This window comes from Watersipora subatra, chromosome 10 (assembly GCF_963576615.1).
Source record: "Watersipora subatra chromosome 10, tzWatSuba1.1, whole genome shotgun sequence".
Classification (NCBI taxonomy): Eukaryota; Metazoa; Bryozoa; class Gymnolaemata; order Cheilostomatida; family Watersiporidae; genus Watersipora; species Watersipora subatra.
In genome coordinates, this window is record NC_088717.1 from 35,687,713 (window position 1) to 35,759,801 (window position 72,089).

At 36.9% G+C, this 72,089-nt stretch overlaps 1 protein-coding gene across 1 annotated transcript; it reads left to right on the plus strand.

Annotated features, from left to right (window-relative positions):
• The first annotated feature begins 29,551 nt into the window (after positions 1 to 29,551).
• LOC137407004 (uncharacterized) lies at positions 29,552 to 46,085 on the plus strand. Its single transcript, XM_068093605.1, has 9 exons — positions 29,552 to 29,596; positions 34,975 to 35,211; positions 35,378 to 35,464; positions 40,120 to 40,309; positions 40,403 to 40,508; positions 40,822 to 40,951; positions 41,835 to 41,975; positions 44,093 to 44,232; positions 44,929 to 46,085. Exons 1-9 carry the CDS (start codon positions 29,552 to 29,554, stop codon positions 45,398 to 45,400), a joined length of 1,548 nt encoding a protein of 515 aa, XP_067949706.1. The 3' UTR covers positions 45,401 to 46,085.
• Positions 46,086 to 72,089: the final 26,004 nt, after the last annotated feature.

The following is a 72,089-nucleotide window of genomic DNA, read 5'->3' on the forward strand; positions in this document are numbered from 1 at the left end:
TTAAAACACAAGATTTCGCAAAGGAGTCTGGGAACTCCTTTAAAAAGGTTTGAGAGTCTGGGATTTCTCCAAATGTCGCTGAGAGTCTGGAATCTCTCCCGATGTGAGGATCTGCACTGCACTTTCGCCTGGACCGAGTCACAGGTCCTCATTCGCACTTTCCATGTCCTCTCTCTCTCGGGCAGTCTCCTTCTAGAGAAAGGTCTCTGGCTGCATTTGTTGGCTCAGCGCAGCCTCCTGTGAGCGAGTTTCCGGTTGAAGGAAGCTACGAATCCACCGTGCTGAACCTTTAGATTGTTGGTTCAGCATGGTCTCCTGCAAGCAAGTATCCGGTTACAGTCGCCTGTTCAGCACGGTCTACTGCCATGAGGCCTCCGGGCTGTGGCTGAGGACATGATACCATCTCCTTCCAACAGGAAACTTTTGATCTTAAGGTGGTCTCTCTCGTTGCCAGAGTCTCCACTTCATGCCTCGCTGCTGTCCTTGGCGGTGGATGGTGGTGGTGGGCGGCATGGCTGTAGCAGCAGGTTTCTTCTGAGACACGGGAGTCTGAGAACCGTCCGGGAACCAAAAGAGCCAGCTTAGGCTAGGACCTCTCAAAGAGGGCCAACCCTCTCATGCTCGTGCTTCTTTGCGCGGAGCTCATTCTCTCCCTTCTTCAGCTTCTTCATTTCTGCTCCGTACTGCCGTTTCAGTGCGGCACGCTCTTCTCTGAGAGTCCGCAACTCTCAAAATCAGTCTGGGGACCGGAATTCCCCTTGATAGTTGCTTGGGTGTCTTCCAAGGTGAAGACATTGGTGGCACTCGCAGTGTGTCTGGCTACGAGTTGGTTGTTGGTACGGGATGTCATCTGTCGTCTACTCCCACATTCCTCCCGTCTTCCTACACCCCGTTGGCCTGAGGCTTGTCCCTTTTTAAAGGGATCTCCTGCAGGTACTGAAGGTCTGAAGGGAGTTTTCACCTTTCCTCCTCTCCTTGATGTGGTCCAGTAAACCTCGACTGTGTGGCCCTTTCCCAACACATATTTCAGACCATGCGGCGCACCGTTTTTTCTCGTGTCCCTCCTGTCTGCACTTTTTGCGCCTGATGCGGGTACACCGGTCGGTTGTGTGGGAGGTCTCCCCACATCTCCAACATCTTGGGCAGTCCTTTCCTAAGTGGTTTCCTGAGTCCTTGCAGTGTGTATCAGGACACTTCATGGTAGTGGGTCAATGTAGTTTTTGGAATTAGTAATCTACAAAAAGGAGAACATCATTTATAATAGAGGAAACCATTGTGCCTCTTCGTCTTGACAGTCCGACCACTCCTGGTTACTCTGTCACCAGTCTGAGCGACAGGGTTTGCAGGCAGAAAAGTGATTCTCCCCACTACTAACCCGGCTGCTACTACTGGTTCGTTCCACTTCTGCAGGTCTGATAGGCAGAGCCTCACCCTCAATTAGGCGGTCAGAAAATTTGGCGTCTAAAGCTAAATCGCTAACTTTCGCAAAAACTAAATCGCTAAATAGATAAACTTTCTACGCTAACAGATATGCTCTGGTTAGCAGGCAGTGTATTATTGTAACCAGCATCGCTGCGAGTACCCTCACCACAAGCACTAGTGTTAGTGCCACTGTTAAGTGTTATCACTAGTGGCATGAGCTTCATTGTTATCTACTGCGTTCTCTACATTATCAGGGTTGCCTCTAATCAAAGCGGGGATAGCAGAATTAGGCACCCTAGGGGTTAGCAAAGCAGAAAAAACTTTGTCCACCTACAACCATTTTACTCATGGCAGCCTCATCAGCATTCTCCACACCGGTAGGCTGTATGAAAAAATAGTCATCTTTTTTACAATCATATATAGGAGAAGCTCATGCTTCTCTTTATATATATCTTTATATATCTCATATTCACTTTATATATATATCTTCTCCTCATATATATATATATATATATATATATATATATATATATATATATATATATATATATATATATATATATATATGAGGAGAAGAGTGTGTGACTGATGCAAACTTTGTTGGTCAAACTTTATGACATCAAAACTACAAGAGAATTATGTATACTATAAAAAAGCATCAGCAGATAACATTTCATCATGCAGTCAAAATTAACAGAATTTATAATACATTAAAGTTTGAAACATGTTAGGCTGTTATAAAAAATAGCATTGATAGAGGTAGCACTGATCAGTAGTCATGCAGATTGAGGTTTTGCAGGTAACTCATATACATGATGGTAGGCAGACAATTACACACAGTTATGTAATGGGATATAAATTCAATATTGGCCCAACAATAGGCAGACGTAGAAACCGTTGAAATATGAAAATAAATCATTCTGCTGAAGCTATAAACTTGCCGTTGAGTAAGCTATAAAAAGGAGAACTGACATGCATTGTACTCCATGTAACGAAACTAGCTCGTATTGCGATCTACTTGTGAGACACAGGCTCAAATAGTGTCACTCGTGGCTTAAAGCGCGACTCTTCGTTGTTCATTGTGTATTGCTGCCGGTGAAATGGTCTCTCACTTTTATACAGTGGCAATCCTGTCAATATGTAAACAACCAAGTATAAAATTGGAATTAATAAATCACTAAAATGATTGCAATTGGTAAGAAATAGGACTTTGCTTATTCATTTGTTGGTTTTATCAAAGATGACAGGGCTGTCTTTACATATTCTTCATTAAATGGTAATGCTTGGTGCAATTTAGGCGAGCCGGTTTAGGCGGCTTATATCATTACGCAACCATGAAACCCTTTAACCTCCAACTATGCTGATCATGCGGTAGCTTCAGTTACATAGTGTGCATGTAATCCACATCGCATTACATGCATTAGCATGGGTGTGCTTTTCAAAAAAAAAATTTTGAGTTTCCAGAATAAAACAAACTGAAATTAGAACAAAAAACTGACTTAAAAATTGCCCTTTGCTTTAAGCTTACACCATGTAATGAATCGTAATTTCAAATAGAAATGTTCGTCAAATTATGCCATACAATTAGGTAATTTTGTTAGGAAAGGGTAGGAACCAGTGCTTGGTATGCTATAACGCAAACTTCAAAAGTGTTATCCACCTTATCAACTATGAGTTTAAATTGAATTGCGTTTGGAATTAGAAAAGTCTGTATCACTTTCCAAATTTTGTTTAGAATCTATCGAATTGCAGCATTGATAGGAAATTAATGGTTTCATCAGGATGATTAATTGTAAAATCATGCATTTCCTTGCACCGAAGTGTTGATTCACATTCAGCTCCGAATAAAGTTACTTCTTCACCAACAGACAATAAAAAATTTCAAAATTTGCATTAAAAAACCAGCAGTGTGTTTACTATTGCTTTGCACACAAAACATTCAAAGAGGGCTCGGATAACCACAGTAATCGCAATGCTGGGTTATTACTAAGTTTTGGCTTTCATAACTTGAAAGAAGTGTTTCGTTGAAACAAATTCTAAGGCAAAATAAAAAGTTAAAGGTGTTTAAATGTACAGTAAATGTGGAATCATTTGCAAGTAGAGGCTAAATATAGTCTATTTCGCTACTATAATTAGCCTACAATCAAAAATTATGTGGCATACAATTATATGATTTCAGTTCGTTTCAGTGTGGGCATGCAAAATCTATTGTGTGGAGAGTTCTTACTCTTGAGACAGATGTGTAACATAAACGCTGAGTCTAACTTGAATAAATTTAGTTTACTAAACACAGGATACTTGAAGGAAGTTTTAGTATGTATTTTAGTAAACTTTTAACAGAAGTTTGATCATTTCTTCGTTTGCCAATCGTTTTTATTATACCGGATGTAACGGATACGGGTAACTCGCCATGGCCAGTTCAGCGACGTGTATCTTTTAACAACGTACGTATATAATCAGTACACTAATCACAAAATTTTAAGTTCGAGATAAATTATTGTTAATAGCGTGGGAGGAACAAATTTGCCCCAACAAAAATGACGAAAAAGCATCGTGTTGCATATACTTTGGTCCCCAAATATTTCTTAACAGGGGCATCGTAACGCGTGGGCGCAATGCTAAAATAATAGCTGTAGCTAGACAATCACAACAATGAATACAAACACGATTAACTTTGAGAAATATATACTAAGGGCGATCGTAAAGTTCCAGGAATTGTCTCAGTACACAAAAACCATTAATCCTACTTACCCAATTTAAACTGTCCCCTTCAAAATAATCGTCTGAGCTTGCTATGCACTTATCCCATCTGGGTTTCTACTGATCCATGCAATGCTGGAAATCACTTTCCAAGAGGCTTCAGAGTTGTCACGTCACTTTTTTTAATAGTTGGTCTGTCGTCAAATCTTTCACCTTTCATTGTCAATTTGATTTTGGGAATAGCTTGAAGTCACATGGCGCTAAATCAGGTGAAAAAGGGGATGGTTAAGCACAGTCATCTTATTTTTTGCCAAATACTGACATACCATCAATGAGGTGTGAGGCGGGGCGTTGTCGTGGTGTAGGGGCCAGTCACCTGAGCGCCACAAATCTCGCCGTTTCCTTCTGATACCGTCTTTAAGTCTTATCAGAGCGTCTTTGTACGCATGCTGATTCACAGTTTGACCATGTGGCAGAAATTCGGAGTGAGCCACATCTATGATGTCAAAAAACGTTATTAACAGCGTTTTCATGTTTGAACGAGGCATTTTAGCCTTTTAGGCCTAGGAGAGCCAGAAGATTTTCATTGAAAACTTTGTGATTTGGTCTCTGGGTCATATCCATAGACCCAACTTTCATCCCGTTACCACTTGAAAAAATTCAAGATCCTGTGCTAAAGCATCTTTTATTTCAATACAACAGCCAACTTTTTCTTTTTGGTCGTCAGTGAGCAGTTTGGGTACCATCTTTGCAGAGATCTTTCTCATGCCTAAATCTTCAGTGAGAATAATATGACAGGTACCATAAGAAAGCCCACTTTCTGCTGATATTTCGTGTATAGTCAATTGCCTATCTCCCATCACCTGCTGCCTCACAAGGTCTTTGGCAGTTGTGGTTCATGAAGTTGATGGTCTGCCCGTGCGGTCATCATCTTTAACACTTGTTTTACCTTCTCTAAATTTTTTGTTCCTTTCATACCAGGCTGTTTTCATAAGAGCAGAGTCACCATAAGTTGTCCGCAACATTTGGAGTGTCTCAGCACCGGACTTTCCAATTTTTACACAAAACTATACAAATGCGTTGCTCTTCTACATCATTTAGTTTGAAAAAATCTGACGAATCATTCAAAATGATCTTGACATTGCATACTACAACTTTACTGCGCATGCTCTTACAGGCATAAAACTCTGGCTATGGGAAAAATCCATGCTGCTTAGCAACATGGAACAATCAAAACAACTGCACATGGTCTTATACTTGACTAGAAAAACCATTCCGGGAACTTCATGACCACCCCTCGTATATAGATTACACTACTTCTGTAGTTTGTTTACTCATTCAGAATATCGTGATGAGGAGTATTTGCCTTTGTTTTATTACACTTTGAACATTTATGATTTTGTACCACATCTTATCACTTTGTGTTTAATTTATAAATTGAGGAATTTATCAATGGAGGAATCCTTCCATTGCGTTTAAAGTGTGTAATGTAGTCTTTACCAACATCATTAAATACCTTCTTTACTGTTTTATTTGCAGTGAGCCAATAAACCAGCAATTAGACTCATGTGTAGACAGTCTGTAGGAAACTCTGTAGACTATAAAATAAGTTGTGAGAATACAATAAACACCTTATAATTGTTTACAACTATATTTTTGTCATAATTATGAACAACAGTAAACTAGCGGCAGCAGTGTAATAAATCACAATGACAGCGAGTCAGACTTTGTGGCAGCAGACCAACTGTATATAGTAGGGGCTGTTAATTGTAGATAACTGCAGCTCCAGACCTGTCTGACCTTGAAAATTGAGTCATACTTACTAATTGTGAAAATACATAGTTTTTGAATATACAGGCACCTGGACAAGTCCATTAGAGCTCTGTCACATGTTTGATTGCGATGAGCATGGTATGGTCTGGGATGCGATTGCACCCAGACCTGTCCAACACGACAAACAAGAATTACAAAGATACCCAGTTGAAAGCCAACATTTGAGAGTCAAATGTTGCGCGGGTTGACAATCTTGAGAATGGTCCCACGACCACACGAGCGGAGCGGAAGTGTGGGAGTTTTATGATAAATGCATGCGCACACAACTTACGAAAATTATTAATCAAAAATGAGACGAACCCTCGTCAAGAAATATCATCAAAAAATTTAAGCATCGGAATTTAAAGTCGTTAAAGTATAATAACGATACAAAACACATTTAAAACCATTTAAATATGTTACCAAGTCTTTGTAAACCTATGATAATATCTTAAAACTTACCCATCTGATCGGATTATACACAAATAGACAGATTATTTTCAACGAAAATCGCCACAAAACACTTGAAAAGCTTGGTTTAATAAAAGTTAAGACCGGAAATTTAAACGCCGAGGGACAGATAATAGAACGATGAAGTATGGAGATGACTTGCGCATTTCACGAAAAAATAACATGCACTTTTCACCAGTCTATAGCATTGTCGAATTGCCGAAGGTTTTGGCCATTAACATAGGAGTACAGAAATCGTTTCATTTTTGCTGATTTCAATTTTTTCATTTTCATTTGCCAACACATTTAAATACTTTCCCATTCTAACTGATGTCCAACGCAGTATAAGTAAAGGCAAGCAAATGACGATGATATTTTTAACGTTTCTTATTACAATAATTAACTATAAGTTTGGACGACTACAGAACAATGACTACGTAGTACAGACTTTCTAAAAATCTAACGCAGTGTAAGTAAAGGCATGACGATGATATTTTTTCTAACAGTTCTAATGAGATTATTGCAATAATTAATTATAAGTTTGGATGACTACAGGACAATGACTACGTAGTACAGATTTTCTATATAATCTATATAAATATCACAACTTCGTGATATTTAACGTGATAATTTTTAACGTTTCTTATTACAATAATTAACTATAAGTTTGGACGACTACAGAACAATGACTACGTAGTTCGTTATTGTTCTATTAGCAGAAATCTTCGAGACGCATGAACGCTCATAGGTTTTCTATTATTGCTGTATTACTATATTAACGATATTGGTTATTTTAATAATATCAGTGCATTTTACTTATAATATTGGCCAACATTGCATTTCTCCTATTGCAAGGGAGAGATATAAACGTGTAATATTTTCCTTTCATTGTTGTTGTTTGTCATGACCAAACACTTTTTAAATAAATTTTCTAAAAACCTATATAAATACCACTTCTCGATATTGCTACCTATTACGTTTTGAAATGTAATCAAAATTGTGTATTGTTTTTCTATTATTACTATATTAATAAAATTGATTATTCTAAGAATATCAGTGCATTTTACTTCTAATATTGGCCAATATTGCATTTCTCCTATTGCAGGGGGAAAATATAAACATCTTTTCCATTCATTATTGCTTATTGTTGTATATAATAACACCCACACCCAGTACATTACAGCTACCATTGCAGTTATCCTATTGCACTGCAGAGCCATTTGATTGCTAATATTGCATTTCTCAACCATCAGTACCCTTTATTTTTTTGCCAGTATCTCTGGCCATCTCTTTGGTCGTGGGCTGTATGACAGTGGAATTTCTAGTAAATATTTATTATACTAAAAATTAAAAACTACCAAGTAAATTATAGAAAAAAACGTAATATAGTATAAATATAAAAATATAAAAAAAGGTAAAAATATAAGAATAGTTTTTTTCTTGTCTTTTTTTAGTATACAATTAGTAAAAGTGAAAAAGACTTTATAAAACAGATGTTGTTTACATCATTTTCTAGAAGGCTTGAATGTATTAAAAGAACTACTTAAATGTATTACCAACTCCAAAAAATTGGTGAAATGGAATTTTATTGGTTGTCTTTGAGTGTGCTCGCGTTATCATTCGATTGTGAATCGTCCAAGTGTGTTTAGGCATGTGCTATCGATATCTCAGCACTCCTACTTTGACGATGACGTTTCTAGTGTGTTTGCGCCTTTACATGTCAAAGTAGAGTGCGCAATGCCTTTACAAGTCATTGCAGACTGTATGTTTCATAAACATTATACCGTTCAGGAGGTTAAACCAGCTTGAAATAACTTCTCTATCACTGAGCATGTATGTCCCTATTAGATAGTTCACCTTCATTTCTACCGACACGAGTGAAAAATTGGTATTGAAGCTGACTTTCATAACATCCCTGATCTTACTAGCAGATGATACTAATGCTACCCAATCAACTTTATCCACCATTTTACTATACACAAGTTTGATAGAAACTAATAGCAAAATATGGTAGTTCATCAGTACTTAGCCTTGTTGCAGTGGAGATGAATCCAGAAGGTGTTGTTTTTATCTCAATTTTGACTTCGATTAGGAATTGAAACAGAACATTATGGGATATTACAAGGAAGTATATATATTACAAGGAATTATTTATATTACAAGGAATTATATATGTTACAAGGAATTATATATATTACAAAGAATTATATATAATGTAGATTACAAGGAGTTATATATATTACAAGGAATAATATATATTGCAAGGAATTATATATATTACAAAGAATTACATTTGTATATATATTATAAAGAATTATATATATTACAAGCAATTATATATATATTACAAGGAATAATATATATTACAAGGAATAATATATATTACAAGGAATTATATATATTACAAGGAATTATTAGATGAAAAGCCTCCTATTCAGAGGTTGGGATAATCAGTCTGACTTGGACACGTAATAGAAAGTTCTACCTGATTCTGTCCAGTCTTATTTCAATTTGGGTGGTCATTGATAAGACAGGCCACTCAAATATTGATTTAGGGGCATTAGTTTAGATCACACTTTAAATCATAGATAGTTACAGTCAACACCTTTAAACAGAGTTAGCATTAACGAGTTTAAAAGGTCTTTTCTTTTGAAAAAGATTGCTTGCTAGTACAAAATATAATAATACGACTTAGTTTAGTTATTTACACACATTCTATTTATATTTTATCATCCATCAAAAAAATACTAACATCATTACTTAGCATCAAATTATAAAACATTATTTTACTAAGGAACAGTAAGATATTTTAGTAAAATGTAAAATGACAGTCAGCATATCAAGGGCTAACCATACTCTCTCATATAACAACACCATATCTTACCAGATGGTTCTGAATACTCAGCTTTTTCACTGGGGCTGCCTTTGAGCTTCTTCACCTTGCTTTTTTAGCATCACTCCAGAATGACTGCAGCTGAATATAACATATACCACAGTTGTTAGAATCAGATTTAATACATCATAAACACCACAGAAAACCACAATTTTAAAGTTGGTGCCTTCGGAGGGTGTAGATTTTAAAAAACTATGTTATAAACAACAGCTTGCGGCACACTCATAAATTTTAACTGGTGAGATAGTAGACAGCATGTGAGAGTTAGTATTTTGAAAATTCACTATGCCTGATATACTTCTCATCTTTTACCAATAAATAATAATTATAAATACCACATCAATAATTGAAACAAAGCCTACAAATGATCAACATGAAACTTTCATTAAGAGAATAATTTGCTACCACCTCAGAAGTGATAATAAATTTCATATTCTCTGACTTCGGACAGAGAATATGAAATTAGACAAATATGATTATAGACTGCCCAATCTTTATTTGGTAGTCCATAATCATTTCCATAAAGAAAATGTTGTGCATGCGGTGCCAACAAAAATAATTAAATAACTGTTAACATGTGAATAAACCTTTTTAAGGCCTAATTAAGTTTGATTAAATTGAAGTTTAGTTATATTGATTGAGCTGACAGAAGTTTCGTGCATTTGTTAATTTATATTGAAGACATGTGCTGCAATTTTAAGAAAAACTGGTAAATCATAAATTTATTAAACTTTATTATGTAACATTATCTGCTATAAAACATTATATGTACAAGTACTTATAAATGACACATAGTCCCTGTTTCTTTACACCTGTATCCTATAGTCATAGACTATTGAAGGTTATAATTTTTGTTTCTAGTGGCTTTCATCACGTGCTCTTTAATATAAAGATGATCCTTTAGAAGTTTGGTCAGGCTCATCAAATCTCTGTGTTCCCTCCAGTATCATGTCAGGTTTAACTGCTCATTCATAACCTTCATCAGCAAAACAAATAATGTTCTCTATTGTGAACCTCAAATAGCGGGCTTTCAAGATTTGAATGATTTCTTGCTCGTTTGGCGGTATGAGGGCAATGGTTTTTGTAAGATACCAAAAATGCTAGACAATACTCTGTCATCATAGTTGGCTAGTGCATGTCTATTTAAACCATCGTGCAGGGAGATGACCTTGCAGTCCCTTTTTGGCGAGGTATATTTTACCTGTAAGGTAAACCAGTTTCTGAACCAGCCAAGTGGGTGTACTTTTTATCTATATATTATTTATTACTCATCTACCAGGCGGGCAGCAATGATTTGCTTTTATTTTTCAAAACCCACGAATTTATAAATTCTCATAATTGTAGCCAGAATTAACCCTTACAGTCCAAGCTATTTTCCAGTTGACCGCCTGCCAAGCCTAATTAATCTTTCACATTCGGAATTTAATAAAGTGAGTTAGATTAGTTGTAGCAGAAGTGAAGTTGCGTCGAATATAATTGAAAATGTTTTTTGCAACCTATTGGTAACATTCTTACCGGCAGTTTGATACCAATATATGCACATCAGATTAATCTATATGGGATGTTATTGATCAGATTCAGATCGATATATTTTTGGAAGTCAATAAGTCTATGTTCGGTTGCTACTATCATTCAATCTACTGGTTGATTAATTTTTAATAACATTTTAGAATGACAGGAAAATATGTTACGAGCGAGTTGCACGAAGAAATTTGGAGTTCTAAACAATAGAACTGAAATTATCAGCCTATACGCAGTATCATAGCCTAATATAGCTTACGATCCATAGTTCAATCGATTGGTATATTATGTCTATATATCATAATTAAATTTCATATAGACAACATTTACATTCTAATGACTGCAAACAACAATTATTGCAATATGATAATAAGACACATGAGATGCAAGCAATTTGAATGTGCAAAACCAGTATAATTTAGAAATGTATTATAAAGAGTAAAAAAAGGTTTATCAAAAGAAGTAGAAAATAAATGTTTATGTACCATAATACCTCATTATACCATGGAGGCAGTTTTACTGGCTAGTGTGTAAATAAATGAACTATAGTTTTCCTTAGTGTGCCATAATTTAAAACAAGGTGCTGAGCACAATGCGATGCCGCCACACTCTATACAATGATGTTTGGTTTCTTTTCGATTTTTGCTAGTTGACTCCGATTGCTTGGAGATGCTCTTGCTACACACCTTGCATGTTTTAAATTTCATCCTCCCAGTCTGTTTGAAACATTCATTCAAAGATGGATAGTGGTTAGTACTATTCAGTGTAGCTAAACTACTGAAGGAACCTGCACCTCCTCTGCAGAGAGTATTATAACCGGCATGGTGCAATAGCTGTTCAACTAACTCCAGGCGACATTTCAGGCTGGTTATACGTGATCCTGTGAGGTTGCAATGGAGCACCAGTGAATTGTGAATCGGGATGTCCAAGAAATGGAAAAAAGTTTCTCATGCCATTTTATTGATGTTCTTTTAGCGTAGTGATATTTTAACATCTGGTCTACCAAGTCTACGCGTCTCATATTTTTGTCTCATATGCGTAGGAGCTTTGTTCATATAATTCATTCATAAAGGCTGGACTAGAATACCAGTACCATAACAAGATGGCGACCTACATGTAGGTTCAGCATACCCTGCATCGTGTCAAGCACAACAGTGTGCGCAACACCCTGGCTGATATTGGAATTCTCCCTATTTTTGCCAACATAAAGGGAATATTTGCAAATGTAGCCTGTGCTTCTCTCATCCAGCACATTTTTTCTAACCAAACTGCTCGCTCTTTTCTTTGGTATGTACTGGTTAAAAATCAGCCTTCCTTTATATGACAACAATTTTTCATCGATGCAAATATTCTGACCCGTTTTTATATGCTGATTGGTTTTTCTAAACAGCATCGGAACGACAATTTAGTTTTTTAATATTGCATTATTTTTTTTGCTGGGTTCTGTTGACGGAATAAAGTTATCCACAAAATGCAGTATAAAGAGATAATGTATGCCTTTAAAGACGGTTTGCATATGATGCCCATGAGCATCACTAGAGCAAGGACATGATTGAGATCTTGTTTGGTAATCGCTGTCCGGTTGACAACTTTTGTTGGTACTGTTTGTATCATTGAGAGTCCTCGCCATAATGTCATCATTAATAAAAGCACGATAGCAGTCAAGAAGGAATGGATTTGCTCCCAATCTTGCTTTGACACCTGGAGCCCCGGTAAAAAGAAATCTCACATTCTGTAGTGCAATATTTTCTTCCATTCTATTTCACCTAGTGACAACAAATATACTAAGTAAAAGCGTACCAGCAGCAATGTTACATGCAGTTGTTGATATACCAATAGAAAGAATGAAAACCGATCCAAACAAATGAGTGAAAAACTTGATCATTTCAACATTTACTACCTGGTTGAATACGGCGCGTTGGTGCATCTCTTCTACCACAATTCCCTCTACTTCGAGTACGCCTGCCCCTCCTTCTACTACAACCAACACCTCTTCTGTCACAACTAACACCTCTCACTTTTTGGCCAGCACCACCATCATCAAAACAGTAGTTTTAGGACCAGAAAATCAAAGCATGTAACATTTTGCATTTCCTCATGTGTTTTGCACATTGTGTTAGCTTTGGCATTAGATATTAGCCAAGATTTCATGAATGAGATGGACTGGATGCCGACAATAATGTGAGATAATAGCGTGAAATACCAACCGACATCAGAAGATTCGGAGCTTTCTGGATTGGGTAGATCATAATCTAGATCTTTATCACTGTCATCAGCATCACTTACAGCACCTACACATAGCAGCATTATGATGAGTAAAACAGCATATTAAAACAACATGCATCTTGCTCCTACACTTCATGCTCAAAAACTTTCAGAATCAAATGAACCCATTATGCCATTTACACTTACTGATTATGTGAAATACATTTATTATTTACTAGTTATTTTCTTAAATAAAAAATGCTAATTTTCTGATAGTGTCGTGTCACGCAAACCTTTGTTCTATCATTTGTTCTAACCTTTGGCCATCATTCTGTTGTTGGTAATCACTGACAGGTGTGGATGCCCTGGGCATATCATTGCCACTAGTAGGAGAATCATTCCTTACATTTTTACCCTCATCTACAAGTATCAGCATAACGATAATAAAAATTTATATATAAGGCGACATAATTATCTTGCTTTCGATCTTTTTGTACTACAATATCCCAAAGTACATTTAAATGCACTTACTATGTCATTTGTCTCTACTAAAACTAAAAAGATTTGTCAGCGAAAAGATGTTTTTCGAAATTAGTAAGTTTCAATAATTCTGCTGTAGCTCACTTGAAACTTACCTTGCACTGCTAATAAATTATCACTCTGTTATTGTGAATCGCCTTCACTGCTAATTTCTTTACCTGAACTTATAACTGCGTAGGACTGACTCAGAATTTTAGCCATGAATTTCGGTAAATGTATTCATAATGGCGACCTCTAGAGTTGAAATCTATCCCAGGATGTGCCTGGTAAAATGTTTTTATCCGACCATATTTTATCAAAAAGAATATCAGAGTGTTAACTTTCAAAAGGAAGCTTAAAAAGATGATATTGATGAAAGGAATATCAATAAAGTTACCCAGCTTGTGTTCCAATACAAAGATGGGTAACTCCAACTAACCACTACTGATCCCAGCACAACTTTGTTTTGTAAAATCTGCGGAAAATAACAAAGGCATCTACTTTTGCCATCACCTTCATCATTTTTGTATTACTTCCAAGGAATAAAGCAATTCTACAAGCTCTGTTTTAGGGTCAAACCATTTTGATATTCAGGCTAATCATCATTTCCCAAAAGTTCGATATTCTGACTGATAATACGTTATCCGTTTGCTTAATCCACTTATCACAACGAGTAACTTGGTGCTTAGTGTCCTTCGTGAACATTGTTTTTTTATTGGTCAGTGTAATAATGCATGAAAAAATTGAGTGTTTCCTATACTGTAACTTTCTTAGCCATTATCTCATTTGTCGTCATTTTCTTTGTGTTTATAGTGTTACATAAACTCCGAAAAAATCCGACGAATCATTCAAAATGATCTTGACATTGCATACTACAACTTTACTGCGCATGATCTTACAGGCATAAAACTCTGGCTATGGGAAAAATCCATGCTGCTTAGCAACATGGAACAATCAAAACAACTGCACATGGTCTTATATTTGACTTGAAAAACCATTCCGGGAACTTTATGACCACCCCTCCTATATAGATCAAACTACTTGTGTAGTTTGTTTGCTCATTCAAAATATCGTGATGAGGAGTATTTGCCTTTGTTTTATTACACTTTGAACATTTATGATTTTGTACCACATCTTATCACTTTGTGTTTGATTTATAAATGGAGGAATTTATCAATGGAGGAATCCTTCCATTGCATTTAAAGTGTGTAATGTAGTCTTCACCAACATCAATAAGTACCTTCTTTACTGTTTTATTTCGCAGTGAGCCAATAAACCAGCGATTAGAATCCTGTGTAGACAGTCTGTAGCAAACTCTGTTCACTATAAAATAAGTTGTGAGAATACAATAAACACCTTATAATTGTTTACAACTATATTTTTGTCATAATTATGAACAACAGTAAACTAGCGGCAACAGTGTAATAAATCACAATGACAGCGAGTCAGACTTTGTGGCAGCAGACCAACTGTATATAGTAGGGGCTGTTAATTGTAGATAACTGCAGCTCCTGACCTGTCTGACCTTGAAAATTGAGTCATACTTGCTAATTGTAAAAATACATAATTTTTGAATATACAGGCACCAGGACAAGTCCATTAGAGCTCTGTCACATATTTGATTACGATGAGCATGGTATGGTCCGGGAAGCGATTGCACCCAGACCTGTACAACACGACAAACAAGACTTACAAAGATACTCAGTTGAAAGCCAACATTTGAGAGTCAAATGTTGCGCAGGTCGACAATTTTGAAAATGGTAAATATTTATTATACTAAAAATTAAACAATCAAGTAAATTATAGAAAAAAAAACATAATATAGTATCAATATAAAAATATAAAAAAGGTAAAAATATAAGAATAGATTTTTTCTTGTCTTTTTTTAGTATACAATTAGTAAAAGTGAAAAAGACTTCATAAAAACCGATGTTGTTTACATCATTTTCTAGAAGGCGCCATAACTACTTAATTGTATTACCAACTCCAAAAAATTGTTGAAATGGAATTTTATTGGTTGTCTTTGAGTGCGCTCGCGTTATCACTCGATTGTGAATCGTCCAAATGTGTTTGGGCATGCGCTATCGATATCTCAGCACTCCTACTTTGACGATAAAGTTTCTAGTGTGTTTGCGCCTTTACATGTCAAAGTAGAGTGCGCAATGCCTTTACAAGTCATTGCAGACTGTATGTTTCATAAACATACCGTTCAGGAGGTTAAACCAGCTTGAAATAACTTCTCTATCACTGAGCATGTATGTCCCTATTAGATAGTTCACCTTCATTTCTACCGACACGAGTGAAAAATTGGTATTGAAGCTGACTTTCATAACATCCCTGATCTTACTAGCAGATGATACTAATGCTACCCAATCAACTTTATCCACCATTTTATTATACACAAGTTTGATAAAAACTAATAGCAAAATATGGTAGTTAATCAGTACTTTGCCTTGTTGCAGTGGAGATGAATCCAGAAGGTGTTGTTTTTATCTCAATTTTGACTTCGATTAGGAATTGAAACAGAACATTATGGGATATTACAAGGAAGTATATATATTACAAGAAATTATTAGATTAAAAGCCTCCTATTCAGAGGTTGGGATAATCAGTCTGACTTGGACACTGATAATAGAAAGTTCTACCTGATTCTGTCAAGTCTTATTTCAATTTGGGTGGTCATTGATGAGACAGGCCACTCAAATATTGATTTTGGGGCATTAGTTTAGATCACACTTTAAATCATAGATAGTTACAGTCAACACCTTTAAACAGAGTTAGCATTAACGAGTTTAAAAGGTCTTTTCTTTTGAAAAAGATTGCTTGCTAGTACAAAATATAATAATACGACTTAGTTTAGTTATTTACACACATTCTATTTATATTTTATCATCTATCAAAAAAATACTAACATCATTACTTAGCATCAAATTATAAAACATTATTTTACTAAGGAACAGTAAGATATTTTAGTAAAATGTAAAATGACAGTCAGCATATCAAGGGCTAACCATACTCTCTCATATAACAACACCATATCTTACCAGATGGTTCTGAATACTCAGCTTTTTCACTGGGGCTGCCTTTGAGCTTCTTCACCTTGCTTTTTTGGCATCACTCCAGAATGACTGCAGCTGAATATAACATATACCACAGTTGTTAGAATCAGATTTAATACATCATAAACACCACAGAAAACCACAATTTTAAAGTTGATGCCTTCGGAGGGTGTAGATTTAAAAGAAACTATGTTATAAACAACAGCTTGCGGCACACTCATAAATTTTAACTGGTGAGATAGTAGACAGCATGTGAGAGTTAGTATTTTGAAAATTCACTATGCCTGATATACTTCTCACCTTTTACCAATAAATAATAATAATAAATACCACATCAATAATAGAAACAAAGCTTACAAATGATCAACGTGAAACTATCATTAAGAGAATAATTTGCTACCACCTCAGAAGTGATAATAAATTTCATTTTCTCTGACATCGGACTGAGAATATGAAATTAGACAAATATGATTATAGACTGCCCAATCTTTATTTGGTAGTCCATAATCATTTCCATAAAGAAAATGTTGTGCATGCGGTGCCAACAAAAATAATTAAATAACTGTTAACATGTGAATAAACCTTTTTAGGCCTAATTAAGTTTGATTAAATTGAAGTTTAGTTAAATTGATTGAACTGACAGAAGCTTCGTGCATTTGTTAATTTATATTGAAGACTTGCGCTGCAATTTTAAGAAAAACTGGTAAAGCATAAATTTATTAAACTTTATTATGTAACATTATCTACTATAAAACATATTATATGTACAAGTGCTTATAAATGACACATAGTCCCTGTTTCTTTACACCTGTATCCTATAGTCATAGACTATTGAAGGTTATAATTTTTGTTTCTAGTGGCTTTCATCATGTGCTCTTTAATATAATGATGATCCTTTAGAAGTTTGGTCGGGCTCATCAAATCTCTGTGTTCCCTCCAGTATCATGTCAGGTTCAACTGCTCATTCATAACCTTCATCAGCAAAACACATAATGTTCTCTATTATGAACCTCAAATAGCGGGCTTTCAAGATTTGAATGATTTCTTGATCTTTTGGCGGTATGAGGGCAATGGTTTTTGTAAAATACCAAAAATGCTAGACAATACTCTGTCATCATAGTTGGCTAGTGCATGTCTATTTAAACCATCGTGCAGGGAGATGACCTTGCAGTCCCTTTTTGGCGAGGTATATTTTACCTGTAAGGTAAACCAGTTTCTGAACCAGCCAAGTGAATGTACTTTTTATCTCTATATTATTTATTACTCATCTACCAGGCGGGCAGCAATGATTTGCTTTTATTTTTCAAAACCCACGAATTTATAAATTCTCATAATTGTAGCCAGAATTAACCCTTACAGTCCTAGCTATTTTTCAGTTGACCACCTGCCAAGCCTAATTAATCTTTCACATTCGGAATTTAATAAAGTGAGTTAGATTAGTTGTAGCAGAAATTAAATTGCGTCGAATATAATTGAAAATGTTTTTTGCAACCTATTGGTAAGATTCTTACCGGCAATTTGATACCAATATATGCACATCAGGTTAATCTATATGGGATGTTTTTGATCAGATTCAGATCGATATATTTTTTGAAAATCATTAAGTCTATTTTCGGTTGCTACTATCATTCAATCTACTGGTTGATAAATTTTTAATAACATTTTAGAATGACAGGAAAATATGTTATGAGCGAGTTGTACGAAAAAATTTGGAGTTCTTAACAATAGAACTGAAGTTATCAGCCTATACGCAATATCATAGCTTAATATAGCTTTCGATCCATAGTTCAATCGATTGGTATATTATGTCTATATATCATAATTAAATTTCATATAGACAACATTTACATTCTAATGACTGCAAACAACAATTATTGCAATATGATAATAAGACACACGAGATGCAAGCAATTGGAATGTACAAAACCGGTATAATTTAGAAATGCATGAAAAATATTTAAAAAATTGTTTATCAAAAGAAGAAGGAAATAAATGTTTATGTACCATAATACCTCATAATACCATGGAGGCAGTTGTACTTGCTAGTATGTAAATAAATGAACTATAGTTTTCCTTAGTGTGCCATGATTTAAAACAAGGTGCTGGGCACAATGGGATGCCGCCACAATCTATCTATACAATGATGTTTGGTTTCTTTTCGCTTTTTGCTAGTTGACTCCGATTGCTTGGAGATGCTCTCACCACACACCTGGCATGTTCTAAATTTCATCCTCCCAGTCTGAAACATTCGTTCAAAGATGGATAGTGGTTAGTACTATTCAGTCTAACTAAACTACCGAAGGAACCTGCACCTCCTCCGCAGAGACTATTATAACTCCAGGCGATATTTCAGGCTGGTTATACGTGATCCTGTGAGGTTGCGATAGATTACCAGTGAATTGTGAATCGGTATGTCCAAGAAATGGAAAAAAGTTTCTCTTGCCATTTTATTGATGCTCTTTCAGCGTAGTAATATCTTAACATCTGGTCTACCAAGTCGACGCCTCTCATCTTTTTGTCTCCTATGCATAGGTGCTTTGTTCATATAATTCATTCATAAAGGCTGGACTAGAATACCAGTTGACCATAACAAGATGGTGACCTACATGTAGGTTCAGCATACCCTGCATCGTATCAAGCACAACAGTGTGCGCAACACCCTGGCTGATATTGGAATTCTCCTTATTTTTGCCAACATAAAGGGAATATTTGCAAATGTTGCCTGTGCTTCTCTCATCCAGCACATCCTTTCAAACCAAACTGCTCTCTTCTTTGGTATGTACTGTTTAAAAATCCGCCTTTTATATAACAACAATTTTTCATCGATGCAAATATTCTGACCCGTTTTTATATTCTGATTGGTTTTTCTAAACAGCATCGAAACGACAGTTTAGTTTTTTAATATTGCATTCATTTTGTTGCTGGGTTCTGTTGACGGAATAGAGTTATCCACAAAATGCAGGGCTTGAAGAATTGTGAACTTGTTGCGTGACATTACTGTGTTAAATAGTGGAGTTGCTTGTTTCGGATCGGCTGACCAATATGCTTTTAAAGACGGTTTGCGTATGATGCCCATGAGCATCACTAGAGCAAAGGCATGTTTGAGATCCTGTTTGGTGATTGCTGTCCGGTTGACAACTTTTGTTGGTACTGTTTGTATCACTGAGAGTCGTCGCCATAATGTCATCATTGATAAAAGCAGATAGCAGTCAAGGAATGGATTTGCTCCCAATCTTACTTTGACACCTGGAGCCCCGGTAAAAGGAAATCTCACATTCTGTAGTATATTTTCTTCCATTCTATTTCACCTAGTGACAACAAACATACTAAGTAAAAGCGTACCAGCAGCAATGTTACATGCAGTTGTTGATATACCAATAGAAAGAATGAAAACTGATTCCAAACAAATGAGTGAAAAACGTGATCATTTCAACATTTACTATCTGGTTTAATACGACGTGTTGGTGCATCTCTTCTACATACCATGATTACCTCTTTTTCGAGTACACCTGCCCCTCCCTCTACTACAACCAACACCTCTTCCATCGCAACTAACACCTCTCCCTCTTTGGCCACCACCACCTTCATCAAAACAGTAGTTTTAGGACCAGCAAATCAAAGCCTGTAACATTTTACATTTTCTCATGTGTTTTACACATTATGTTAGCTTTGGCATTAGATATTAGCCAAGATTTCATGAATGAGATGGAACGGATGCCGGCATAATAATGTGAGATAATAGTGTGAAATACCAACCGAGATCAGAAGATTCGGAGCTTTCTGGATTGGGTAGATCATAATTTAGATCTTTATCACTGTCATCAGCATCACTTACAGCACCTACACATAGCAGCATTATGATGAGTAAAACAGCATATTAAAACAGCATGTATCTTGCCCCTACACTTCTTGCTCAAAAACTTTCAGAATCACATGAACCCATTATGCCATTTACACTTACTGATTATGTGAAATACATTTATTATTTACTAGTTATTTTCCTAAATAAAAAATGTTAATTATCTGATAGTGTCGTGTCACGCAAACCTTTGTTCTATCATTGTTTCTAACCTTTGGCTATCATTCTGTTGTTGGTAATCACTGACAGGTGTGGATGCCCTCGGCATATCATTGCCACTAGTAGGAGAATCATTCCTTACATTTTCACCCTCACCTACAGGTATCAGCATAACAATAATAAAAATTTATATATAAAGCGACATAATTATCTTGCTTTCAAACTTTTTGTACTACAATATCCCAAAGTACATGTAAATGCACTTACTATGTCATTTGTCTCTACTAAAACTAAAAAGATTTGTCAGCGAAAAGATGTTTTTCCGAAATAAGTAAGTTTCAATAATTCTGCTGTAGCACACTTGAAACTTACCTTGCACTGCTAATAAATTATCACTCTGTTATTGTGAATCGCTTTCACTGCTAATTTCTCTACCTGAACTTATAACTGCGTTGGACTTACTCAGAATTTTAGCCATGAATTTCGGTAAATGTATTCAAAATTGGCGACCTGTAGAGTTGAAATCTATCGCAGGATGTGCCTGGTAAAATGTTTTTATCCGACCATATTTTATCAAAAAGAATATCAGACTGTTAACTTTCGAAAGAAAGCTTAAAAAGATGATATTGATGAAAGGAATATCAATAAAGTTACCCAGCTTGTGTTCCGATACAAAGTTGGGTAACTTCGACTAACCACTACTGATCCCAGCATAACTTTGTTTTAGTAAAATCTGCGGAAAATAACAAGTGCATCTACTTTTGCCATCACCTTCACCATTTTTGTATTACTTCCAAGGAATAAAGCAATTCTACAAGCTCTGTTTTAGGGTCAAACCATTTTGATATTCAGGCTAATCATCATTTCCCAAAAGTTCGATATTCTGACTGATAATACGTTATCCGTTTGCTTAATCCACTTATCACAACGAGTAACTTGGTGCTTAGTGTCCTTCGTGAACATTGTTTTTTTTATTGGTCAGTGTAATAATGCATGAAAAAATTGAGTGTTTCCTATACTGTAACTTTCTTAGCCATTATCTCATTTGTCGTCATTTTCTTTGTGTTTGATAAAGACTTAAGAAGGTGGAAAACCATCAGTGGCATTTTACGCTTCACTGCCATCATTTACATAACTTATGTTAATCTCATCTGCTAAATGTCATATTTTTATTTGTTCTTAGCATCAACCATTATTATTAAAGTACTTACATGCCCTACTCTGGTAATTTGAGTGCAAGAATTAAGTTTTTTCTAGGTGTTCTACCACTTTGGTTTGACTTAGTCTGTATAACATGATAACACAATAATACTGATAAGGATCTTGTCAGCTTTTTCTTAGGCATGATCTAGATTGTTGCATAAAGAAGAGAAAATAAGTATGTTTTTTTTTTTCATTTTATTTATGAAGGAAAATCCATTAGTCGAGGAGCTTGCGACTACTGCTTTGCTCTCTTATTGAGTGCGCTCCTCTTATATATATCTATTTACCCGTTCTGGATAATGGAACCGGGTAAGGAAAATGGACTAGCAATAAAAATAAATGAAATCGCTAATGTGTTGGCATGGCTATATTAAACCAATATTACAATAGTGATACAACATAAACGAAGGCAAAACATAATAGTGATACAGTATAAACGAATAAGTTATTAATGATACAATAAAAAGAGCAAACAACATGCAAGATATATAGTACAGTTGGTAGAGGGGGTCTGCGTGCACCCCCCGAAAATCAATTTCTAATTGGTGTCTTCCTATGGGGAAAAATGTGTAGAAAACGGTTTGCTATGTTAAAAATTTGAAATATTGTCCCACGTGCCTTTTTTATGCAAATTAAGCCGCCATTACATGAAAATACTAAAATCGCTATAACTCCGCCAATACAACAGATAACTGCAAAAATAAGGTGTCTAGACCCAGGTTTTGAGGGTCTAGCATCAATATAAGACCAGTCTCATAGTGACCACATGTGTTCCTGACATGTAAGATATGCAAATTAGTGCCGCCATTACTGAAAAACTTATTTTTACCATATCTTTGCAAAGGTTATAGCAATCGTGAAGAACGTGTTGCCTGTACTCGTATTTTAAGGGTGAAAGAACATCATAAGACCAGTTGTTTTTTCATCACAAGTGTCACTTGCACATTAAGAAGAAAAAAAATAAAGATATAGATGCTTCTGGAAATCATCTAAATGTTCCCTGTCATCACAAGCTTCAATCGTCATCGCTTTCATCGCTGTCGAAGTCAAATGAATCTGTTTCTTCGTCTTCGCAATTATCTTCTGCTTCCTCCTGATCATCAATAGTTTTTTAGGAGGTCAACTAGTGAGGTAGGTAGTACTGGACCACATGACCACAATGGTTCCAGCATGCCTTCTTCTGTCTTTATCCATCCCTGGCCCTCGTCGTAGGGGTTTGGCTTTTCACAAATGGGTTCGTTAGCTCGTTTGTACAAACAAACCCGGTGGTTCACACGCTGGACATGGGGCTTCAATGCTGAAAGACATGGAGGGAGGCGAGCAAAGTCCACCTTAGATTTCAATGTTAATTTTTCATTTTCTCCTACCATCTTTCGAAGCATCTTAGATCGGACGGCATCCACAGACAAATCACGACTTTGGCTGTACATCAAGCAAGTGAATTGTTCTAACTGGTTCAACATTAGGCCATTTATGCTCCAGTCATTCCCAAGTTCTCTGAACACCTTGTGGAATCTCGGGTTCTTCTCAAGCTTTTTTAGTGGACCGACCTTCCCTTTTCCTTTGAAAGCACTGGTACAATCCTCCCCAGTGAAGACATAGAAGCCAAGAAGGGTAGCACAGTAGTCCTCCCCTAATGATTGTGCAAGCTCAGATACATTGATGAGCTGACGTTGCTTTCCTGATCCTGTATCAAGGTACACAGTCAGTTTGATAGCATGGGCATGGTAGAGTAGAATCACGAAGATATCCGTGTCAGGGGTTCTAACCACAGCATTCTTGTAACCAAGAGCAGCAGCATGATGTAGGTACAACACCACTCTCGTATCTGTCTCTTCCTGGTTACTGTATATAGTGGGCATCTCAAGCACCTCGACCTGAAACAAAAAAGGTCATTGAGCATATTTTGGATTAACATGTAAATGAATGTAGTCATCCTAAAAATAAAGGTGCAATTTCACATACCTTGCCTTCTTTGGAAACGAACTGATGAGCTCTCCCCTCGACAATCAGTACTGCCATCTCGGTTCTCTCCAGTCTAGATGCCGCCTGTTGGCCACTCCATACCTGCAGCATGAGTTGACAGAGCTGCTTCTTGTTGTCGTCATTTGCAAGGAACACCTTGAAGTCGTATGGCTTTCTTGTTGCTGGTCCGGCAAGAATGATCCTCTCTGAGCTGCCACGTCGAAGTCTTTCCTGAGCTTTGATGGATCCCGGAAAATAGCTGTCAGTTGAGAACAAGAAATGTTTTTTGGCAATCATCTGGTCAAGTATCTGAAGGCAGATCTCCCCACAGGTCGGGGGCAAGTTAAAAAAGACATGGAGAAGTGCCATTCCATCCTGGATGAATAGGGCATCCTTTGGATAAGGCAGCTCATCTTGGTTGAACTCTTCCATCAGGTAGTGCAGAATGGTGGCTTTGTTGGTCTTCGCAAAAAATCCATCTGATGTTCCAATACTTGGAGGCACTGGCATCAGGCTGTACTTCATGAGTTCATCCAAGTCAATTGGTTCATCTAGGCACTGTGACTTCACAAGGAGAAGGAATGCAACATTGCTTTGCTCCTGATACTGTATGACCTGAAATAACAATATATATTATAATTTTATATTGTAATACAGATTGTACAAAAGTCCCTTAACAATACATAACTTGCTCAATGAAATATAAACTTACCTTTCCTTGCGATGATGTGAGCTTGATCTTCTTGTTGCATGCCTCCATGGTCTTGAGTTTCTTCCTTTTGATTGGGTCGAAGAAGCTTCCTTGGTGGCCGCTCTGCAAACGTGTAATTAAGTCAGCCTTTGCAGCTTTTCCTACAGTGTCAGCTTCCAGCACATCCCTCTCAACATCCTTGGATGTAGGAGAACCAGAGGCTAAGGAGTAGAGCCTGTCCTTATCTGGGATTGTGAATGGATTCGTGAAGTTTCTGACAGCAGTGATGACTCTTTGAACAGCTTTCTCACTCTTCTTTATCTCTGCCTTCTCAAGATCGCGATGCCTCCCAGCCCTTGGGCAGTCAGGATCGTCAAGAAGGCCAGACATTTCAAGGGTCTTTTCATGAAACTGGGCCCGCGTGGAAGTTGTGCGACACCACCTCTGGTATGCCCCAAATTGACTGTACAGTCCAGCAAAGCCACCTGAAAAGTATAAAACCAAGTTTTCATCTGTGTACATGTATCAATATGATAATTGTCTATGCCATTCAATGAACCAGGTACTATACCTGATGATTTGGCGAACCGCATGAATGTTTCCTCCATAGTTTTGTCAACTGCACTGAGTGCCCCAGGTATCATCGATCTTGCCACCGCGAGTCCACCCTTGGTTAGTAGGTCTTTTGCCCCTGGGTGTATCTTCTCCATGTTTGTTAAATAGACTTCCAACCAAACAAGGTACCTGTAAAATAGGGAGACAGAGACTTGTGGGAACATGTTTGTGTTTATGCTGACACTGTATTTGGTTGTATAAGTCAACTTGTATATTTCGGCATTCTATAGTTTAATCTAGTTCTATCTTATTTTAAAGAAACAAGGAGATGAAATACATGTTCAACAAACCTTGAATAGTTCTGCCCATCAAATGCAAAGAAGAGTGGTGCCATCTCTCCATTACAGAAGTGGAACAGCTGAAGGTTGTTGGTTTTAACGGAGTAAAGCAGCATGAAGACGAGATGACATTGATCAACAAAGGACATCCAGAAAGTAGCAGTCTTTCCCAAGTGGCCCTGGCGTACTTTGTCCTCGTAGGCTTGATACTTTCTGATAAGGTTCATGGTGGAGTCATCTTTGAGTGCGTCCTCAAGGTTCTCCCGGTTGCATGACTCGATAATCTCCAGTAGTGTGGAAGGATTGTCAATCATCAATGTGTTCTCTTCCTCAGCAAACTGTTCAATCAACAGCCTTTCCATTGCTTCGCAAACAGTTTTAATGCAAAACAGGGACTTGGCATATGCTTTTCCGCTAAGAACACCTTTTATGGATCCACTTGTCACAAGCTGTGCCTCTAAGAGAATCTCAGTGTATCCTGAACCCTTCATTTTGTGGCCTGTGAGCATGCCGATGAAGTTCACGGATGTGTGAAAGGGGCCAATCATTACAACATGTTTGGCAAACTCTTCTGGCCAACGCCAAATAATGGGGAGTGCCTTCATACAAACGCCAAGGTCAAATGTATTGAGGACCCATTTCTGACCCACCTCGGCTGTGGCTGCCTCAGACCGCTTCAGTAGCTCACGAACGACTGTGTTGTCAGTTATTGGTTGATGAATAGGTGTAAAGTAGTCAACAGTTGATTTCCTTGGTGGCGGAGTTCCAGTTGCAGAGATGAACCCCCCTAGTCCAGGCACAGGCTGTTCACCACTGCTTCCAATATACCTGCTGAAGAGCCAGACGTAGTACTCTTCTTTCTTGGTAGTATAAACTGTTTCATTTTTAACAGGTGGTGTGAATGAAGAGCCATCTGGAAACACTGGTCCAATACGAGTGAAGTGCAGGGGTGGGAGGGTTTCTGGTGTATCAACTTTCAAGCTACGCTGTTTGGATTTATTCATCATTGGAAGCATTCGGACATTTGAATTTTGGATCCCGGGCTTGACCTCCTGTACCATGATTCCCCCAGCACTGTTGACAATATTGCTGCCATGAACATTCGTTGTAGTTTTGTTGAGGTTGTCCCACTCACAATGAAATACCATGTTGCCCTCTCCTGTCACAATCTGGGGTGTGAGATAGGTTGATACCTCATCCAGGACCTTGGCCAGTGCAGTTTCCATCTCTAAACCAAAATCATGTCTCGGAGTGACCAAGTCGGTGCAATATCTTGGTGAGCTGCTTGCTACGAAACAAGTGTCGAACGGTCACACACAGTAGCATGTGCTTTGGTAATTTCCATTTTCCATCGGACACTGCACGGCAAATGTCTTGCCCAATGGAGAATACCAGTCGCTTCAGCTTTTCACTTGTATCTACGTCTTCTTTTCCTGACATCACCATGCTTAGAAAACGAATGAGATCAGATGGTAGTAGATCATCACAGCTGAGGTCCATATCATCTAATGTTGGCGGCCATGGGAGGACTTTGGAGTCTTTGTAAGCCTGTAGAATATTACTGCGAAGAAGCAGAGCAGCGTTTTGGTATTTGTCTTTGCTACCAAGTGTGTAAACTTGTGCTAAAGCATCGTTAACCGAAATATTGGAATTGTACACAAGCCAAAAGGAAATTGCATCAAGTTTGTCATGATCAACCTTCAGAAAGGACACATGCTCCTTGATTGAATCATTTTGTAGACGTTTCAGGAGTTTCTCTGAGCGGTAGTTTTCATTCTCCTGCCCATTGCGTTTCAGTTCTTCAATATAGAGCAAGCGCAATGATGTTAGACGCAGGACTTCATTCCGTTGGATGACATGAGTTCGAATGTGCTCCCGTACAGAATTCAGTGCCTTCTCATAAGCGGCCGAAATCTTCGCGTGTTCAGTACGCTTTGGGTCATTTGCTCTGTTAACCCCGCGTTCAAAGTTAGCAAATGCGGTGTGGAATGATCTCAAACATGATGGGTGATGTTTTGCTTCTACAGCAAAGAGGTCTACATTTTTCACACGTCTATGAAGCCGAAACATGCCCATTTTTTCAGCTCTCGATTCAATTTGTTCCCATGCATTTTCCTTGTTTCTCCAAGATGAGAAATGGACAGGTCGTGCAGTTTTTCGATCAGCACCTTTGATCTCTACTTTCTCACAAAAAATGCACTCCTCTGAAAAGACAGGTCCAGTTGAATGTCTACGAGGTGAATGCAATAGCGAGGTGGATGCCTGTGGTTCCTCAGTTGTCTTATTTTCTATAAGATGCAGATTGCCAGAGAACCGCTGATAACACTGACGGTGATACCCATTATTTTCAAGGTCCTCGGGGACAGTCTCAGGAATCTGGTCGCATACAGACTGCATACGATAGGGAGATGCATGTGGCTGACAGAGCCGCAGGTCCCGGATTTCATGAAGGTGCTTTAGTTTATCAAATGCAGTTCCTTTGATTCTACTGAGTGGGGTAAAAGGCCCATGATCAGAGATGGATAACACATGAAGCATGCATACAGGTGCAGGTGAAGCAGGCTTTTTGCTCAGGCTGGTGCGTTCAGTGCTGGCAGATTCAGCATTCCTTCGCTTTGGCATGATGGCGAACTTATACCAAAACTATTACTCTGAAATGAGAAGTATAGGCCTATAACCAACATGATGAAGTGTTTTGAAATATTACTACCAATGACACTAAGTCATGCAAGTAATTGCATTAATTGTCTTATCAAATAGAGCTTGAGAGATTATATAAACACCTTTTACCTATCTGACTATAAGCAGACTAAATTATGATAAACCTAGAAAAGATAAACCTAGAATGATTCATAAATTGCTGAAAAACACACTGCTTCATCCAATATAAATGACACGGATTCAATGAATCACATCCTCTCCTATTCAGTAAAGTGTTGCCACCTATGATGAAATGATAAAAAATATTTCACTGCTTAATAAACACTAATTGGTAAGTACCCTCAGAATCTCTCATTACCTGACTATATCTCATTATAATAAAACAAATAAGCAAAAGGCACATTCAAATATAGTCTAATAATAAACATCAACCCATAAAACAAGGGTACAGACAACACGTTCTTCACGATTGCTATAACATTTGCAAAGATATGGTAAAAATAGGTTTTTCAGTAATGGCGGCACTAATTTGCATATCTTACATGTCAGGAACACATGTGGTCACTATGAGACTGGTCTTATATTGATGCTAGACCCTCAAAACCTGGGTCTAGACACCTATTTTTGCAGTTATCTGTTGTATTGGCGGAGTTATAGCGATTTTAGTATTTTCATGTAATGGCGGCTTAATTTGCATAAAATAGGCACTTGGGACAATATTTCAAATTTTTAACATAGCAAACCGTTTTCTACACATTTTTCCCCATAGGAAGACATCAATTAGAAATTGATTTCCGGGGGGTGCACGCAGACCCCCTCTATCAACTAGACTAATATATATAGAAAAATTTATAATAAGAAAGCTATGGCCTGGCGTCCACCGCACACTCCCCTCCATTAGAGACTGTGTAATTGAAACAAAAAGGTTGGAGTAACCAGCTGGGCCTACGTCTCAAACTGCTCAGCGTAATCTTCAATCAGGTCATTTCTCAATCAATCAATCGCTTGGTTTCAGTGGATAACTGGTGGTGTGTCATTGCTCTGGCACTACGAGCCGCCTTTCTGCACCGACTAATTTCTTCTCAGAGCTGTTGTTGTATTGTCTGGATACAAGTGGGTAGCTGGAGGCTATATGGTGACTGTCCTGGTAGTGTGGTCAGGCAGTCTGGGCTAGGCTCCTGGGTCGTCTGGTCGGTAGCTTGTCTCTTTCTAGGCAAGAGGCTCCGGTTATGGCTGGGCCTCTGTATCCTCTTGCTGGTTGTCAGAGAGGGTATGCAGGGTATCATAGCAGTAACTTTCCACGCCATGTTTGACACAAACTGGGCCCATCTTGGTTGGTTCACTAGATATATTACAGGGTCTGCTTGTCCCACCTGGCAATGCTTCTGATGCAGCATAAGTGGTTCCTTCGGTACGTGCTGGTAGCGGCAGGCGCAGACGTATACAGCAAAATGCTGCAGTACATGGGGTTTACCCTGTCTGGAACTAGTGACAAATTCACATAGTTCCTTGCGGGTTTGTTTTTCATACCATTAAGGGATGAAAGACAAACCCGCAAGGAACTATGTGACCTTCACCTTAATGGTACTATTATCATCAGTACCATTAAAAGTTGACTTGCAACAAAATTCACATTACAGTTCTTTGGTATCAAAAAATTCACTGTCTTACTCTGTTGTGTAGTAAGTGCCAAATGTGTGGAAAAGTGATTACAAGCCTTTAAAAGTTTAAAAACGAAAAGCCGCCGTAGACTGGAGTCACTTTATTTCTCTGATGTAGCCGTGAAATTTATTTATTGTCTTGTCACGGACGTTCTCACGTGAATTGAAAGCCCAATAAAACTTGTCGTAGCACTAGTTTATGACAAACACTTCGGGTTTTACCGAAGACCCGTATCAAATATAGATGCTCGCTACTTTACAGTTTTGTTTCGGCCTGGTCTAATCGGCAAGTCGTAATCTGATCATGTGACCCAATACTTCGCAAATAATTTTCGCAACACTTTTCGATTATCACAGGTGACCAACAGGCTCGTCATGATTATCAGACAATGATATGTACTCCTTCGAGGTTAGACTAAAAAATTATATGAATTTTTACGGCAAGTTATAAGATATCACTGCTAAAAGTGACAGCATTTACAATGACGATAAAACAGACGCGTAAGAACAATAGACATGGTTTTATTGAATGCTTTGAGTATATTTGTGAAAATATTTCGACGAATAAGGTTGCATGAAAGTGCAAACAGAAACCATCTAACACAGCTACGTCACATTTGAGCCATTTTGGAAAGAGAATCCAAATTACGGCGGTCTCGTGTGGCTGCGATTAACTGTTCATTTTTTAGCTTTTAAGAGCTTGTAGTCACATTCCCACATATTTGGCACCTACAACACAACAGAGTAAGACGTGGTGAATCTTTTGATATCAAATAACTGTAATGTGAATTTTGTTGCAAGTCAACCTTTAAGGTATGAAAGAGTCAGCTTTTCTGTCGAAAATTCTCATAGATCCTGATTGGTGCATCAAGTGCTTGCAAATCTTTGCTACAATGAAGTGTGACTGTTACCATTACTACTTAACTGTCTTTTCCAAATCTGAGTTGTTTCATAGGATAAATATATGGCTAACCTTGTTCTACAATAAAATTATTTTCCATATTTTTGTTTTCTAAACCTTTACTACACATGAGGGGTCACAGCTAACAGAGTGCAAATTTTTGTCTATAAACTTTTGACAGAACTTCAGGTTGGTCGGTGATTGTCGGTTCTGCTTACTACATAGCTGTTGTGCTTTCCCATGCCAACGAGAGAAAGAAAAGCTTCATTTACTATTTGACCATTCTACACTCAATGTGATAATGTTTTATCATCTGATGAGCCATGTCTACACCAACTTTGATTATTCTAGTTCCAAAATGGAGCCAGCTTTTTGATAGAAAGGTCATTGAGTGTCTGGCTATCATGCTATACCTGATCAAAGATTTTATAAACGTTTTAATCCAACATAATGAAATTCCTCTCACACCAGCACCCTGTGAGGATGGGAAAACGTGAAATATTGCAATTCATTTTTTTTTCAATATTAGCCCGCACTTCAGTCTTGTGGCATATTTTTTCTATTTGTAATGTTGTTTCGAGTATTGGCGCCTTTCCCATGAAGGTCTTTCATCAACACAAAGGAATTGTACCAATTATCCATTATCAGATTTGTAACAGACCAACCCTAAGGTTGAGCACTTTCTTGTATGCAACTCCCTGACTTGTATCTGTAATTTCCTGATCTTGACCACTGTATAGAACATTTCTACAGATGTATCCAGTGTCAAATTCAGCCAGAACTGCCTTTTCAAACCAAAACAAGGCTATATTTTGATGAACTGTTTGAATAAATTATGACCTTTGTACAGTAGGAGTGTCTCATTTATATAGCTATTTTGCTTAGGGCAATACACTTCGCAGAACGTAGGGTTGAGTTTCTCAAGAATTTGATTTCTATAGTTTACGCTGCTAGTTGAAGGAATGTTACTGTCAGCAATACAGAGACTGCTTGGACTTCGCAAAAACTTGTTGCGATGGGAGAGATAATGTTGTTTGGATCCGTACTCCAGTATGGTTTGAGAGTTGGCTTACGTACCATCTTGGTGAGCATGAATAATGCAAATACTTTTAGTTCATTCATAGTGATGGGCTTCTATCCATTGATTGGCGTAGTGCCAAATCAGTTGGTCTCCACCATACAGTTATCTCCCCCTAGAGTGATAACTGTGCATTCAACAACACGAGCGTTTCCGGTGCCAACAAGGAGCGTTTAGGCCACGCCCCTTTTTTGTGCTAGTCAATCGTAGTGATCGACAGAACAATAACGTCAGTCATGAGAATGATCATGAATTTCCAGTTAAGATAGTAATTATTGCTCATATTAAAGAAATGATGATTATAGTTTATTACTCTAATATATGCTTATTATTTAAAGCAATTCAATACCTACATGCATTGCAAAGGCACTGAATAGATGGTGTTAAGTAAGTGAGTTAATGCAATCAGTTACTCCAATGATATACAGCCCCCACACATGAGGGGCTGTATATCATTGGTTATTCATAGGTAAGATAGATAGTCATACTGGGGTTGTATTACATTGGTGTGATGGGAAGCTAATCGACTGCCATCAACTGAAAGTATTGACATTGTATGGTGATAGAGTGATTCATTGTCACCTCAGTTCACAAACAGCCCTTGCATGTAATATTAGATTTCAATACATATCAATCAAATACATAGACTAGCTTGAAGCAAAGATGTCCACTAGTTAGTGGACATCTTTGCTTGATGTAAGCATGTAAGCAAGCAAAAAGTTTGAAAGTTAGAGTGGCAAATGTTGTTATATGTTAGATAAAAATAAATTATACTTAATTATACTAAATTATAATTGTTTAAAAATAAAATAGACTTTTTATTACTTTATTTATTAAATAAAGTAATAAAAAAGTAGTTGTGAATTAATTTATTTATTAAATAAAGTGATAAAAATTAGCTATGATTACAATAATTTTTATTGTAATCATTGCTAAACAGATTATATTTAGCATTACTTGCTAATTATTTTACATTTAAACACATTTGCAGTTTCATTTTTCTTCTTAATTCATTTTAACAAAAAACTTCTTTCATGATATGAAGTTTAAAAGTTGTAGTTGTTTGGAAAAGCTTGCAAACCTTTAGAGTTGTTTTTTTCCTCTTAATTCATTTAAACTGCTTAAAAATATTTTCTCATGATATGAAGTTTAAAAGTTAGAATAGTAAATGTTATATAAAAATAAATTTTCTGTCCAAATACTTTTTTATTACTCGAGCAACACCGGGTAGTACAGCTCATAGTTGATGGCAGTTGATTAGCTTCCCATCACACCAATGTAATACAACCCCAGTATGACTATGTATGTTATCTATGAGTAACTGCTTGCATTACTTTCACTCACTATCTATTCAGTGTCTTGGCAAGTCATGTAGATATCAGGGATTATGTGTATGTCACAATTTCCATTTTCATAATTCATTTCCATATTATTTCCATTTCCATAACATTTCCATAATTCATTTCCATATTATTTCTATTTCCATAACATTTCCCTACTTCATTTCCATATTATTTCCATAATTCATTTCCATACTATTTCCATAAAAGTTCCATAATTCATTTCAATATTAATTCCATTTCCATAATTCATTTCCATATTAATTCCATTTCCATAATTCATTTCCATATTATTTCCATTTCCATATTATTTCCATTTCCATAATTCATTTCCATATTAATTCCATTTCCCTACTTCATTTCCATAGTATTTCCATTTCCATAATTCATTTCCATTTCCATAAAAGTTCCATAATTCTTTTCCATATTATTTCCATTTCCATATTATTTCCATTTCCATATTATTTCCATTTCCATAATTCATTTCCATATTAATTCCATTTCCATAATTCATTTCCATATTATTTCCATTTCCATAATTCATTTCCATATTATTTCCATAACATTACCCTCCTTCATTTCCATATTATTTCCATTTTTATAGCATTTCCATAATTCATTTCTATATTATTTCCATTTTCATACCATTTCCATACTTGTAAAATAAAATTTCCATATTCATTTCCCTAAAATTATGGAAATATTTATGTTTATGGAAATGAAAAAGTAAACATTTCCATAATATGTTTAGCAATCCCTGGTAGGTATTGAATTGCTTTAAACAATAAGCATATATTAGAGTAATAAACTATAATCATCATTTCTTTAATATGAGCATTAATTACTATCTCAACTGGAAATTCATGATCCTTGTTTAACCCTTCTCATGGCTGATGTTATTGATCTAGTCAATCACTACGACTGACTAGCACAAAAAAGAGGCGTGGCCTAAACGCTCCTTGTTGGCACCAAAAATGCTCGTGTAGTTATCACTCTAGGGGGAGATAACTCTATGGTCTCCACCAGCAGCACTAAAAGTCCAGAACAGTGGATTTGGCCTCCGTTCTCATTTTCAATCTTGGAACTCTTATGAACTGCATAGGTTGGTTTTCCTGTGGTTAGTTTTTCTGCCAATCCTAACCCTCTGCGAAACAGACAAAAATCTGGTTCATCGATACATGTATCATGCATTTGTATTGGCAAATTTGTCCTTACTTTTTTTTATTTACCTCCAGAGTTCTACTCCTTTTTTCAGTCAAGCCTGAAACCAACATTTTACATAAAAAGTAGGTGAATCAGAACCACACACTAAAACTGCTAAAGTACACCTGTGCACACCAATATAAATCTACTAGCACATCGGCACGTGGGTAAGAAAAGCTCAACTTACCTGTGTCAGATTCATCATTAGATGGTGAACTTTTTTCTGTTGCTGTCACTAGGATTTGGAATTGATGCTCTAACAATGCTCACATCAAAGACAAGCGTCTTATGGAAGGCAACTTATAATATGTGGGTTTTTAATTATCCTACTCTTTACTTTTTAGGGCCTATTTGTCAATGTAATAATAAACAACAAAAAAAGCTAAAGTTAGAGCAGCTCCACTCAATTAGTCATTCTTATCTATAGCAAGAAATTTATTCATTGCATTTTAGTTGCTTTATCACCAGAACTCATGATTATGGATCAGGCATTCAGTAGTCCCTCAAAGGCATATCATCTGTGTAACTACTAGCGCAAGTAAGAGGTTCAGTCAGTTTTCAGTAACTACAGGCATGTGCAAAAGGCTGTGCTTGAGGCTCACCTTTTCTCAAACATTTTTGCTGAAAAGTATTTACCTAAAATGAACGAAACATTATGTTTCACACATGAATAACCACAATATCTGTTTCATATTTGAGATCATGTCATAGCAGTTGTTGGCTGTATTTTAAGAAGTCTCTTCCTCAAACTCATGAATCGATGTTATTTGTTCTTGCAGTTTTATCCAAGGACGATGGAGTCTGTAAATGATCAGTTATACTGTGACAAGTGTGGAAGAGAGTACAAGCTGAGAAGGGCCTTAGAAAAGCACCAGATCAAGTGTGTAAAAGTTGCGAAACGGAAATCACTTGGACAGGCAGTTACTGAGTCTAATGATGGGGCACTCATCAAGTTGGCAGCAGATCTACCTGAACTGGTCGTCAAGAAAGTCCGAAGGAAAAGTAAATCTATGAAGGTTTCGTTTCCTTTTTGATATTTGTCGATGTTCTCAATAGATTTTGTAACAGGTTTCACTTTTACTTGATGAAATTCTTTGTTTTAATCTTGAACGGTTATAAAAAAGTACTACCACCATTTTGGTTTGTATTCTGTGTTATTCCCATTCTTATTATTCATGTTAGGTTGGTCTGTCTGAAGACTCTGGGAATGTTAATAAGACAGCAGGACATGGCCGAGGCAAGCCTAATCCTAAAAGTATCCTAGAACAGGTTGGTTTATCTGCAGATCATCTTCTGAATTGTCTATTCATAGTTCATGCACTCTTTTGGTTGCTATAACCTGTACACTTGCATCTATTTGGTTAAGTTTGTACACTGATCATTTTTGTACACTAGTCATGTTTGTACACTGATCATGTTTGTACATTGATCATTTGTGTACGCTGATCATGTTTGTACCCTCATCAGGTTTGAACACTGATTATGACTATAAACTGATTAGGTTTATAAACTGATGTACACTGAATGTTTTTTGTATCTTGACCATATACACGTATGTATGTCAATTACAATGAAACCTCCATTTGCACACCATGGTGCTCAGTTTTTCAACCTTTCCCCTGTGGTGACGTTTAATTAGAGGTGACATTTAAATAAAGGGTGACACTATTCTTTGACCAGGTCGTCAAATTTTTGGAAAGATAATTTAACTTTTTTATAGATGAAGCGATGCTAATGTCAACTATATTTTACACTCTCTTTTGAGCGAATCGACATTCTTGCCTCTGCAATAATTATAATAATACAACATTTCTGCTTAACAGTTTTAATATAGGTCGAGGTATCAGACCGTGTTAAACAAGCAACTATATTGATTATTAAACATTAGCCTGGTACTGTTATTAATTATTTTGGTTGTGTCGGTTTCAATGTTTTAAAGAAAAAAACCATAAAAAGTTTTGAAATTGAAGAGCCTAGCGCTAAAAGTGCTCAAGTCACAAAATGTCCAATTAAATCAGCAGCTCATTAAAGATTTAAAGTTTATGGTAAATCATACTAATAGCTTTTTTGAAACATCTTTCACACCTTCCTTGACTACTGTGTTAACTTGACATTTGACATGAGTTACGAGGTTTTTTTAAAAACGGTAGGCGGGTGAGCAAAAAAATGAATTATGGACTTAAGCACTTTTTACTCAAATTCCGGACTTGAGTACTTCTTGCACCGCGACATTGCTGTGGCCTAATACAATCTGTTAAAATGCTAGTATCCGACATAATACGAGACTGTGCAATATAATGTATGATCAGAATATATAATGAAGTTATCTTATGATAATATGATACATGACTGGAATATGAGACTAAACCATTGAGATAATTAATACTAAAAGGGGAGACCTGGAGAGTATAATGTGACTAAAATAATAAAACGAAACTATGCAATAAAGTAAAAGTTCTGCGCTCTACTCCCTATCATCATCATCATCTAGATCTGCAATGGCAGCACTGTATGGTTTAAGTTTGTCATAAAAAGTGACTCTCGCATCTAGATGTATGTGGGCGAGAAGCGCCTTCACATCGTTGTATTTAGCCTCTTTGATCGCGTGGAAGTTTCCTGGTGGGTAGGCCTGGCAAAGATTGGTAGGGTTGGTGAGATTCACCATCTTCATTCCTCTTTTCAAGATGATAACTGGAGTGGTACAGTCAGCTGTCATGGCAGTTCGGCTTGTCACCGTCTTTCCAAGTTGGAATCGAACTCCCCGAAATGCCGCAATACCAGTTACTGCTTTTACAACGGGCTCGTAAGCATCTTTATAGTTCATGACAGTTATAACTGGTGTGTCATCTGGTAGCATATCATCTGTCAGCGGGTGTTCAACAAAGGCTATCCGGAATGGTTTCTGTTGGTCTGTCGTTTTTATTAGGTTGACCCACTCCGACGGTAAAGTCACACGGTCCTTTTTCTTTCTTCTTTTCTCGATGCGACCAAAGTCTCTGTATAATAAACACTTCACGTTAGTGAACGTGTAAGATTACAAGATTGCAATATATTTTTTCTCGTAATAACGTGAACTTAGAATCACATAACCAGTAATAACATCTACTCACCGGTCACAAGGCATACGACTATGTCCATGTAGAGGGTACTTTACTTCGATCTCCTTGAGTGTGCATCCAGCCTTGTTGACTAGGCTACAGAGATAGGCGTAGATGTATCTGAAAAAAATAGAACACATGCATAAGCCTACCATTCTCATACTAGAAATATAAAAATACAACGCTTTAAAATGAGATGTGTAACTAACACTGTCATGACGTGTACTAACCTGTTCTTATTTTGCGAGAAGCAGTTGTCAGCAAAGATGGTCAGCTTAGTAATATTGTCCGGAAGCTTGAGCTCAATCGTCAAGGATTGAAATTACATCATTAGGGCCCTTCCCAGCATAATGTTCCGCATATAAGTACATGTAGGGCTGATCGGTAACCATGCTGTGTAAACATAGGTTGTGTATCCATAGCTGCCGCTTGTAATATTCTTGGCCAATTCCAGTTAATGAGAGTGGTAAGTTCTTTTCATAGTCCATACATATCACATCTGTATTTCCAGCCAGTTTCGCTGCTTCCAAATCTTCTTTCATTTGGACATTGAAGACGTCTGCCTTTCGAATGTGGAGCTCGTGTTGCGCCGTTAGCTCTCTAGCTTTCCCAGGATCCCCACCCATCTCGGCAGCTTTAATATCTGCGGTGAACTTTTCACATTTGTCACAAATATCACTCCGGGGATATCCGAATGCTATGTTAAACTCAAAGTTAAATATATCGTGGTACAGCCAGTATTTGACATCGTTACACTCTGGAGTATCTCGTATAAATAGCCGGTGCATTTCAGCAATGTTGAGTTCGGCATCAAGGTAGCTTTTATTCTCATTTTTTGAGCGACTATAATGACTCTCACGTGCTGGAAACTGCCTGATATGAGATCTTATCTTATCTCGAATATCTTCTGCAATCTTTGGATGGTTTTCAAGATTGCCACGTCCATCTTTGATGTTTATTGCAAAGTCGAGAACCTTTTTCTTCAACTGTGACTCTTTGATGCCAAGTGTGCCACAAAAAGCTGACTTGCAGACATCTTCTGTACGTGTTGGTAATGTGATAGAGTACGTGTAACTAGTGCGCTTCTTGGCGTCATCTTTGCGTGGTCTTCTTCTAATCTGTGCATCAGGTGTCACTGAAATGCAGCCACGTAGATATATATTTTGTCCATTGTGATCTGGTAAAGCATTGAAGTCTTCAAGGATTTTAGACAGTTCAGCTAGCGAAAACTTAGTGTTACATTTGCAGCGACACTGCACCAGCACCTGGACTCTTTCAGCCACCGCTCTGCCTCCATAAGATACATGCTGCTTCCCTAGAACAGATATAAGAAATTAATATAAACAACATGAACTTGATACAAAAATCACAAAGCATACACTGCACTCCACTAGGTGCACTGACAGTTACAGTGACACAGGAAGCTGCAGGATTGATTGGAAAATTTATCCAGAATTATATAATAATATTAGTAGTAAAGGTTTTATTCTAGGGCTCATTATCATAGCCTCCATATATTCCATCCTTCTATTCACTGAGATAAAGCTGTAATGAATGATTGATGAACTAGAGTCAGCTTGTTTGCTTGCCCATTATTGAATCACACTCACAGTCACATCACACTGACAAGGCAGATTGCTAGTTTCAAAAAGGTTGGTAAAAGCTTTGAAATTAGCCATTGGCTGTATTGGTACCAAATTACCAGCAGTCTTGGCTGTTTTTATTTCTTTTCTCTTCCACTTGCTTAGGGTATATAATCTCTTCTTAGCTGAATTTGGCTGCTCATTCTCTCTATTCTCATTTATATCAACATTGTCAGCCATTTTGAGAATCAACAATGAGTCACATGACTTCAACAATACATATGATTGGCCAACTATGGACTTATGAACTTATAGCATACAATCCTTGGACTTAAGTACTTTTAACTAGGAGTGGGATCCACCCCTCATAATTTCACTGCTTTAAACAGGGACTTAGGCACTTTTTTCATACAAAACAAGTGAGGACTATGTTGATTACACCCAGAAAAATTTACAAGAGATGACAACTCAAATTTTTTGAATTTGTGACTTGAGCACTTTTAGCACTAGCCTCTTCAATTAGAAAACAGACTTTACGTTTTTAATGGCGTTAAGAATTAAAGTTACAATACGACATAATGGCCGCTATTATGTCTTACGGCATTCCTGAGGAGTATTCTCATCGTTCATCAAAACGCTTTAAAGTCTTCAGCTAAGATTGTAGACCACATTACAGTCAAATTTAAAAACAATGGATATGATTTAGACCTAAGTGACTTTGAATCAGTGTAGTTCTGATGATTGTGATTATGATCTTCTCAGGTACACATCACTAAAATCATCGCAACCACTACAGCAACAACGTAATAATGGTTATTGATGTAATCAAGTCATTATTAGTACTATTTTGTGGACACTTCTGCTGATCGCTTTCTATTATTGGCTTGTCAAAATCGGAGAGTGTCACATTGGCGGACAAATAGAGGTGGCGGGCTATTAAAGGGTGGCGTTGCATTTCCAAACCTTTTTTATATAATTGTGCTCAATTAGAGGTGACATTCAAAGAGAGATGGCGTTCAAATAGAGGTTTTACACTGCGTTCGTACATCAATTGTATTATCCTTACTAAATGTAAGTTTTGGCCTTTCTTATTCAAAAATGACAATGTTTGAATGGAAAATTTAACAGTTGTTCAGGATTGATTCAGAAGATATTGAAGATGACTTAGTATTGAGTCATCACGAGCAGTTATAATTTGTGGTGCAGTCTTTTAAGGTAAAGTAAGTTTTACCTTCCATTTTAGGCTGATAAGGAAACAAAATTGCAACTCATTCAGTGCAATGTCAATGAAGTTCTGACAGAAGCTGCAAGCAGCCAAGTTCACCTCTGTCCAATAACCCAGCAGATGCCAGTATCCAAGCTGTCAAAGCTGGCCACTGACAGGAGGTGGTGGGCTACTGCTCGAGAGCCACCTGCAATGGAAAGTCTGCAAGGTTGACATTGAAGGAAAGGTTGTTGTAATTCAGTTGCAAACATGTGTGCTATTCTGTCAGGTATAAGTAATATGCAGTTTGGTGGTTCTGTAGAAAGTTTATGGGAAAATGACCTCAAAGCAGATAAAAGCGGTGGAATCACAACAAACCTTCAAAATAATTTAATCCATGATCAGACTAGTACAGTTTATGAAGCAAGGTTAGTATCATCAGCTTTACTATGTCCCTACTTATACTTGTGCTATGTTCTATTTCATTGAAAATTAATGGCATAGTGTATATAATTGTCATTTCAAATTACACATAAATTTGTTGGTTTCGGAGTTATCATCCTGCGTAGCTTTTGTGGTAAAATAACTCCGATTTATATGCAAATGCTCAATCATGTCTAAGCTTATGTACCTTGGGCAATTTTCCGATTGTCACTTTTCTTGTCTGATGATTCTTGTATATTTTACCTATTAAACAATTGTTGTGTAATAATTAAGGCTTTAGTCTGTAATATTTCCCAGAGGTAGCTGCACTTCAAACAGATCGGAGTGCAAAAATGGAGATAGCACACTAGCAATGCTTCAAAATAAACTGTTTCCAGGACCTACTGCCAAGGTGAAATTGACAAGACCTGTTGACATCAATGGGCAGGTAGATAAACATAGCTGCCATTTTGCCTACATTTTCTCACACTTTAATCAGTGTCATACGTGGGAACACTGATTGATGTTTATATTCTTTTTCGTAGTTGAAAATATTCTGTTGATCAACTTGAAGAGCAGCTAACAACTTGTTGTATGGGTTTTAGAGTGAAACATTTGTAAGACTACATTTGCTACCTAACTTTGTCATCTCCCTTCAAATGGTGTTAAACTGCATTCATACTAATCATAGCCTTTCGGTGGTTTATCCACTTTAGTAGTTCAACCAGACCACCTTTTGGTGGTTTATCCATTTGAGTAGTTCAACCAGACCACCTTTTGGTGGTTTATCCACTTTAGTAGTTCAACCAGACCACCGAGGTTACATTCATGTTTTTCACATTGACTTTACTAGTTCAGCATTTCAGACTTTAAACATTGACAAGTCGAATCCAATTACTCACAACTATAGAGCACAGAATCTTCACTTTCCGCCGGCAGACTTTAGTCTTTCACTCTTTTGCTACAAAATTAATTTCTTGACCGGAACATAAATACATATCTAGTAAAATAAAAGGCCGTATGAATTGTAATTACTTTTGAACCATATCGTCTATAAAAAAATATCTTAATAATAAATTAATCAATATAAAATTTTACATCAGCTGATTCTTTAAAAATGTCACAAGTGTTTTGCAGAATGAACCCTGGACACTTTTTTGTCAATTTTTCCTTGGACCGTTAGCGTGTTCAAGTCGGAGGATTCATCAATATTATTGCAGCTTATGGCTCGGTTAATTTTCTCCTAACTACCATATTTCCTATTTTTCTCCTGACTACCATATCTACTATCTTTTCTTATAACTATCATATCTACTATCTTTGTCTTTCAGCCTACAGACGCAACTGTCAGTGATGGAAGTGATCTTGTGAACAACCCTCTATTCTCTGATATATCTATTAAAACTAATGGTGATGTCTCTATCTGTGCTCATAAGATCCTGCTCTCTATAGTATATCCGGAGATTCAAACTGTGAGTTGTCTTTCCATTTTCCACTTCATGTTCTAATAACTTCTGAAAGCTAATATTTTATATTTAAGTGATGCTCCTTGCTAATGTTTTGCAGACTGTTTTGGTTGCAGTTGCATTTGTTGAAACACATTTTGTGGTTGAGAATTTTAAAAACCTCGAAAAGGAATAACTTTTGTTATTTTCATATTCATGTAAACTAGGTAAATGCCTGGCGTTCTGCACGTAATAAAATAATTAATCAGCGAGTTTGAGTAATTCACCTGGTAAGCTAGTAGTCCAAACCTTTACTATAATAATAGCCGTGAAGCTAGCTTGACGTAATGACGTTACGCGTGATGTCAAGCTTACCAATAATATTTTCGTAAGCCGTGCATAAGTATGTGCCCTATTATGCTATAGTATGGCAAAGACCGTTTTAGTGTATTTGGTTAGCTCGACGGTCTGCCGATCCGGAGATTCCGCCTTTAAATTCAGTGCTTAGCAAATCTTTTATTTCTAAAACTTTATCACTATAACTGGACATACGAACCACAGACAGACCAACACTGAGATTTATTTATATATAGATGGAATTTATATTTGTTACTCGAGGTTGGCCTTTTCTGGATTGTCACTTTTGAATTATGCATGGTCTGCCTTGTTGTCACCCACTTACTCATGTAATAATTGAAGCGAACTTTTATAAAGAGATGTCTCTGCTTGATTAATTCTCAGTCAATGTGACTTACGTTCTTAGTCTACATGTGAAGACAACTCTAATTATACTCAATTAGTATCACATAATCCCATAGATTTGAATCTAATTGGAAGTAAGCTCGAGAGATTAAGCTAACAGATGGAGTGTGAAGCTGCACTGCAGATGATTGCAACTGGAGTATTTTGCATATTTTGTCTTATTATCATATTTATGCAAATCTTACAACCTCAAAGTTGAGGATTGAGCAGAAATCAACTTTGCAGTAGCAATATGATGCAGTCCTTGTCGATATATAGCAGCACAGAATAGACTTAGATCCTGTAGCAATGCCTGATTTAGAAAAGTAGGTTTGGTAGTTAATCATTCCCAATTGTATCAGTCAGAGGATTCTGGTTCTCTTAAAGGTCTACGAAACATCAAAGTTAAAATGTGTCATGTTATGAAAACATTTCTCCTTGTATTAATTGTATTTATTATTGTAACTAGTACCCTGGTATACTGTGTATGCGGTGTACTGTGAGAGACCATCAGGCGTGTTGATAAAGTTCAGAGAATTAATATTTTCTCTATTATTCTGATTATCTATATAAAGTTCCTTTGGTGCAGTTGTTAGAGTGAGGGTCCATCATTGGTGCAGTTGTTAGAGTGGGGGTCCATCATTGGTGCAGTTGTTGGAGTGAGGGTCCATCATTGGTGCAGTTGTTAGAGTGAGGGTCCATCATTGGTGCAGTTGTTGGAGTGAGGGTCCATCATTGGTGCAGTTGTTAGAGTGGGGGTCCATCATTGGTGCAGTTGTTGGAGTGAGGGTCCATCATTGGTGCAGTTGTTAGAGTGAGGCTCCATCATTGGTGCAGTTGTTAGAGTGGGGTCCATCATTGGTGCAGTTGTTAGAGTGAGGGTCCATCATTGGTGCAGTTGTTAGAGTGGGGGTCCATCATTGGTGCAGTTGTTAGAGTGAGGGTCCATCATTGGTGCAGTTGTTGGAGTGAGGGTCCATCATTGGTGCAGTTGTTAGAGTGAGGCTCCATCATTGGTGCAGTTGTTAGAATGAGGCTCCATCATTGGTGCAGTTGTTGGAGTGAGAGTCCATCAGGCCAAAAGTTGTGAGTTCAAATCCAATCCAATATGATGCAATATTTTTTCTAAACCTGCAAACATGGCTTCGAACAGACAGAGATGGCTCATAGTAAAAATTATAATAAAAGTAGTCATAGTAAAAATCTTTTTTTCAAATTAGATATGATAATTTTAGAGGCATATTTGTTTATGTTTTAAAGACAATATCACTACAATTCTCAGTTGTACAAGATTTGTGGTAACTCTGAACAACAGTTTGTAGGAATCCTTCAGTAAGTCATTTATAGAAATCGTCTCCCATGTCTGTTCTTATTTATACTCTGTGGTTTGTATGTACTTGTAGTTTCTAAAGTCACACAAGCAAATTAATCTCTCAAGCCTCAGTCCTCAGGATGTGACTGTATGGCTCACTGCTGTATATGCACGAACCTTAGGTTGTCTCAAGGATGAATTGTCTCCTCGTGCATTAGACACTATTTCACAGTGAGTATCATGCACTGTGTTATTGTTTACTCCTAGTGCTGATATGCTGGAGTTGTCCTCACTCATTGACCAGATATGTTTGAACTGGATCTCTGCTATTAGTTGCCGTTTATTTCTGTTCAGAAAGATGCACGCTATTTTCACAGCTCATAAATTCGCTTGTTTCCTTGCAGCATTGCTGGATCAATAATAACATTGTAATGTATCTTTGAATATTGAGAAGCACAGCAAGTTCTTGCAATATGTGATACTGTTGTTACTTATACAACTCTGTAATGCTAGTCCTAAACACTGTATTATTGGCTACTGCTGACGCTGTGGCTGTTATCTACACTGTGGCAGTGCAGAGTTCTGTATGGCCATGTGTTTTTCACGTATACTTGTACCAATATATTAGAATTTGTTATTCCTATAGATAAATAGACCAGTTTTAAATAGGAGCTATATTGGAGTTGTGCTCTTTTTCACAAAAATTTGTGTCAACTAAAAAACTAGTTGTATTGTTTATAGTCATAAGGAACCATGTTCTCGCTATGTATTTACTATATTACATATAAGCTGTAACAAGGTACACAGTAAATTAGGTTATGATCATTGCTGATATGCCACAGACTGCAGATTTTTATGCATGCTCCTTGCAACTGAGTTTTGTAAAAAACCTCTATTAATGCAATAACATTCTGTTGATCCTTGCAGATTCATAGACTTTTCTTCTACCTGGAAAGATTCTTCAGCCAATCATATTTTAGCTAACAACAACACTAAAATGTCAAAAAGCGTTTCCGAGTCCAGAACTGCTCCTAGCCGTAAGAAACAAAAGTCTCACTCTAATTCTCTCCTTGACCAGAAAGGAGGTGTGACATCTCAAGATCAGCCAGATAGTCAAACCGTTACAGAGTCATCTGCTGCTGTAGATACCAACATGGCTTCATTGGTCAAACCTCAAAAAAGATTGAAATCAAAGTTGATAGACAGAAAAGGGGTCACACCCAAACCCTCTTCCCACATGAAGATTTCTCCACTCCTTTCTACTGTTGGGACAGTAACTTTAGTTAAAACAGATAGTGTTGCTATGACAGCGTCAACCAACATGTTGTCTGATATGACCGATAGTGGGGATGCTGGTATTCATGTTCCTATAGTCAGCACTGTAGATCAAATAGCATAATCTATTCTTACAGATTGCTGCCATGAAAAGAGTCAGGAAATTACACCATTTGAAGATAATCACCGTTTAGTAGAATTTTTGCCTAATCATCCATTTACAGACAGTAACATCAGGTCAGAGGTTTCACACCCTTCTCATTAATACTTGGTTCCTGCTGTAAAAGTTAATTGTGCATATAAGTTTGTTATTGAGTTGATGGCGTCTCCAGTAACTGTATCAGACTTGCTATCAGCACATGGTGTACGCATGGTTAGAGGAACCCTATTATTGTCTTTATGTTTTTCTTTCCGAACATTTGCTGAAGTTTTGGGAGTATCCATAACCCTTCATAGAAATAGTCTCAAAATCACCAACATGGCAGGTTTTATCATCTCTATAATAGTTACAAACATCATGTCTGATTCAAACATTTTCAAAGCAAATGAGAATTACTATATCTATTATTTGAATATGTTAGTTTGTTAGTAAATTTTTGTTTAAATATGGTATTTTTATTATATTAATTATGTAAGTATTTTTCTGGTCGCAATGAGATTACAATAAGTAGTAATGCATAAATGTTCTCCCTGTCGCATTTTATAGTATTTTTACAAGAATAAGTATTAATAGTATAACAACCTCTAAATATCAACCGATAAATTCTATTACTTTGTAATCATCAGAAACATTCTACAATTATTTTTAATGGAACACCTTTTTTAATTGAATTTTATGCAAATAATCAACATTTCAGTATATTCATATTAAAGGTTTCTAAAATATGTCGAAGATGCAGACAATCATAAATACCAGAAGTTGGCTCTCGATGCTTGCCGCTATATTCTCGATCATACCACCAGCCTTAGTTCCACTCCGCAGTTGGGGTGTTTTGCTTCCCTCCCCAATCTCTGCTACCGCACTAAACCCATCCCAATCACTGTCCTCAGTATCTGCCACAAGCATTTGGATAGCCTGCTTTCTTGCTTCAGTTTGAGAAGTTAAGCCGTCATCACCTGGTTTTAATATTGACAGTAAACATCCGAGGTTACACGGTAAACACAGAGTTCAGTTTTGTATCACCTGGTTTCCTAAACTGCAAACTAAGCTACTGACAGATGATGAGATTTGAAACTCATCTTTTCAAAAGTTCTAGCAATGAGAAGGTTAGACTTTACCATCATGCTCCACAGTTGTCCAACCAAAACTTGCCCTTGCCTGGTCCGATTGAGACACGTCTCCCGGTTGCACTGGTAGTGGACCTCTATTCACAGCACACAGGCAGATAACGCCTGAGCTGTGTGTGAGGATGACTAATTTGTAATTTGATGGGGTAGAACTTTGTTAAGCTCACTGAACTCACAACATGGACGCACATGCTTTGAGGAAACTCCTGATCAAGGGTTCAACTCTACTATATTATTGAGAAACAATATGTTAACACCATGTACTGCAGTCATGGTTCTATGTAATAAGCTTTGATCCTTGGGTAACTTTCTATAACATGCATGCATGTCTGTCAACTTGAAAAGCATCTACGACCCCAACCAGCCATGTGTTCTTGGTTACAACACGCTAGTACAAAATACTAAATGTTCCATCCAATCACAAGATATTTTTAGAACAATCCACCAATATATTATTAACCAAGATGGTGCAAAAGGATGTGGCTTAGTGAGAGTTGAAATTCAATATTTTACTTTGTGAAGCTCTACTAACGCAGTGAAGGAATGGCATACTTAGAATAATCAGAAGAGATTGAGTTAAGATAGGCATTATGCCTACCTCATTATTTAGCATCTTTCAATAGCATGGCTGAAAAACTCAGCTATTGGCTGGCCATTGGCTGAAAGCTATTATTTTGCCATTAAATCTGGTAGGACGCCAATTCACTTGTCAACTCCAACAAGCAATTGTAGACAAGTCGAGGCATGTGTAATCAACTGACTTCTTGAGGTGGGATGTGTCTTTGAAATTGTGGTCAAACATGTGTGTACAGTCTGATCAGTCATCAAAGACTAATGCTTCAGATCTCCTAGAGCAGGGGTTCCCAACCAGGGAGGAATTCCTCTCTAGGGGTAATTTTGAATATACAAGGGGGAACGGAGAGGTTTCTGATTTGTTAAATTGTTAGTTTAGGCTTTCAGTGTCGTGTGAGTTTAGGTTTCTTCCTTCAACATTTTGGTTTTATCAATAACACTAGTTGCTAATGATGAGCTACTAGTCAGAACCCAGATATATGTGAACACATTCATCCAGATTTTGAGTGAATAGTAAGTTAACCTAGCCATAAACCAATTCACCGCCACGCTGAAGGTCATGTATTGTTAAATGTTGTACGCGTGCTGTATAAAAATGAATAATAAGTTGTTATATGTTTAGATATGTACAATAAAATGGGATTATAATCGATATCCGTTGTTTTTATCATGTGAGTTAAAAGTGCCTGGGGAATCAAATTTATGAAAAGGCACAAGGAGGGGAACTGAATGAAGAAGGTTAGGAACCCTTGTCCTAGAGCAGGGGTTCCCAACCTTTTTTAGCCTAGGTATCCCTTGGGAGCCATATGGCAAAAAATGTACCCCTTTTGAAAACACAGTTCAATCAAGGGTATTATTGGTTCAACTTCAGTAATATGGCAGGTGTGCATTATTAATATGTGTCACTTAAACAGGTAAAGAAATGTAGTATGGTATGAAATTGCTATTTAATAAAATAACTAGAAATTTGCCTGTCATGCAGCCCACGGCCAAAGTGATATTGGAAAAAAGAAAGGGTACTGCTGGTTGAAAAATGCAATATTAGCAGTCAAATGGCACTGCAGTGCAATAGCAGAACTACAATGGTAGCTGCAATGGTAGCTGTAATGTACTGGGTGTTATTATGTACAACAAACAGCAATAATGATAGGAAAAGATTATATGTTTATATCTCTCCCCTGCAATAAAAGAAGTGCAATACTAGAAGTAAAATAGCAAGCTGCTGTGTAATATACCCAGTTTGAAAGTTGGTTGTGTTGAATGTAGAATGGTTTTGACAGCAATCTGTAACAGAAAGCAAGCACTAGCATTCACGCGCGCCTGGAAGTTTTGTGCAAACTGGAGCAAAATAAAGAAATGTTCTTGTCATAAAGGGGCATTGTAGTTCGGCCCTAGCTTGTGCATAAGTTGTAAAGAAATTTGGCTGATGGTCTAGATAATTTAATGAAACCTTCGGTAATTGGACAAAAACATAGGCTGATAAACTGTGTACCACATTTTCGTACCTGTAAATCGGTCTACGCCTCAAACGGTCTACATTTATTACAGGAACCTTTGGCAATTGAACAATGCCATAGACTGGTGGAATGTGCACGTTTTTCTTGTGAAATGCGTGCGGCTTTATGGTTCTACTATCTGTTGCACTGCTTTATCGGCGTTTTGTTGGCCAGTCTTAATTTTGATTCAATAGGCTTGTCAGGTTTTAATGGCGTTTTTAGGCCAAATTAATCATTTTAGTTATGTATAATCCGATCAGATGGGTAAGTTTTAGGATATTGTCGACATTTTTCAAAGTCTTGGTAACATATTTAAATAGGTTTATATGTGTTTTGTATCATTATTATACTTAAACGACTCCACAGAAAAATTGTTAAATTTTGTGATGGGATTTTAGTACAAGGGTTTGGGTATGGCCGTTGAGGGATACTTTTCGGGAGTTGTGTGCACATATACATTTATCATAAAGCTCCCAAACACTCGCTTCGCTCGTGTTTGGTCATGGGATAAGCATTGTACCATTCATGCCTAAGTTTTTCTGAATGGCAAAACTAATTGGCTTTAAAATGATACCAATAATAGCTCTATAGCAATGGTTTCAGCAAAGTTATTAATAATTAAAGCCAACCCAACCAGTAAATTATTAGGTTTATAACTTGTATTGTACCCCCTAAATTTCTAAAATGTACCCCCAGGGGTACTTGTACCCCAGGTTGGGAACCCCTGATAGAGAGCATCGTAATGCATATGAATATTATTGATGTGCCTATTATAAAGTTTTTTAATTTAATTTTTAATTTAACTTCAAACTATCAATTATTTATGAGCCTAATTTAATTGAAATTGCTGTCTTCACCCCAATCTCGATATGAATATTATCAATTTACATGTTATAGGAATTCCTAGATTGACAATAGCCAATATGTTGTCTAATTTTGTAATGTTTGTGTCCGGTGAGTCAAGTTTTCATTAATGTAGGCTAGTCAAGATTTGGCTATGTGTGAAGCAATACATATTTTACTGCTGAGTCAACTTGGTCATATCAGAAAATTTATTGATAAACACGGTTTATCTAGTTCTGCTAGCCACTGAGCTATAATAACAAACCCACAGTAACAAGATAGTGAAAGGAAGGCTGGTCTACAATGCCAAAAGATACTAAGCTAGGTGCTACCTTTGCCTCACAATTACTGGAAGTCAAGGACATTGCATCTTCTGTACTAACATTTCAGTAAAACACAAATACTTTTTCCGCAGTACACTGTTCCATTTGAGAAGTTTAAAGCGAGTTTAAATCTGAAAAGCTTGTTCATACTTTTTGCCATAACATGTGCTGTAGAGAGACTACACCATAACATGTGCTGTAGAGAGACTACACCATAATATGTTCTGTAGAGAATACACCATAACATGTACTGTAGAGCGACTACACCATAACATGCTGTAGAAAGACTACACCATAACATATGCTGTAGAGAGACTACACCATAACATGTGCTGTAGAAAGACAACACCATAACATGTGCTGTAGAGAGGATACACCATAACATGTGCTGTAGGGAGACTAAACCATAACATGTGCTGTAGAGAGACTACACCATAACATGTGCTGTAGAGAGACTACACCATAACATGTGCTGTAGAGACTACACCATAACATGTACTGTTGAGAGACTACACCATAACATGTGCTGTAGAAAGACAACACCATAACATGTGCTGTAGAGAGACTACCCCATAACATGTGCTGTAGGGAGACTAAACCATAGCATGTGCTGTAGAGAGACTACACCATAACATATGCTGTAGAGAGACTACACCATAACATGTGCTGTAGAAAGACAACACCATAACATGTGCTGTAGAGAGACTACACCATAACATGTGCTGTAGGGAGACTAAACCATAACATGTGCTGTAGAGAGACTACACCATAACATGTGCTGTAGAGAGACTACACCATAACATGTGCTGTAGAGACTACACCATAACATGTACTGTTGAGAGACTACACCATCACATGTGCTTTAGAGAAGCTACACCATAACATGTGCTGTAGAGAGACTACACCATAACATGTGCTGTAGGAGACTACACCATAACATGTGCTGTAGAGAGACAACACCATAACATGTGCTGTAGGGAGACTACACCATAACATGTGCTGTAGGGAGACTACACCATAACATGTGCTGTAGAGAGACTACACCATAACATGTGCTGTAGGAGACTACACCATAACATGTGCTGTAGAGAGACTACACCATAACATGTTCTGTAGAGAATACACCATAACATGTACTGTAGAGCGACTACACCATAACATGCTGTAGAAAGACCACCATAACATGTGCTGTAGAGAGACTACACCATAACATGTGCTGTAGAAGACTACGCCATAACATGTGCTGTAGAGAGACAACACCATAACATGTGCTGTAGGGAGACTACACCATAACATGTGCTGTAGGGAGACTACACCATAACATGTGCTGTAGGAGACTACACCATAACATGTGCTGTAGAGAGACTACACCATAACATGTTCTGTAGAGAATACACCATAACATGTACTGTAGAGCGACTACACCATAACATGCTGTAGAAAGACTACACCATAACATATGCTGTAGAGAGACTACACCATAACATGTGCTGTAGAAAGACAACACCATAACATGTGCTGTAGAGAGACTACACCATAACATGTGCTGTAGGGAGACTAAACCATAACATGTGCTGTAGAGAGACTACACCATAACATGTGCTGTAGGAGACTACACCATAACATGTGCTGTAGAGAGACTACACCATAACATGTTCTGTAGAGAATACACCATAACATGTACTGTAGAGCGACTACACCATAACATGCTGTAGAAAGACTACACCATAACATATGCTGTAAAGAGACTACACCATAACATGTGCTGTAGAAAGACAACACCATAACATGTGCTGTAGAGAGACTACACCATAACATGTGCTGTAGGGAGACTAAACCATAACATGTGCTGTAGAGAGACTACACCATAACATGTGCTGTAGAGAGACTACACCATAACATGTGCTGTAGAGACTACACCATAACATGTACTGTTGAGAGACTACACCATCACATGTGCTTTAGAGAAACTACACCATAACATGTGCTGTAGAGAGACTAAACCATAACATGTGCTGTAGAGAGACTACACCATAACATGTGCTGTAGAGAGACTACACCATAACATGTGCTGTAGAGACTACACCATAACATGTACTGTTGAGAGACTACACCATCACATGTGCTTTAGAGAAGCTACACCATAACATGTGCTGTAGAGAGACTACACCATAACATGTGCTGTAGAGAGACTACACCATAACATGTGCTGTAGAGAGACTACACCATAACATGTGCTGTAGAAAGACTACACCATAACATATGCTGTAGAGAGACTACACCATAACATGTGCTGTAGAAAGACAACACCATAACATGTGCTGTAGAGAGACTACACCATAACATGTGCTGTAGGGAGACTAAACCATAACATGTGCTGTAGAGAGACTACACCATAACATGTGCTGTAGAAAGACTACACCATAACATGTGCTGTAGAGACTACACCATAACATGTACTGTTGAGAGACTACACCATCACATGTGCTTTAGAGAAACTACACCATAACATGTGCTGTAGGGAGACTAAACCATAACATGTGCTGTAGAGAGACTACACCATAACATGTGCTGTAGAGAGACTACACCATAACATGTGCTGTAGAGACTACACCATAACATGTACTGTTGAGAGACTACACCATCACATGTGCTTTAGAGAAGCTACACCATAACATGTGCTGTAGAGAGACTACACCATAACATGTGCTGTAGGAGACTACACCATAACATGTGCTGTAGAGAGACAACACCATAACATGTGCTGTAGGGAGACTACACCATAACATGTGCTGTAGGGAGACTACACCATAACATGTGCTGTAGAGAGACTACACCATAACATGTGCTGTAGGAGACTACACCATAACATGTGCTGTAGAGAGACTACACCATAACATGTTCTGTAGAGAATACACCATAACATGTACTGTAGAGCGACTACACCATAACATGCTGTAGAAAGACTACACCATAACATGTGCTGTAGAGAGACTACACCATAACATGTGCTGTAGGAGACTACACCATAACATGTGCTGTAGAGAGACAACACCATAACATGTGCTGTAGGGAGACTACACCATAACATGTGCTGTAGGGAGACTACACCATAACATGTGCTGTAGGGAGACTACACCATAACATGTGCTGTAGGAGACTACACCATAACATGTGCTGTAGAGAGACTACACCATAACATGTTCTGTAGAGAATACACCATAACATGTACTGTAGAGCGACTACACCATAACATGCTGTAGAAAGACTACACCATAACATATGCTGTAGAGAGACTACACCATAACATGTGCTGTAGAAAGACAACACCATAACATGTGCTGTAGAGAGACTACACCATAACATGTGCTGTAGGGAGACTAAACCATAACATGTGCTGTAGAGAGACTACACCATAACATGTGCTGTAGGAGACTACACCATAACATGTGCTGTAGAGAGACTACACCATAACATGTTCTGTAGAGAATACACCATAACATGTACTGTAGAGCGACTACACCATAACATGCTGTAGAAAGACTACACCATAACATGCTGTAGAGAGACTACACCATAACATGTGCTGTAGAAAGACAACACCATAACATGTGCTGTAGAGAGACTACACCATAACATGTGCTGTAGAAAGAAAACACCATAACATGTGCTGTAGAGAGACTACACCATAACATGTGCTGTAGGGAGACTAAACCATAGCATGTGCTGTAGAGAGACTACACCATAACATGTGCTGTAGAGAGACTACACCATAACATATGCTGTAGAAAGACTACACCATAACATATGCTGTAGAGAGACTAAGCCATAACATGTGCTGTAGAGAGACTACACCATAACATGTGCTGTAGAGAGACTACACCATAACATGTGCTGTAGAGACTACACCATAACATGTACTGTTGAGAGACTACACCATCACATGTGCTTTAGAGAAACTACACCATAACATGTGCTGTAGAGAGACTACACCATAACATGTGCTGTAGAGAGACTACACCATAACATATGCTGTAGAAAGACTACACCATAACATATGCTGTAGAGAGACTACACCATAAGATGTGCTGTGGAGAGACAACACCATAACATGTGCTGTAGAGAGACAACACCATAACATGTGCTGTAGGGAGACTACACCATAACATGTGCTGTAGGAAGACTACACCATAACATTTGTTGTAGAGAGACTACACCATAACATGTGCTGTAGAGAGACTACACCATAACATGTTCTGTAGAGAATACACCATAACATGTACTGTAGAGCGACTACACCATAACATGCTGTAGAAAGACTACACCATAACATGTGCTGTAGAGAGACTACACCATAACATGTGCTGTAGGAGACTACACCATAACATGTGCTGTAGAGAGACAACACCATAACATGTGCTGTAGGGAGACTACACCATAACATGTGCTGTAGGGAGACTACACCATAACATGTGCTGTAGAGAGACTACACCATAACATGTGCTGTAGGAGACTACACCATAACATGTGCTGTAGAGAGACTACACCATAACATGTTCTGTAGAGAATACATCATAACATGTACTGTAGAGCGACTACACCATAACATGCTGTAGAAAGACTACACCATAACATATGCTGTAGAGAGACTACACCATAACATGTGCTGTAGAAAGACAACACCATAACATGTGCTGTAGAGAGACTACACCATAACATGTGCTGTAGGGAGACTAAACCATAACATGTGCTGTAGAGAGACTACACCATAACATGTGCTGTAGAGAGACTACACCATAACATGTGCTGTAGAGACTACACCATAACATGTACTGTTGAGAGACTACACCATCACATGTGCTTTAGAGAAACTACACCATAACATGTGCTGTAGAGAGACTACACCATAACATGTGCTGTAGAGAGACTACACCATAACATGTGCTGTAGAGAGACTACACCATAACATGTGCTGTAGGAGACTACACCATAACATGTGCTGTAGAGAGACAACACTATAACATGTGCTGTAGGAAGACTACACCATAACATGTGCTGTAGGGAGACTACACCATAACATGTGCTGTAGAGAGACTACACCATAACATGTGCTGTAGGAGACTACACCATAAAATGTGCTGTAGAGAGACAACACCATAACATGTGCTGTAGAGAGACTATACCATAACATGTGCTGTAGAGAGACTATACCATAACATGTGCTGTAGGGAGACCACCATAACATGTGCTGTAGAGAGACTACACCATAACATGTGCTGTAGAGAGACTACACCATAACATGTGCTGTAGGAGACTACACCATAACATGTGCTGTAGAGAGACAACACTATAACATGTGCTGTAGGAAGACTACACCATAACATGTGCTGTAGGGAGACTACACCATAACATGTGCTGTAGAGAGACTACACCATAACATGTGCTGTAGGAGACTACACCATAAAATGTGCTGTAGAGAGACTACACCATAACATGTGCTGTAGGGAGACTACACCATAACATGTTATGTAGAGAGACTATACCATAACATGTGCTGTAGGGAGACCACCATAACATGTGCTGTAGAGAGACTACACCATAACATGTGCTGTAGAGAGACTACACCATAACATGTGCTGTAGGAGACTACACCATAACATGTGCTGTTGAGAGTCAACACTATAACATGTGCTGTAGGAAGACTACACCATAACATGTGCTGTAGGGAGACTACACCATAACATGTGCTGTAGAGAGACTACACCATAACATGTGCTGTAGGAGACTACACCATAAAATGTGCTGTAGAGAGACTACACCATAACATGTGCTGTAGGAGACTACACCATAAAATGTGCTGTAGAGAGACTACACCATAACATGTGCTGTAGGGAGACTACACCATAACATGTTATGTAGAGAGACTATACCATAACATGCGCTGTAGGGAGACCACCATAACATGTGCTGTAGAGAGACTACACCATAACATGTGCTGTAGAGATACTACACCATAACATGTGCTGTAGAGAGACTATACCATAACATGTGCTGTAGGGAGACCACCATAACATGAGCTGTAGAGAGACTACACTATACTTCTAATACTAATACATTCAGCCGGCATCTTTTGTACTAGAAAATTCACTTAAAAATGGCGGCCACTGTAGAAATTCATCAAAAGTTATCATTGTTGATTTGTGGCTAACAAACTATTTTTCCAAAAACAGTATTCACTTAGTTCATCTATTTAAGCCAACCTCTGTAATAGCGCATAAACTAAATTAAATGGCAATACTTCCTGGTTGCAGATTATTGCAGCCAACTCTGCAATACCGTGGTGCAGCATGCTACTACTGAATATTGATATATGATTTTTTAGAACATTTTTAGTTTACTTAGAGCACCATAACACGATATTAACGACTGTTTTCTGTCATAAATGGACATCATGTTTCGGTTTTTATTGCTATAGCCTGACAAGCCTAGTTTTAAAGTCTAGTCTGGACGACTGCTGCTGCCCTGAACACAGCTATGATAATAAAATAAGAATCTATGATTTTAGACCTGTTAGTAAAGAGGCTCCAGCCTGTATTACATTATATAACCCTTTCTTGAGCTCTATCAAAGCAACTCCATTCTCAAAGGAAAATGATGACTACATACAAGATATCACTGCTTCAGCTGATATGCACCGACATTATTAATTGAATAAACCACAAAATTAAATGGCATTGACTGAAGTCCAAACTAGTTGATCTACTATCTATCTAAAAACACCACTCTTCTATGACAATAATTAGTTAGAATTCAGGAAGACCATATCGACTTGGAGTTATACTACCTTGTTAGACAATAAACATCTACAGACAACTAGAGAAGGCCCACTATAGAATCGAGTATGACCCAACAGCAGACTAGATGTCTATTAGTTCATAACTTGCTGAGCTAAAACATGTGTGGTGTTAATAGCTGCTATCGCTGTCAGAGGTTTTCTAAATCGCTGTCTGCTGACCAGTCTGTCCCGCTGTCCCCTCTCTGAGCAGTACCTGCAATAACACGAGCAGTACCTGCAATAACTTGAGCAGCTCCTGCAATAACACAAGCAGCTCCTGCAATAACACAAGCAGCACCTGCAATAACCTGAGAAGTACCTGCAACAACACAAGCAGCACCTGCAATAACATGAGCAGCACCTGCAATAACATGAGCAGTACCTGCAATAACCTGAGCAGCACCTGCAATAATGCTAGCAGTACCTGCAATAACAAAAGCAATGCCTGCAATAACGCAAGCAGTACCTGTAATAACATGAGCAGTAACTGCAATAACACGAATTTACAAAATATCTTCACTTTATTCAGTATTCAAAAGGTTTAACACAAAAGAACTGGGATAATATTGCTATAATAAACTGCTATAATAACCCCTGTAAATTTACTGACCTCGCTGTCTGTGAGTCCAAACAAAACTAACAAGCTGGTAACACAGCCAGGAAACAATACCTACCCATTCCCACCAAATATAAAATCAAATAAATTTTATATTTCTGCTGCATCCTGTTAATAATGAGACTCAACAATTTTTTTTTGTTTTGTTAATAATGTTAGATATTTTTCTAGCTGGGTAATAGATGACACGTTTCTTGCTCTCCCAGCAAGCCACGTTGATCTAGGTTAGAACTTAGTCAAGGCAATGAGCTTGTTTTTATCATTTTGTCACTCTTTCTCAAAACTCTGACTTCATCTTGGAAGTATTTTGCTTGCGTAGTTTTTAATACCAGTCTTTTTGCCCCTTCATTATCCTCAAGTGATGGTTGCATGAGAGGCCTCTTTAAGGACTTGCTTTTTGCTATCTGGAGTAAATAAGCAAAGGCTCTTAGCAGTCCCTTAAGCGTGCCGTACTTCTTCAATTTGTTGTACATATCCATGAGTGTTGAAATCTCAGTCGCTCTGACAACTTGGACTTTCTTAACTTCTGGATCATCCTCCAGCTTTAGACAATAACATCAATTTGCGCGTATTCAAAAAAGTTTTGTTTGTTTTGTAAAAGTTGCATTCATTAAATATACTCTTTATTGTCAGTGACTTGAAAGCTGAGTGGATTAATTTATGTCGGAACAAAAAGTGTAAGAGAGTGTAAATATGCTTAGTGGCTGCAGCTCCAACTTGATTCGTACGCCCCACGCCCTATAACATTTGCATCACATTCTTCATTACATCATTCGTTGCATCCCCTCGGTCGCTACGATACGCATAACACCGTAACACAAACATAAAGGTTCAAAGTTGTTCACTTCGCCCCTCAACAGGCGCAGGTACATTGGTTGTTTATTAACTTAAGACTTTACTATCTTTATAAGCTGTTCTTTTACTTGCTAGTTATTAGTACTCTGTTATACTATCTGCAACTGTTGTTAGTGGCTATTTTTATTACTAAATACACTAAAAATTGTGTGATATATGACTGTTTTACATGAAAATTGAAAAAATATTTTTCTACTAGTTGTGATTGTTTTTGATGTTTGAAGTGATTTGACTGCTAGGATATTTCAAGATTAAAATCGACAAAACTTGATTACAGTTAAAACGTTTAGATTAAGCGAAAATGCGATTAAAACGTCTATAGTTGTAGAGAGACTGGGGGAATAGAAACACACAACACGGCAATTTGAACTTAATAGCCGATACCAACTATAGCGATGATAGCAACTAGTGATGTCATTTTGACACTTTTTTCTCAGCATTTTAACCAAAACATCAAGTTTGTCAACTGGTTATTTTAAACTCATTTGAGTTTAAATTTATATTCTGTACTAACTTTTATAACAAGGAATAAATCAAATTAAATGAACTATTTCATATTAGTTTGTGACATTTAATTTCACAATGTTTCACAGAAAGCTTAATTACAGAACTGATTTTAAATGGAACAACATAGCTTGCCTCCGGTGTTTTCACTTTCAACATCTGATCTGATAAGTCCTTTTTCACAAAATCATTTTTGACATGCAGGCTTCTGTAGCAAGTTTGTCTCAGAAACCCGCGTACCATATAGTTAGCTGTAGCCAATTTCAGTTTGAACACAATAGCCGATATCAACAATAGCAACAATAGAAACTAGTGAGGTCATTTCGTACTTATTTTTCTTTTACGTGTTTTACCTGGGATAAAGTATTGGCGGTTTTAATTATAAACTATCTTGGCAGTTAGATAACATCAAACGCCAAAAACAATCATAACTGATAAAAAATGCCAATAGTTTCCATATTTTTTCAAAATGTCAGGATGTTTCAAGATTAAAATCTACAAAACTTTATCGCTCAAAAAACATAACAAAAAACGTTCAGAGGAAAAACATGTGTGAAAAATTTAGTTGTTATCGTTGCCATAGTTTAAATCGGCTAAAATTGCAACGTTATGCCTTTCCATTCTGTTGGTCTCTTAACAACTAATGATGTCATAATCACACTTTTGCTGATTTTTTAACCTCGATCAAGTTTTATCGATATTAATCTTGAAACATCTTAGCAGTAAGATCACCCCAAACATCAAAAACAACTTCAAATGATAGAAAAATACCTATACTTTCTGATATAATTTACTAAAATTTTGTGCAAGTTAACAATTACTAAAATCTTGATGTTTACTTGATGTTTAGCAGCATTGCTGGTGAAAGACATTGTGCTTAATACAAACATTGAATTACCTACATGTAACTGTCCAAGCTGATGAAAACTTGCTACATTTGCCCTCCTTATCCTACATTCTACATCCCACATTCTCACCCCACACTGGTCTAAAATGTTAAAATACCTTTGAAGTTTCTTGTTCTGTTCTGTCTGAGTCATATTTTATTTAAATAAATTGTCAAAATTTAAAAATTAAAATAAACACAAATGTAACTAACCAATGTCACTATCGTAACTAGTCATTGGACTTTATAGTTATGACCCTCAATGATCAGACTGAAGTGACTCAAGCTTATTGTTTTGTTGTTGCTATGACAACTGTACATGTGTGGCTGGACAAGTCTAGCAAGCTTTTATAGACTTGAACAGTTAGGTAATTCAATGTTTGTTCAAGCACAATATTTTTCACCAGCAATGCTGCTAAACATCAAGTAAACTTAAAATTTAATACTTGTGGACTCCTATTCATGTTGCAAAAGTACCTGATGTGTTAATACTTAGGATAATACAATTAACAATCTCAGTGTGATCTTAATTCACCTGAGACATCTTATATTCACCTGAAAGTTTAATAGCAACTCTAATAGATTCAACAGTATTTTTGTTAGTTCTCATCTGTATGAAAAACTAAAATCAGACAATCTCAGCAGTTTGTAACTAACACTATCATAGAGATAATAAAACCTGCCATAACGTTTATTTTTACAGATTAATTTTATGAAGACTTACGGATACTTCAAAAAAGTCCCTAGAAATGTCTGAGGAAGAGCAGGAAAGTCAGACAAATTTGACAGAATGTCCCTGCATTGATGAACAATCTCAACAAGAAGAGTCGGAGGAAAATGATGAAGCACAAGATTATGATTATCAGAAGCTTCATCGTAAACTCTGGCCAGCGATGAATGGAACAATTAAGGACTATCCGTTTGACCAATTAAATGATTCTATTGAAGATATACAAAAACCATTTCAAAACTTGTGTATGCAACCCTTTTATGATGAATATATGCGTCGTGTCGGCGAATCTGAGCACTTTCAACAGATTTCCGCTGAAGAAGATGAAGCGCAAGAATACGAGTATCAGATGCTTCTTCTTGTCTGGCGAGCGAAGCAAGCACTTTTCATTGAGTATGGCTGGAAAGGGACAATTAAGGACCATCCGTTTGACCAATTAAATGATTTTATTTAAGATAAACCAAAATTATTTCAAAACTTGCGAACGCAACACTTTTTCAATGAATATATGCATTGTGTCGGCGAACCTCAGCTCTTTCAGCAGATTTCCGATGAAGAAGGTGAAGCACAAGAATATGAGTATCAGATGCTTCTTTATAACGTCTGGCAAGCAATGCAATCACTTTTCGATGGGTATGGCTGGAAAGGAACAATTAAAAACCAACCGTTCGATCGAATCAATAATTTTATTGAAGTTATACATAAATTATTTCAAAACTTGCGAATGCAACACTTTTTCGATGAATATATGCGTCATGTCGATGGTGAATCTGAGCACTTTCAACAGATTTCCGCTGAAGAAGGTAAAGCACAAAATGATGAACATCAGATGCTTCTTGATAACCTCTGGCAAACGATGCAAAAACTTTTTAATAAGTATGGCTTGAAAGAAAAAGTTCTAAGCCATGTGCCCAACCTAATAGATGGGCAAAATTTTATTTTAACTATAACAACATTATTTAATATATTGTATGAGCAATATGTTTTAGATGAAAATAAGTTTTGTATTAAAAAATTGCCTGTTATGCTTTCTGATCTGATTGAAGTATTTTTAAAACTAAGTGAAGATGCCAAACTAGCAGATCAGAAGTTAAAGGATAAAGACCAGACTTGGTTAAGTCTATCAAGTTTGGAAATTTGTGAATATTTTCTTGGGAAGATTTTGGCTGAACAAGCTAACAGATATTTTTAGCAGATGCTCTGCTAAAAAAGGAGGATGGCGGTGCATGTTTGATGATTGTCTAGCTGACATGCATTCAAATGATCATGAAAAGCCGAAGAATAAAAAAATACCAAAGTCAATGAGGGAAACAAGTGATGCCGAAAAGGAAGCCGACTGCATACAAAAATGGCTGGAAGAAGAAGCTTTTCAATCCTCCGTGACAAAAGACTGGACAAAAGAAAAACTTTTTCAGACTTATACAACTTTTTCTTGCGGGTGAAAGATATATGTTCTGTAGTGGTGGTGTTTATAATGGCACACGGATGCGAAGGCTATGTTTACGACGTTAATGGTAACCTAATAGCTTTAAAAGAAATAGAAGACTACATCAACAATTCTGGCATCCCAGGTATGATCCCAAAGGTAAGTTTAGTTGAAACATGCAAAACAACGTGACTAAGAAAGATAAAGGGCAGTATATGGTTTAGCTTCTAGAGCGCATGAATGAACAAGTTAACACTATCAAAACCTTCTTATGAAATTTACCGCATTTTAACTGGGTGATTAAAACATCACAATTCTTTCTTCTAAAATGATTTAGAAAGAAGAAACTGGTAGACAGCTACCAGTTTTGTCACCTACCTTTTTTGTCATTTTTTAATCATTTCGTCTGCAATTAATCTTTAAACTCTTTAGTGCATTTTTTGAAATAATTTACAGATTTAATTTGATAGAACGTTTATGTTGTTCTCGTTTATAGCCTTCCAATACAGACAAAGATAATATGCTAATGATTAAACCTTTTCAAACATTTTGTTCCTTAAAAACTAATTTTGAACTCTTTAGTTAATTTCCTGAAGGAATTTCATAGTGAGAAAGTTTCAAGGTTCTTGCTGTTTAGGATCCTTCAATGAAATGTAAAGCAATACATGAATGATGGTATCTTTATTTTTACTTGTTTCTTGAGCAGGAGGATAGACCGTAACCTCATTATCCAATCTAAGCAATCTTGTATGATAATTTCAGATACAGATAGTGCAGGCATGTCGAACTGATGAGCCTCAAAGGTCAGAAGCCTCAACAGTGCTAAGGGGTCTCATAAAGGTAACTAATGTTTATTTATAAAGGGTGATAGCATGATACAAATAGTTTCTGTCAAAGTGGTTTAGAAAAACAAGAATGTCACGTTTTGGTGACCATATATATATATCTATATATATATATATTTCTCAAAGTCTGTGTGTTGGAAATTCATCTGTTGGAAATCTGGCTACAGCTATTATTAGAACAGCTGAGCTGGACAACAATACAGACTCAAAGTCATGGCTTACCATCATTGGAAGCCTAACCTTATTAACTAGCTTAGTGGAATTTTCCATTGGCAATATGCCAGGCTACTAGCTTGAAAGGTACAGTTGTTTGACAAAGTTTTAATACCTTTACAGTTGATTTTATTTTTCTCTTAATTTATTTCGACTACACGACACAGTACTCTCATTATATGTACATTTATTTGAAAGTAATAATGACAAATGTTGTTATATGTTAAATACAAATCAATTTTCTGTTCAAAAACTCTGCTATTACACGGGCAACGCCGGGTGGCACAGCTAGTATATATATATAATATATATAATATATAAACTTGACCAACAAGATTATTAACCAAGTTAGTTGGAACTTTTCTTAATACAAATTGCAGTAATGCCTAGTATCTTCATCAATACCACTGCCCTCTACACTTACTTCCTACAGTTACCTCTACACTTACTTCCCACCCTTCCTTTCGCCTGTCTCTAAGATGAGGCAACAATATATATTCTTTTATTTAAAATTTCTATATTAATTGTTCCTACATCTTTTTCTCATTCTCTCTATTAACTATTGGTTTATATTCAGCATCTTATAAACATATATATTATGTATATACATATATATAAATACATGTATATACATTATTTTTTGTATTATATATATGTATATATATATGTATATATACATATATATATAGTACTTTATTGGCAATAATTTCATTTCACAAACAGAAATTTTTTTCAAATATATATATACATAGATTCGAAAAACATTTCTATTTGTGAAATTAAATTATTGCCAATAAAGTACTATATATATGTATATATATATACTATATATATAATACAAAAAATAATGTATATACATGTATTTATATATATGTATATACATAATATATATGTTTATAAGATGCTGAATATAAACCAATAGTTAATAGAGAGAATGAAAAAAAGATGTAGGAACAAATAATATAGAAATGTTAAATAAAAGAATATATATTGTTGCCTCATCTTAGAGACAGGCGAAAGGAAGGGTAGGAAGTAAGTGTCGAGGTAACTGTAGGAAGTAAGTGTAGAGGGTAGTGGTATTGATGAAGATACTAGGCATTACTCACTGCAATTTGTATTAAGAAAAGTTACAACTAACTTGGTTAATAATCTTGTTGGTCAAGTTTATATATTATATCTTTAAATTTTTTGCTTATATTTAAACCTTTCAACCATGTTTTATTGACTGTTTTGAATCTGGCAAAACTCGACATAAACTTTTGCCATCTGATTGTAGCCAGTTAAAAATATATCACTGCTTCGGCCAAACTTCTTTGGGGGACCCAGAGAAACTGAAAAGTCGAAACCAGAAAACCCAAACCATGAGAACCCATCACCTTCCAAGTCAAGAAACTTCATAATGATAAAGGCATGTTCAAAAGGACAGGTCGCCCGAAGAAATGTGTTCATACCTTTCTTAATCGAAGAATTGAATAAAGGCAATGAAATCAAAGACACTGTTTGCAATGTTCAACAGCGTATGGAAAATGTTTATGGCGGAACAAGTACAGCTGAGATACGTAGTAATTGTCCGAGCCCAATCTACTTGAGCGAAGGAATATCGATAAATACTATATTATCGTGTGCTGGTGATGTTTGTGGTTTGTTCAGAGTGCGTGTCTTCACGAAACCTCGAACATCTAACTCAAATAGCCCGTAACTAAATAAGGCACACACCTCTACGCAGGGTCTAGGTACGGTATAGAGCATTGTAATGCGTATGAATATTATTGATTTGCCTGCTATGAAATTTATTAATTTATTTAATAATGCATTTTTATACTATCAATTATTTATGAGTTTAATTTACGGTAATTTCAATTTCTGTCGTCACCTCAAATCTGATATGAATATTATTAACTTGCCTGTTATAGGATTTCCTAGATTTTCACAATAGGCAAAGTGTTGTCTAATTTTGTGATGTTTGTGTCCGATGAGTCAAATTTTCATTATTGTAGGGTAGTCAAGATTTGACTATATGTGAAATAATACATATTTTATTGCTGAGACTACTTGGTCATATTAGACAATTTAATAATAAACGCGGTGAATCTAACTTTGTTAGCCACTGAGCTATAATGCTATAATAACAAACAAACAGTAACAAGATACTGAGTGGAAGGCTGGTTTCCAATGCCAAAGGGTACTAAGTTAAGTGTTACCTTTGCCTCACATTTACTTGAAGACAAGGGCACTGCATCTTCTGCGCTAACATTTTAGAGAAACACAGCTACTTTTACCACAGTGCACTGTTCCATCTTATTATTTTTAAGTGAGTTCAAATCTGAGAAACTGGTTCATACTTTTTGCCATAACATGTGCTGTAGAGAGACTACACAAAGCTGCTTTGTGTCTGTGTTTCATACTGGCAGCCGGCATCTTCTGAGCTAAAAAAACATGAAAAAAATGGTGGCCACTGTAGTAATTCATCAAAAGTTATTATGGTTGATTTTTGGCTAACAGGCTTTTTTTTCTAAAAAATCATAATAGCCTAGTTCAACTATGTAAGCCTACCCCCGTATTAACTCATAAACTAAATTGGATAGCAATATTTTTGATTGGAGATTATTGCAGCCAACTATGCAATACCATAGTGCAGCACGCTACAACTAATGATTGAGATATGATATGAGGTACGACTGCTGCTGCGCTGAACACAGCTATGATAATGAAATAAGAATCTATGATTTTAGGCCTATTATCAAAGAGGCTCCAGCCTATATTACATAACATAACCCTTTTGGAGCTCCGCCAAAGCAACTTTATTCTCAAAGGAAAATGATGACCACATATAAAGTATATCTGTTGCAGCTGATACACAACGATATATTTAATTAAACAAACTACAAAATTAAATGGCATAGACTGAAATTCAAACTAGCTGAAATACTATCGATCTAAAACACAACTCCTCCATGACAATGATTAGCTAGAATTCTGGAAAGTCATATTGACTGGGAGTTATACTACCTTGCTACACAATAAACATCTACAGATAACATGAGAAGGCCTACTATAGAATCGAGTATGACCCAACAGCAGACTAGATGTCTATTAGTTCATAACTCGCTGAGCTAAAACATATATGGCGTTAATAACTGCCATCACTGTCAGAGATCTGATGTTAATAAATGCTATCGCTGTCAGAGATCTGATGCTAATAACTGCCATAGCTGTCAGATGTTTTCTAAATCGCTGTCTGCTGACTAGTCAGTCTCTCTGTTTCCTCTCTGAGCAGTACCTGAAATAAAACAAGAAGTGCCTGCAAAAGCACAAGCAGTACCTGCAATAACACGACCAGTACTTGTAACAACACGAGCAGTACCTGCAATAAGACGAGCAGTAACTGCAATAACACGAGCAGTACCTGCAATAACACGAGCAATGCTTACAATAACATGAGCAGTACCTGCAATAACATGACCAGTACATGCAATAACCTGAGCAGTAACTGCAATAACACGAGCAGTACCTGCAATAACACGAGCAGTACATGCAATAACACAAGCAGTACTTGCAATAACACGAGCAGTACCTGCAATACGTACAAAGATTTTTCTCAGCGTTTCAAACCTGATCAATTAGTGCTAATTGCAGTTGCTTAAGTATAACATAGGATTGTAGAAAACCATCTCTATGAGTAGGATAGCTAATAAAAATAATGGAGGAATACTTGGGAACCAAATGGGAGTGACCTCTGTGGTCAATACTGTCTAATTAGGTCAACTTTGCTAAATGGAGAGAAAAGGGAGCTAATTATTCATCAAAAGTTAGAATTTTGTAAAACCTTTTGTTTAGGAGTCTGAGAAAAGAAGCAAAACAACTACAGTATTTTAATCTGAACAATCGAGCACACATCTAATGCCAACAAAATAGGTGAAATGTGCATTATATATTATAAAAGATGGAAGATGCAACATATACAAGTAACAGAAGCAGGGAATGAATTACATACAATAGCAGAGGTAATGAACGAGTTACCCACCATTAACAGAGGCAGGGATAAATTATATATCAGTAACAGAGGTGAGAAATGAACTACCGTACATACTAGTAACATATGTAAGAAATATACATACCAGTAACAGAGGTAAGAAGTGTATTAGATACCAGCAACAAAGGCAGGTATAAATTACAGTACATACCAGTATCATAAACATGGATGGATTGCATACCAGTATCATAGGTAAGAGATGAGTTACATACCAGTATCAGAGGCAGAGATGAACTACATATCAGTAACAAAGGTAGAAATGAATTACATCTTAGTAACAGAGATAAGGAATAAATTACATACCAGTAACCAATGTAAGGGATGAATTACATGTACATACCAGTAACAGATGTAAGGAATGAATTACATATCAGTAACAGATGTAAAGAATGAATTACATACTAGTAACAGTTGTAAGGAATGAATTACATGTCAGTAACAGAGGTAAATAATGAATTACATATCAGTAACAGAGGTAAGGAATGAATTACATACCAGACTGGTATGTAATTCATTCCTTTTCTGGTATGTAAATCATCTCACTTCAGATAATGGATCTCTCACATCTGTTACTGGTATTACCAGTAACAGATGTGAGAGATCCATTATCTGAAGTGATACTGTTTGCCCTCTCAGCTCCTCTCCCTGCATTAGTGCTGCACGATATCTTTGCATGTGCGTTTGATTAATAGGTCTCTAAATATATTAAATAGCGAAAAATATCAAACATTGAAGTTGTCTTCTTTCGATATATAGCGTTTAGACTAACGTGAACGATATAAGAAGATAGTGGTTAATATCGGTTTAAAAACAGGAGTTGTCACCTCTTTACAATAAAGAGAAAAGACAATTCCAGTTTTGCAAAATAAAATACGCCGGTATTTCGATAAAATATCGGCTTCGATATTCATATCGACTTGAAAACTGACCAAATATAAAATCATCCACTGAAATATATCGTCACATCGAATTATATCGTGTTAACATGCAGTACTACCCTGCATCAAACCAATACCAGTTTAATTATAAGATGCAGTTATGAGGAAATATCAATGTGGTTTAACTTGGCACAGTCAGAAGGAAAGGGCTAAGATCATAGATATATAAACCTAGATTGGCCAATAGGAAAAAAGCCTGTCAGACTTAAATAGACACTTAAAATCACATTTATTTTCACATTAAAACCTTCTTGGATACAAAATCCAGTAAACTAAAGCGATTCTGTGATAATATCTGATAACCACCATAGATTAAAAGTATAAAAGCTATGAAATGTTGCACACAAATCATGAGCCATCAGGGCTTTATTTGCCACCCTCTCCTATCCCCATTCTCTCTTTTCCCCTTCCCCAAAGAAGAAGTGAGAAGGGGAAAAGAGAGAAGGGGGAAAGGAGAAGGGGCAAATAACCCACCCACCCGAAGCGCCAGACCCTGGCTAGGTGAATAGACTAATATCATGCTGAACTAAACATGACTACATATGATGAGCCTGTGAAGTTTTGATCTGATCAGGGAAATGGAATCAATGGCTTTCTTAGCTAGAGCTGAAACGAGACCAAGGAATGCAGGGTCGTGATTTTGTCATCTTCTCCTGATGAGCTCCATTGTTAATAACAGTGCAGTCAAGCATGAGGTACAATACAATGACGTGCTATTTAAGTCTGACAAGGCAACCGATGGGAATAGCTATTATTGGCCAATTTAGGTATATATATCTATGGTTAAGATCAATGACTAACCCACTTTGTTTAGCAATAGACTGCAGTGTATTGGCAGTTGAACCTTGACCCCACTGTCTAGAGCTGTATGTGTCGCTGCCAGTTGGCATCAACTGAGCTTCCACAGAAGAAATAGAAAAGTCGTCATCACTCTGCTCAATCTATGGAAGAAAGTTTAGAGCTGGTAAATCTTTAAAAATAACTTGTTGATCAATATTTGCTGATACGGAAGACTTCATACGACAGTGAAACCCTGATTCGCAATTACTAGAGAGTTCATGCTACAATAAAACCCTGACTAACAATACAAGAGAGTTCATACTACATTCAAACCCTCACTCATAATACAAGAGGGTTCAGTTCACACCACAGTTAAACCCCGACTCACAACCCAAGACGCCCATACTAAAATCAAAGCTTGACTCAATACAAAATAGTTCATATGTGAATGTTAAAGTGATTTTCTCGCTTTTTCTAGACCAGATTTACTCTCTCAACAGGAAGGATATGGTATCTGGAGGGCAAGAACAGGCTGAGACATCCTAGCATCTCCATCCTGTGGCAGCGGCTGGTTAATAGACAGGCTTGTTTATCTTCAACTTTTAGATGCTGCCACAGTGCATCATTAGTATATTCTATTACACAGATAGACAACTAGACACCTAGCTTTACTGATGTTGAGATTATTAACTACAGGACCAACTAAAGCTTTTTTAATTTAATAATTAAAACCCTGGTTGCAGGGTTGTCAAGTAAACAGTTACTGCAGCACAAACATAATGCTTTGAGATACTGGAGCATACATAACAATAAATAATGAATAATATGCATAATAGTTAGTAAACCGAGGAGGCCATGCAAGCTTTCATAAAAACCAATTTTGAACTAGGGTTTTACTGTTACACAACTGTCTCTTACTTTTAGCATATTTATTGAGTGTGTCTAAAAACAAATGAGACATTTATAAAACTGTTGTGAAGTGAATTTTGGTTAGTAGGCTAAGAAAGGCTGACTGATCCCCGACCCTCTGTTTGCAGGGATTGCAACTCAGAACTTGCTGCAGCTTTTTGAAGGAAAAATACTACTTACTTTGGGTCTTGACAAGTGGAAATTGCCAAGAAAATACAACTGTTCTGCTAGTGCACTGTGTTGTTGGCGGAAGTTAAGAGACTGCCAACCTAGTCACTTATTGATGATCATGCTTGCTGGTGGTGACTGTAAGTGTGGGTGCAATCTAAGATGCTGGTGCAATCTGAGAGATTGCCAGCCTATTTGCTGGTGCTAGTTGCTGGTGCAAAGTGTTGTTGGTGCAATTTAGGAGATTGTCAACCTAATCAATTATTGATAATGATGATGCCAGCTGGTGTATTGTGAGTGCTGGTGTAATGCAAACAATTTCTAGCCAGCTAGAAATGCTTGTAGAAAGATTCAGCAGAGGTTGTAGCATGTCGTCTATTGTGCACAAGAATGAATATATTCATACATGCAATGGTATTTATATTCTAGAGGTCGGGCTTTAGCAAGTTCAAGGGTAAAAAAGATAGCTAATCATATAAGAATTATAATGATCTGTAGTTAGCAGTAAGCAAGCCCAACCCTCAACACATGATTATATAAAGGCCGGTCTTATTATATACATATAATGATTACGGACAAAACATAATAATAATAATCAAGGATATGCATAGTCTATTGATTATACTAGTCCACAAGAGTTGTTACAACTGATCCTAAGAGATTTTGATTATTTAATCTGGGTTTGTTCAATACGCAGGTCTATCAGATCTGCTCGTTCCATTCTATTGGGATGCATTGCCAATAGCTGTGCTATGTCATTCAGGTTATCTCACAGATATATTATAGCTTCAAACAGTAATGCACAAGCCTCTGATATTACTACTGTCCAGTATGTAGAGTGGTATAGTCAAAAGTTAGGTGCATTGCATGTAATGTAATTTCTTTTTGGGCATAGGTTAGAATTGTCTACTACAGCTTTTATAGGAATAGACAAATCCTCAATTTTATCATATTATGTTGCAAAGGTTACTAGATAGCTAATACTAGTAAAGCTATCACACTTGGTAGTAATACGTACTTTTAATTTTGTGTAACTAAAATACTAAAACATTCGCTATGGTGCTAGTATTGTGATGGATTTACTAAGCTGAGCTGCTTTAATTACCATTAAGTGTTCAGCTATTCTCAGATTAGCTCTGTAATCTAAAAGCCAGCTTGTGTGGGAAGCCCGTAGATTAATACTCAGCCCTTGCTATATAAGCAAAGGTGCTCCAGTGTTAAGGGAGAGAACAAAGAGCACAGAGCTAGCAATACAGATTACGAATGACAGAACTAAGGACTGAGAGTTACGTTCTTAATCTTCAGTAAGAACAGCGTGGTAACGTCAACCTACCTTTGTGCAGCATTGTATATCTTTGTAACATACATATATCTTAACATTCTTGCATTTACAAGTGTAACTGTTTGAGTATTTATTATTTGTAACTCATTTCAGTATTACGCTTGATTGTAGTGAATTGTATCTAGTTGTTCTATCTTTTCATGCTTAGAGAGCTTGAGTAAATAAAGAGCAATCATTCACCAGACACCTTGCTTGCAACAATTACAGTTGTGCATGAGAGCTATTACTCATTCGGTGTAAGACAACTTGTACACAGAACCCACTTGCAAGTGGGCTAGTCAGCGCCGACTTCCACAACAGTATTACATGTAACTTATTGGAATTTTTGCCTTTTTAAACCGATACGGAAACAAATGAAGACCACAATGGAAAAACCAGTGATGTCAGTTTTGCAGTTGCGAGATAATCAACTTTTAAGATTTGAGACTGGATCACGCAATCAAAATACAGCTTATGACAAATATATGTAGGTTTATATATATGTATATATACATAGTTTAAGGCTTATAAAATAACATTTTTAACTCAGAATATAGTTTTTTTGTAATTCAGTGGTCAAAAATGAACATGCATGTTGGCAACGAACATCACCTATTTTTCCATTTGAATGCACTAAAAAGGTTTTGCTTAATCAGACATTATATTTTTTTCCCTTCAAACTATATTTAACTATAATATAAGTTCTGTAACACAACCAGTAATTAATAGCAGTTTAAAGTTTCACTACAATGTTCAAATTTTATCACCTACTACTTTCATCACTGGCTGTAAAATTGGCAAAATATGGTTGATTCTCTAGTTGGCAAAATTGTTTAAGGACCTTCCAATCTTGGTATTTTGCTTTACTGACTGGCAAACAACTGATGGTAATGATAGTCGATTGAGTTCAATGAGGAAGCTTAGACGGTTGTTTAATAGCACTCTCGATGTAACTGCCATTTCACGATTCTCTATAAAATGCCACGAGCTTGCTTTCCGTATTCGCAACTTTCACTTGACGTATAGGCCTAGTTTTCATTGGACAAGTTTTCTGGTACATCCGTTTAAGATATTCTGTGTTATTAAAAAACTTTGAGCTGTTAAGATAAATTGTATTAAAGGGTTTAGGAAGTTTGCGAGTATTTCAAAACAACTTTACCCAATTAGACGGTAGATCTACATCTGACTTGCAACTCACTGCCGTCATGTTCAATCTCATTTTATGTAAAAAT

Coding starts and splice junctions, on each gene's coding strand:
- LOC137407004 (XM_068093605.1), top strand. CDS start 29,552: ATGAAAGACAAACCCGCAAGGAACTATGTGACCTTCACCTTAATG. Junction 35,212..35,377: donor GGAAAAGTAAATCTATGAAG/GTTTCGTTTCCT, acceptor TATTCATGTTAG/GTTGGTCTGTCTGAAGACTC. Junction 40,509..40,821: donor AGTACAGTTTATGAAGCAAG/GTTAGTATCATC, acceptor AATATTTCCCAG/AGGTAGCTGCACTTCAAACA.